This window comes from Marmota marmota, unplaced genomic scaffold (assembly GCF_001458135.2).
Source record: "Marmota marmota marmota unplaced genomic scaffold, marMar, whole genome shotgun sequence".
Taxonomy (NCBI): domain Eukaryota; kingdom Metazoa; phylum Chordata; class Mammalia; order Rodentia; family Sciuridae; genus Marmota; species Marmota marmota.
Genome location: NW_025999875.1, coordinates 556,135 through 628,223, shown reverse-complemented (window position 1 = coordinate 628,223; position 72,089 = coordinate 556,135). Strand labels below are relative to the sequence as shown.

The 72,089-nt window shown below is 38.7% G+C and overlaps 1 protein-coding gene and 2 long non-coding RNA genes across 10 annotated transcripts in view; 2 read left to right on the top strand and 1 right to left on the bottom strand.

Annotated features, from left to right (window-relative positions):
• Positions 1-11,669, top strand: part of LOC107160558 — a 14,158-nt gene extending 2,489 nt beyond the window's left edge. For both annotated transcript variants that reach the window (XR_001505872.2, XR_001505871.2), the window contains 2 exons: positions 2,409-3,086; positions 11,407-11,669. This is a non-coding gene — a long non-coding RNA (uncharacterized LOC107160558). The remainder of the gene's footprint in view (positions 1-2,408; positions 3,087-11,406) is intronic.
• Positions 11,670-33,176: 21,507 nt separating this feature from the next.
• Positions 33,177-56,813, bottom strand: Zfp62 (ZFP62 zinc finger protein). Of its 7 annotated transcripts, XM_048786800.1 has the most exons (4): positions 55,165-56,190; positions 43,987-46,332; positions 34,784-34,853; positions 33,177-33,816 (listed from the first exon to the last, which is right to left on the bottom strand). In XM_048786800.1, the coding sequence occupies exons 1-4, from the start codon at positions 55,280-55,282 to the stop codon at positions 33,807-33,809; spliced, it is 2,544 nt and encodes an 847-aa protein (XP_048642757.1). In that variant the 5' UTR covers positions 55,283-56,190; the 3' UTR covers positions 33,177-33,806. The 7 variants fall into 7 exon arrangements, with proteins under 7 accessions (XP_048642757.1, XP_048642748.1, XP_048642752.1 ...); XM_048786791.1 differs by lacking the exons at positions 33,177-33,816; positions 34,784-34,853; positions 55,165-56,190 and adding exons at positions 46,954-47,090; positions 56,697-56,764 and having other exon boundaries at positions 42,470-46,332; XM_048786795.1 differs by lacking the exons at positions 33,177-33,816; positions 34,784-34,853; positions 55,165-56,190 and adding exons at positions 46,954-47,090; positions 56,198-56,686 and having other exon boundaries at positions 42,470-46,332.
• Positions 56,814-62,650: 5,837 nt separating this feature from the next.
• LOC125611612 lies at positions 62,651-68,930 on the top strand. Its single transcript, XR_007341823.1, has 2 exons — positions 62,651-63,248; positions 67,036-68,930. It is a non-coding gene; the product is annotated as an uncharacterized LOC125611612 (long non-coding RNA).
• Positions 68,931-72,089: the final 3,159 nt, after the last annotated feature.

The following is a 72,089-nucleotide window of genomic DNA, read 5'->3' as shown; positions in this document are numbered from 1 at the left end:
AAGAAATGTTAATACTTAATGATTTGTTTATTTACTGATTAGTGATCTGTTACAGTTTTACTTCAGTCAATTCAAATTTTACTAATGCCCTTTCTTTCCTTTTTACCTTCATATAATTGCTAGAGTTTTTTTAATTATAATAAATGAAATGTACATTCATTGAGGAAAATTAGTGAACCATAAACAAAATGGAAAAAATAGTAAACACAGCAACCAGAAATAAACAAGCCTTCCCATTTATTCTGTTCATATTTGTGCATATTTGGAATTATACTGCAACTGGCTTGTATAGCTTAATATATGTGGTGAACATTTTTCCATTTTGCATGCCGTTTAATGACTCTGGTTTCTCATTATTACAGATGTAGCATAATTATTTCCCTTCTTTTTATACATTGGGGTTATTTCCAGCTTTTCACATTTATAAAATTAATTGTAGCTAAGTCTCTGTACACATCCTTAATTACATCTTGAAGATAAAGTTCTGGAACTAGTGTCAAAAGGTGTGATTATTGTTGAAAGCTCTTGATGCATGTTATCAAAAGATCTACAGAGAGGTGGCACTGCTTTGACACCAGCTTCTTTCCACATCCTGCCAGCACTGTTTTGTTGTTTTTTTTTTTCTTTTTTGTCTTTTCTAATCAGATAGAAAAATGGTTTTGCAGTGTAGTTTTAAGAAAAATGGTTTTGCAGTGTAGTTTTAAATTTATTTTATTAATTACTAGTAAAGTGCAACTTTTTTATTTTTGAAGCATTTGAAAGTTGCTTACTCATATCTTTTACCCACTTGGGCTTATCTTTTTGTTGTTGTTGTTGTTGTTGATTTGCAAGAACTCTTTCTAGAATATCAACCTTTTGTTACCTGTGTTGCAGCTATTTTCCCAGTTTGTCATTTGCCTTTTGTTTATGTGCTCTGGATATTACCAGATAACACTAAGCCTGAAGTTTTTCTGCAAGCTTATGCTTGTAAGTACTCTAGTGTATCCTTTCCATGGTGCCCTCAATTCAGCACTCACCCAGAGAGCAGTTTTATATATTAGGCTGCACAAGCAGTAACATCATAAGTATTGGCTTGCTTAGTTTGCTTGTCTGACCAGCATTGCAGGAGCATCTGTCCTAAGGTACTTGCAATAAAGTAGCTTTCTACAGATAACATTAACTTATCTTGTTTCCAGTGTGCCTAAGAGAAAGCCTTTGTCCTTTAAGATAATATGTATCTAGACTTTCCATCCCAGAAATAGAAATGGGATGGAAAGTATAGATACATATTATCTTAAAGGACAAAGGACAGTTCCCTTAATTTGCTGAGGTTTTGGGGAACAGAAAAGGAGCTTTCAGGGACATGGTGTTTTACTATCCCCCTTTGCTTTAGGGAAGATAAAAAAAGTCAACACCAGCTGGGGCAGAAGTCTGACTATGCTCTGCCTTTAGGATAAACTCCTAAGAGTAAGCTAGAAATTTGTGTATTAGTTATTTCACCTGAAGGACCAGTTGGCAAAGTCTCAAAAGGCAGGATCTCCTAGGTTATCATTTAGATTGGGGTGGCCAAAAGGGATTGAATATCTGCAGAACATGGCTAAAGGACTGTTTATACCAAGTGGGTTCCTCCTTCCTGTGGATGCTTCATGTTTCTGTCAGAAGCAGTAGGAAAATGGCTCCCACCTTTCTTCTGCCTTCCAAAATTTAACTCAAGGACACCTAATAAGCTGAATCTAATTGCAAAGGAACCAGATTTCCTACCTCTCCAACTAGAAAGAAGTTAATCAGAGACTAAGAGGCTCATCCAAATGGCCCACCAATTTAATGTATTGGGGACTTTCCATTTCAGTTTGTTATCTGTTCTGATACCTATTTCTGTCTGTGTAGCTAATAGTAAGCACTAAGAGCCTTTCTTCATTGACCTTTTCATTTTTTAAATATTTTCTTGAATATTTTCACACATATTTTTTTCAGACATGCGATTTTCAGATAGTATTGGTTTAGAGAAACTAGGTACTCTTGTAGTTTCCTGGGCTTCTCCTTAACCTGGGTAGTATTCTTTGTACAGGTTTAAGTCTGAACTCTGTAAGTACAGAAGTCAGCATGTACATTTGCTATTTGTTCTTTTATTCTGGAATATCTTTAAAATTTGGACCCATAAGGAAACACCCACACTCATTTCATCTCTTCATCCTATTGTGCCTCTTTGCAACTTCAGCATACTCAGCTATTCTCTTCTCCTTCTGACACGCTTCTCCCCTGACTTGCATACCATCACACTTCTCCTCAGTTTCCTTCTTACTCTCTGGCTACTCCTTTCTTGCTTCCTAACTAGCTTCTCCCTCTTTTCCTATGCCTGACATTTAAATGCTGAGATTTCCTGTGCTCTTTCTGGTCACTCAGTTCTCATTTTATACTTTTCTTTTCAGGTGATCCCACAGAAGTCATCTCGCTTCCATTGTCAACTTTGTGTCCAATAAACCCAGATACACATTCCCAGACCCTTTTCCTCTATCCTCCAGGCCCATTGATCCACCTGCCTGCTGGACATCTCAGCTTAGTTTCCTCACTGATCCCCTTAAACCTCTAATTCAAGTGCCCAAAGCTAAACTTATGACTGTTCCATCCATGACCTCTCCGAAGAAGTGGCTTAGTTATACAGCCAGTTGCTGTGGCAGAAACCCAGCGGTTTTCCATAAACTTCCCATATTCAATCAAAAACTTTCATGAAGTTCCTTCCAGTTATTCCATGATCATGATAAGCCTCTCTGTCTCTTCTCAAGCTGGGATGTTTGGGCATCTCATGCCCAGATCCTGGAAAGTGAGTGTCACAAGACCCAAGCTTTGCTGACCAGGACCTTCCTGCGATTTGCTGAACCAATGGAAAGCTTAGGTGACAAACCTGAAGCACAAGTGAAAGCAGTATCAACCTTTCTTCTTGAAGGACAACAGGCCAACCATGAAAGTCTTGGGCCCTCTCTTCCTTAGGATTTATTGCCCTTCTGATCTTTAACACCAGTTGATACCGAGGAGAAATCTGAAGTCAAGTTGATCTTTTGTTTTTCTTCCCTTGGGAGAAACTTGAATTTTCCAGTTAGAATGATCATGTAAGTTTCCCTTTATCTTTTATTTAATTTTTTTAATTAATTATACATTACAGTAGAATGTATTTGACACACTGTACACAAATGGAGCACAATTTATCTTCCTCTGACTGAACATGGTGCAGAGTCACACCAATAGTGTAATCATACATGTATATAGGGTAATAATATCCATCTCATTCCACCATCCTTCCATCCCACACTCCCTCCCCTTCCAGCACTCCCCTCTGCATAATCCAAAGTTCCTTTATTCTTCCCTAACCCCCCCCCCCCATTATGGATTAGCATCTGCTTATCAGAGAAAACATTCAGCCTTTGGTTTTAGGGTTTGGCTTATTTCGCTTAGCATGATATTCTCCAGCTCCCTCTTTAAGAATGTGAATATGTACCACATTTATCTGTTGTAGGGCATCTACGTTGATTCCAAAGTTGCTAGCTATAGTGAGTTGAGCTGCTATAAACATTGATAAGGCTGTGTCACTGTAGTATGCTGCTTATTATTTGATTATAAAACAAGGAGTGGGATAACTGTGTCAAATTGTGGTTCCATTCCAAGTTTTCTGAGGAATATCCACACTGCTTTCCAGAGTGGGTTGCACCAATTTGCAGTCCCGCTATTAATGTGTAAGTATACCTTTTTCCCTACATCCTCACTAACATTTATTGTTGTTTGTATTCTTGATAATTGCCATTCTGATGGGAATGAGAAGGAATCTTAAAGTAGTTTTGACTTGGATTTCTCTAATTAGTAGAGATGATAAACATTTTTTTTTTCATGTTTGTTAATTTGAGTGTATATCTTCTTCTGAGAAGTGTCTGTTCAGTTCCTTAGCTCATTTATTGATTGGGTTATTTGAGGGGTTTTTTAGTTGTTAGTTTGGTTGGTTTGGGGTGTTAAGTTTTTGAATTCTTTATATATCCTGGAGATTAATGCTCTATCTGAGGTGCATGTGCTAAAGATTTTCTCCCATTCTGTAGGCCTTCTCTTTTTGTTATTAATTGTCTCTTTTGCTGAGAAGCAGCTTTTTAGTTTGAATCCATTTATTGATTCTTGATTCTACTTCTTGCACTTTAGGAGCCTTGTTAAGAAAATCAGTTCCTAGGCCGACATGGTGGAGATTTGGTCCTACTTTTTTCTTCTATTAGGCGCAGGGTCTGTGTTCAAGTGCCTAAGTCTTTGATCAACTTTGAGTTGATTTTTGTGTAGGGTAAGAGAGGTTTAATTTCATTTTCCAACATATGGATTTCCAGTTTTCCTAGAATCATTTGTTGAATGGGCTATCTTTCCCCCCAATGTATGTTTTTGGTGCCTTTGTCTAGTGTGAGATAATCTTACTTAGGTGGGTTTATCTCTGTGTCTTCTGTACCATTGGTTTACATGTCTGTTTTGGTGCCAATACCATGCTGTTTTTGCTTCTATAGCTCTGTAGTGTCATTTTAGGTTTGGCATTATGATCATGTCTCCTTCTTCACTCCTTTTGCTAAGGTTTGCTTTGGCTATTCTGGGTCTCTAATTTTTTCCAAATGAATTTCATGATTGCTTTTTCTATTTCTGTGAAGAATGACATTGAGATTCTAATAGGAATTGCATTAAATGTAACACTTGTGGTAGTATGGCCTTTTTTGACAATATTAATTCCGCCTACCCAAGAGCATGGGAGATCTTTCCATCTTATAAGGTCTTCTTCAATTTCTTTCTTTAGTGTTCTGTAGTTTTCATTGTAGAGGTCTTTCATTTCTTTTGTTAGATTGATTCCCAGATGGGTTTTTTTTTTTTTTTTTTTTTTGAGGATATTGTGAATGGGGTAGTTTTCCTAATTTCTCTTTCAGTGGATTCCTCATTGATGTATAAGAATGCATTTGATTTATGAGTATTGATTTTATAGCCTGCTACTTCGCTGAATTCATTTATTAGTTCCAGAAGTTTTCTGGTAGAATTTTTCGGATCCTCCAAGTATAGAATCATGTCGCCAGCAAATAGTGATGGTTTGAGTTCTTCTTTTCCTGTTCGTATCCCTTTAATTTCTTTTGTGAGAGCAAGAGTTTCAAGGACTATGTTGAATAAAAGTAGTGAGAGCAGGCATCCCCGTCTTGTTACAGTTTTTATGGGGTGCCGCAGTCCGGCTGCAGCAAAATCACCGGGGGGTGACGAATAACTTGTGTACGTTGATACAGCAGGAGTAGGAGCCGTTTATTGCAGGACAGGAGCAGTATTTATACATTCCACACAGCTTATCTAATTAGCATAAACTAGATACATCAGTCAACCAATAAGGAATCTCCACACTTAATGGCTCGCTTTTGTTACTTCTCAAACCACTCCCTCTGGCATTTTGCCAGGCACCATCCAGACTTGTTTACAACTCTAACATTCCCCTGGCAAAATGCCAGGTGTTATTTTGACTTATTTACAGACTCTAACATTTCCCCCTTTTGTTTAATTTAAATAACGACCATAGTGGTTTTTACAGAAACACCATAAATAACCTGATACAAGCAGAAAGGGAGGATACAAAATGCCACAATACCAAGCCAATTGATGGCTCCATGCAAGGAGCCCTTGGAAAAATTATACCAGCAATGACACCGTTAGCAAAGATACCAAGTAACAATTTGTTGTACATTACAGTTTGTTGTCTCAGTTCAGGTAAAGCAGTGTCTCAATAGATTAACTCACAGTCCAGGTAAATCACAGTCCAGGTAAGTTCTGCAGGCAGCTAGCTTAAATCACAGTCCAGGTAAGTTCTGCAGGCAGCTAGCTTAATCCACAGTCCAGGTAAGTTCTGCAGGCAGCTAGCTTAAATCACAGTCCAGGTAAGTTCTGCAGGCAGCTAGCTTAATCCACAGTCCAGGTAAGTTCTGCAGGCAGCTAGCTTAAATCACAGTCCAGGTAAGTTCTGCAGGCAGCTAGCTTAATCCACAGTCCAGGTAAGTTCTGCAGGCAGCTAGCTTAAATCACAGTCCAGGTAAGTTCTGCAGGCAGCTAGCTTGATCTGAAGTCTCGTCTGTTTCTCAGCCAAAGTCTTGTCCGGTTTTCAGCAACACTGGAAATTCTTCCACCTTGGTCTTTACCGGCACTGGGACGAAGGCAGGAACTCCGGATGGCTAAAGAAAATCCTGTAGCATTCTACTAAGAAAACAACCTTCTGAACAATTTAGTACATTATCTCAAGGTTTTTTTGCATTTGAAATAAGCATTAATAGTGCTCATTACTCATTAGCTTCCAGGTGTGGGAGAACCATTGTAGCTTAGTTATTGGCATTGAAAATGACCAAACATCAGGGACACCAGTAGCATCTTCTGCTGGCTGTAGTGCCTGGGCAGCCCCAGATGGCCCTGGGGAGTGTCCCGGACTCAAACTGCTACTGGGCACAGGGAGCAAGAGCCTGCGAGACTGTGCCTCCAGGTCAGGTCTAGATTTGGGCTCGCGGCAGTGGAAGAGCCAGCTCCCCGGCCAGGAGGCGGGGAAGGGCCAGTCGCCACCGCCTCTTGGAAAATCCTTGCTGCGCTGTGACCGGCTTGCACACTCGGCAGCCGCCTCTCCGCTTCACGCACCCTCCGGTAACGAAAAGTATTTAGTAATAGCCTTTTGCTGCAACTTTTTTCCTGATAATCCTTCTTCTTCTGAACTTTCTTTTTCTTTCTGACTAGAGTTCCTGGGCTCTTATCAACACATGCCCTAACTATTCTTGGTTCCACTGGGGTGCCTTCTTCCCTTAGTAATTTACTTCTCACCCCTTCCATATTTTCATCACAAAGACAATACAATACACTGAGACAAAACAAGACACAAACATACTGTATCAATCTTCTCCATTTTCTCGAAATGGCCATTTTTCCTCTCGCCCTATCTGCCTAGGGACGAGCAGATTTGCTCCCGTCCTATCTATGGACGGGCAGCTTTTTTTCGTCACTTACCCCCGAGTGTCCCGGGGCTCCCCGTAACGGGCCACCATCTGCCGCAGTCCGGCTGCAGCAGAATAATCAGGGGGGGGACGAATAACTTGTGTACGTTGATACAGCAGGAGTAGGAGCCGTTTATTGCAGGACAGGAGCAGTATTTATACATTCCACACAGCTTATCTAATTAGCATAAACTAGATACATCAGTCAACCAATAAGGAATCTCCACACTTAATGGCTCGCTTTTGTTACTTCTCAAACCACTCCCTCTGGCATTTTGCCAGGCACCATCCAGACTTGTTTACAACTCTAACATTCCCCTGGCAAAATGCCAGGTGTTATTTTGACTTATTTACAGACTCTAACAATGGGGAATGCTTTTGGTTTTTCTCCTTTTAGAATGATGTTTGCCTCATGCTTACATAGATAGCTTTTACGATGTTGAGGTATGTTCCTGCTATCCCTAGTTTTTCTAGTGTTTTGAACATGAAGAGGTGCCGTGTTTTGTCTAATGCTTTTTGTGCATCTATTGAGATGATCATATCTTATCTTTAAGTCTGTTGGTGTGATGAATTACATTTATTGATTTCCATATGTTGAACCAACCTTGCATCCTTGGGGTGAACCCCACTTGATCATGTTTCACTGTCTTTTAAAGATGTTTTTGTATGCAATTTTCCAGAATTTTATTGAGAATTTTTGCATCTATGCTCATCAGGGATATCGGTCTGAAGTTTTCTTTCCTTGATGTGTCTTTGTCTGGTTTTGATATCAGGGTGATATTAGCTTTATAGAATGAGTTTGAAAGGGTTCCCTCCTATTCTGTTTCATGGAATAATTTGAAGAGTACTGGTGTTAATTCTTCTTTGAAAGTCTTGTAGAACTCAGCTGAGACTCCTTCTGGTCCTAGGCTTTTCTTAGTAGGCAGGCTTTTGAAGACATCTTCTAATTCATTGCCTGAAATTAATCTGTTTAAATTGTGTATGTCCTCCTGATTCAGTTAGGGTAGATCATATGTCTCTAGAAATTTGTCAATGTCTTCAAGATTTTCTGTTTTATTGGAGTATAGATTCTCAAAATAGTTTTTAATTATCCTTTGTTTTTCAGTAGTGTCTGTCCTGATATTTCTATCATGAATTTTAGTAATTTGAATTAAACTCATAGCCACGCTTGCATTGTTCTCTTTGTTAGCGTGGCTACAGGTTTATCAATTTTATTTATTTTTTCAGTGGACCAACTAGTTTCTTGGTGATGCTTTCCATTGAATTTTTAATTTGATTTATTGTTTTCTTCATTTTGAGGATTTCTGCTTGGTTCCTTTTTATAATATCTGCCCCTTTATTGAAGTGATCTTTTACTTCCTGTATTTTCTCTCTGATACCATCCTTTATTTCAAAGATCAGTCTAACTATGTACTTTCTAAACTTCTTCTCTGGCATTTCTTCTACTATGTTGTCTATGGATTCTGTTGCTGGAACATCTTGGTTTGATTGAGGTGCTTTGTTCTCTTGTTTTTTCAAGTTGTTTTTGTGTCCATCTAGCGGTATGGATCTGAGGCAGTACAGTTTCTTATAGTGTCCCTGCAGGTTTCTAGTACCTCACCTTTGAGGGGGAGACCAATATTAACAGCACCCAATGCAAGCAATATACAACCTTAAACCAAATAGCTCCTATTAAGGAGCTACAGTTTTGTCTCAGTAAACAGAAATGATGTGTTCAATTATTGTCTACAATATAAACAGTAAGTTTGCTAAAAGGGTTTACTATTTCAAATGCTGGACAGAAGGAACAGAAGTAGTGGAGGATGTGATGTTTATGAGGGAGGAGAGAAGATAGAGGTAAAAATTTATAGTAAGAGCAAAGAAGGAATTAGTAGAGGTTGGCTGTTTAGCATGAGAGAAGTGAGAAAGAGAATCCAGGGAGACAGAAGTGAAAGAAAAAAATATAGATTTTTTTTTAAAGTAAAAATTTAAGAATACAAAACCAAACTTTGATATACTAGTCAGACATCCCACTCCTCAATAAACTGATGCATGAAAAATATTTGAATTCATACATGGTAGAGATGTGAGAAAAAGGGAAAAAGAAAGGAAAAAAAAAAGGAAAGTCTCTATGGAAAGTTGAACAGTTGCTTCCATTGGCTTTCAAAAATTTTCTCAGCTTTTCTTTTCCGCCAATAGGTGGGATTTTCTAAAGTTTGATGGTAGCTCCCCAGTCTGATAGCAGGATGCCCTCATACCCTCTTCTAACCTTTGCACTTGTAGCTAGGCCCTTCTGTCCCAGGGCACTTCAGGATTCCTGGTTCTTTCCAGTTTCTCCAACCTGTGTGCTCCCCACCCCAGGGAACTGCCCCAAGACTCTGGCTTTCCACAGGCTTGCCAGGCCCAGACTGGCCCACACAGACCCATCTGCAATCTGATGGACCTGGGCTTCAGATTCCCCAGGCTCTGCCTTGCTGCAGTCCCAAGATCTCAATGCTATTCCAACTATCAGAAAGACTACCAGGGATGTGCTCACACAAAGGAGCCACCCTGCAAAGAGGCAGCCAGATCACGGCTACTAGCACACCCAGCAAGTGCATCCAGACCTACAGGTATCCTGATGATATATCTCTAGGACCTGACTAGTATCTCCAGACTGAGGCAGCCAGCCCTGAGATGCAGTGGTGGCAGTAGCAAACCTTCAGGCCCCTTGGCCCTAGACTCCCAGGCCCTGGCCAGTTTCCCAAGATGGCTGCAATCACGTCTAACTTAACCTGCAGGTACCCTGACAATGGACTTCTGGGCAGCAATGGGCCCGGCAGTCTGCCAGCAAAGGGTGGGCATTTGGCTGGCTAAAGGCATAGATGAGCAGATAAAAGTCAGGCAAACGGGCAGCCAGCGGGCAGTCAGTGGAAGTAGCCACTGATCAGCACCCAAAAGGCATGTGATATACTGGAAAAGGGGCTGGCAGACAAAGTAGGGGCAAACAGCAGGGGATCAGTGGGCAGCAAGGGCTGTCTCTCAGAGAAACAGTATTTCATCTGCTTGTATCCCAAGTCACAGAGCAACAAGGAATACAGCCTCCCTCTAGTTCTCTTGGATCTCTTCCTCCCTTTATCTTTGAATTTCGGTAAACTGTACCAGAATGACTTAATTATTTGATTTTTCCTGGATACATTTCCCTTTAAATCTGAAGATTCTTTCATTCCAGTTCTGCCACTCACTGAAGTATTTTCTTTGGCTAATTACTCAGTTTTGTTGTGAGTGCAGTAAGGATCATGATAATCCTTAAACTAATTCAATTATTGTGAACCTTAAATGAGATAATGCAGGCTGGAGTTGTGGCTCAGTGGCTTATATAACTAAAAGTTATATAAGTACACTGAAATATCAAAACATTTTCTTAGTTTATTTCACAGTAAAGGATGCATTTACTGTTTTGTGTTTGGTCTTGCCTTATTTAATCCTCATACTGTTATTTTTAATTTGGACATTTCTTCCCAACTATATTATGAGTTTTTAAGGGCTGACATTCTGTTTACCTTAAAATACTCATATATCTATATTGGTTCAATTCAATGAATATTTACTTATAGGCTCATATCCTGGTTCCTCTGATTTCTGAGCACTTGTCACACATGTATGAAGCTATGTTTCCTGTCCAAGGAAATAAATAATATAATTCAGTTCTCTCCTTAAATTCAAAGTAAAACTCTAACATTGTCCACTTTTTTTTTAACCACTTAGTGGTTTTTAATATATTCCTAGAGTTGTACAGCCATCACCAATTCCAGAATATTTTCATCACTCACAAAGAAACACCATATCTATTAGCAGCCACTCCCTGTTCCTCCCTGCCCTATCCCCAGGAACTACTGATTTATTTCCTGTCTGTATCATTTATTCTGTTCTGGATATTTTGACTGAATTGCATATGTCTGGCTTCTCTTATTCACATAGTTTTCAGGATTTACCTATGTTACAGTGTGAATCAGCACTTCTTTCTGTGATATAATAACATTCTATTATTTGTATATTCCACAATTTTTTACTTATTCATTTATTGATGAGCACGTGTGTGAGGTTCTCTCTGCTGTGAATCTGTTTTTGCCGATGGGATAGTCCTGATTGAAGTGAATAAGGAGACAGTCTCTATGTGGAAGGCTACACAATCCCCCAGATAAAGGAGGAGGCATTTAGGGGAATTTGGTAGTGCTAGTGCCATTCTAGATTTGGGGAAATACCAATTTTAAAGGCTCTATTAGCATGCACATAATTATTAGACTTATGTTTCTTCTGAGTATCAGGAAGAGACAGTCCTGACCTTGGGCATGTTCTGATTTCTTATTTACTCTCTCCATTGGCCTGGTCAGTTATTTTTTCCTGAGATTCCTTCCTTTATGTCTCATTTTTTTTTTTTTTGCTTCTTTTTGACCAGGAGCTCCTGTGTTCTGCAAACATAGAACTGAAGAAGTGTGACAAACCCAGATATCCATAGCTAAGGTATCAAACTGAAGACAATAGATGCAGTGAATCTACATAAAACCCAGAATACTGAGCTGCAACTTGGGTTAGGAGTAGGGGACAGTGGAGAATACTTGGAAATTTCAGTTCAATAAAGAGATGAAAGTTATATAAGTACACCGAAATATCAAAGCATTTTCTTAGTTTATTTCACAATAAAGGATGCATTTACTGTTTTGTGTTTGGTCTTGCCTTATTTAATCCTCATACTGTTATTTTTAATTTGGGCATTTCTTCCCAACTATATTATGCGCTTTATAAGGGCAGACATTCTTTTTACCTTAAAATACTCATATTTCTATATTGGTTCAATTCAATGAATATTTACTTACAGGCTCAGATCCTGGTTCCTCTGATTTCTGTGGGCTCCAGAGATTTGGTTTCCCTTCTACAGCAAGAATAATGAGACCTGTCCTTTACCCCAGCAAAGTATTCATAAGAATCAAATGAAGCCCTGGGTGTGGGAACCCCTTTAAAAACTAGAAAGAACTACGTAAATATCAGTAGCGTTTAGAAATTCACAGATAGCAATCAGAAGTGCCAGGGTACCAGTGTATTGAGCTTTTATGGGGTGCACTCTAAATGCTGTCTCCATTTGTAAGCAGAGAAATGTCTAAGCATCCTTTCCCTAAGGAAGCTGCTCCTATTTCTTACCTGGACCTTTCTTTTCCCGGGGTTCCTGATTATGTCATAGAGAAAGCCAGTCTGTTCAGGCTATGTAATGTAAATTCAGGCTATCACCAGGTTCTTCCATTTGTCCGAATTTACATTTATTTGCCAATTGTTGTGTTTTTTTTAGAACAGCTTTATCAGTGGAGGTTATTCGACAAATAACAAGTGAATATTTGAAACCTCCTGATGCCAGGCAACTGAATTTTCCTATATGGGCTTCTTGTGTGGGGAAGGAGGGTACATGGAACAATCAGAAATGGACCTGTTTTTTGCCTTTGGGACATTGCAGGTCACTGAAAAGGAAAATCATTCTGAAGAATTAATAAAGAAATAGGGAACCAAAGTCAGTTCAGAAGTGCTAATGTAAAGAAATGTATAGAGGGGTGTAAAATTAATTAGGAATATCTCATCAGCAGTGCTTTGAAGGGAACCAGAGGAAAGAGGCACTCTTGGTTTGGGAGACATAAACCCTTCAAATATAACCAAGCTCAAAAAATGTTTATACTTTTTAGATTCTAATCTGCAATCTGCTGTCGGGAGCTTGGATTTGGGTTCTGTCTCCAGAGACCCATCATATACCCTGACCAGATCCTTCACCTTCTATCTGAGGCAACTCCTCCTGAAAGAGCAATTGAAAAGTACATTGGAGAAAACAGTTACAACAAAGAACTGGCCTTTTCAGATGATTAAGCCTGCAAAATAAATCAAAGTCATTTTGTGGGCCTATTAAGCTCGCTTGCATTCTGATACGTTTTCTTGAGTGGATGAAAAACAAATGGAATTTTAGCAGAGAAATGGATGTAATCTATAAAATGATTGCAGTCCACAATGTAGAGAAACATATTGTCTTGATATAGGTTTTTCTGGACTTTGTCAAGATCTGGAACACCAGCCAGGTGTGTAATCCCAGTAGCATGGAAGGCTGAGGCAGGAGGATCACAAGTTCAAAGCCAGCCTAAGCAACTTAGCAAGACCCTGTCTCAAAATAATAAATCAAAGAGGCTGAGGATGTGACACAATAGTTAAGTACCACTGGGTTCAAACCCTAGTACAAAAAAAAAAAAAAAAAAATCTGGAACATCACACACAGTTCATTTCAGGGAGGAGATCAGGAGGGATGATTGACTTGAGGGACATGGGACGTGGAGACCTCAGACTTATCTCCCCTCCATTAGCCTGGAGTGCCACCTCTGCCCAACTCACAAAAGACTTCAGACTGTATTATCTGCTCAAATACTACTCTCTTCTTAAAACCTCAGTACACAGGACCAAATTTTCCTTGCCTTGTATTAAAATTAATTGCATACAGCCATCCCTGGTCTCTCTGTATCCCTCAGTTTCACCCCCTACAGCAGTATCTGGAGAGAATTCAAGTGAAAGTTTGAGCAGCCATGGAAGAAACTCAGTTTTTAGAGAAACTAGAAATCCTTGGGGTGTGAAATCAAAATTAAGAGAAGGGTAGCAAAGAGAGTTACAAAATGGCAAAGGCTTAATCCTATAAGTTTTGGAGAGAAGGACTATGATGCCTTGGATGAGGCAGAACTTTGCTAATATCTGAGTGAAATGTATTGATTCCAGTAAAAAAAAGAAAAGAAAAATCCCTAAAGAGGAGATGCAGCCAAGAAGATGGTAGAAACTATTGTAAATTATACCAGTTTGAAGTAAGAGGACCAAGTTTGTGACATAATACAAAATAGAAAAAATTAGTTTTCCCACTTAAAAAGTTTAGGAAAGCATGAATTTAGGCCTTCACAGAGATGCTATGGTGGTTAAGAGCACATTTGAGAGCCTGCTGTCATGGTTCAAATGCCAGCTGCACTACAATACTGTGTGTCCCTGAGCAAATTTTTAACCTCTCTGCCCATTTCTCCAAATGAGAAATTCATAATAGCCACTGCATAGAATTGTGAAAATTGGAGGAGTTACTAAGAATAATATCTAGCACATAGTAAATAACATGTTATATAAAATTTGAAAGGTCTATTTGGTCATTTATTTGGAACAAATAAGGATATTTGAAGAAAACCTGGTCAAATCCTCTGTCATTCCATAGATGAGGAAGTAGTATCATTATATGAAGTTTTACTAATTATTTTAAACTCTTTAATAAAATCTACTAGTCTCTATTTTTAAGAGACTAGTAGATTTTATTAAAGTTTGTCTTCCAGTATCACTCTTAAATGCAGAAACTTGTGTGTCTTAATCCTTTATGCCCCTACCAATATTAGCATACATAGTAGAGTTTGATAAAAAGCTGTTCGATTTTAATACAGGATTTTAAATTTATCCCAATAAATTTAACCGTTTATACATTAGCAATGACTAAATTTTTGTGATTTTGTGTTTTTGTGTTTGTTTAATGCCACTTTGGAAGACCCAGATGGCCCTGGCACAACGGTCTAGGGTAAGTGTTAATGAAGAGAGAAAAAGTCTCAGAATTGTGACCTGGGCAGCATGATTTGCTGAGTCTTGGAAGTCAGAGGGAAGAAAGTCTATTACTGAAAAAGGTTGTTCAAAGTAAATGGAGGGACTAAGGACCATAGTCTGTACATTACAACATCCACCCCAACATATATCCTAGTCCAACTGCAGCAAGACTGCTTCATGTTCTGACACTAGGCCCACATGCTGGACACTGGGCAGTAGGGTATAAATGTGTGCTACTCACAGCCTATTGGAAAAGCAGACGTGTCAACAACCTCACAAGACTACCTCAGAGGAGGGCCTGCAAGGACCCAGAACTCGGAACCCAGAGCTGAGGACCTGGGTATTGGGATATTTGGAGAAGCCTCATCAAGAGGTGAAATTTATCCTTGCCTTAAGCCAAAGGTTTAGGAAACCTCCTGAACTGAAGGAAGGCAGAGAAGCTCATAAGCATGTCACATAATTCATTTGTGAGCAGTTTCAGACAATAAATGATTTTATGATGGGGGAGGTGACATGTTCAAAGGTCCTAATTATTTTTTTTAAGAGAGAGAATGTTTTAATATTTATTTTTTAGCTTTCGGTGGACACAACATCTTTGTTTGTATGTGGTGCTGAGGATCGAACCCAGTCCGCACGCATACCAGGCGAGCGCGCTACTGCTTGAGCCACATCCCCAGCCCAAAGGTCCTAATTATTGAGGGCATGAACTAACTTGGCCACACTATAACACACAAATATGCTTTGACAGAAAGTCAAAATTTTTCTTTGGGAAAACTTAAGGTAATTAAAGAGTACAGGGATCTTTTTGGCGTGGGGGCGGGGGGTGCCTGGACCAGTAGGGGACTGGCAATAAAGGAGACATTCTAAGTATCTACATGCTTCTTAATTTTTCATCCTTGGTTCAATTTGCCAGAAGATACCGTTTAGGGAAGAGACATTTTGAACCTCTCCTTGATTTATCTCTCTAGCCAGGATGAAGGGAGAGGGTGAAGAGTAGTTCAGAAAGTTATGCTCAAGGGAAGACTCAAATCACCTAAATTGTCTGGTGTTCTCTGGTAGAGTCTCATCAAGCCGGACTCAAAGACATGAGTTCTGGTCTTTACTTCACCACTGACATGCCATAAGACCCAAACCTCCATTTCCTCATCTATAAAATGAAGATTTTCAAAAGAGGAACTATTTCACACAGCTGTTGGGAATGTCAAATACTTACAAAACATTCAGCCCTGATTTGTCTCAAATCTAATCTCATGTTTGTATGAGGTAAATCACATTGCCTGAATATGACAAAAGTATGTGGCTTTCAGACACTAATCTATAGACTTAGAAGTAGCCCAAGGTCTCCTGGTGCCTTTATGCTGCATCATGGGTGGCATACTGTCACTTGTAGCTGCATTTCTAGGACCTGGATCCAACCATAATGGTAAGAAAAAAAGCCAATATAGGCCCTTCTTTTCATTAATTGATTTATCTTGATAAATCAAGTTGTCAGTATTCCTGAACTGCTCAGGGACTCAGGGTCTTGAGATAATAATATCTAGTTTTTAGTAGGTGCCCAATCTCGATGCTTATTAACTTCCAGGGTTTTTCTACTTCATTGGACACTGAAGATTACTATGCTCTAAAATCTCTCTATTAGTTTGACTTCATGACATTAATTGCTCCTAGTTTTCTCCCATTATTTTAAAAACATGTTTGTTGTAAAATACACAAGACATAAAATTTACCACCTTGACCATTTTTAGGTGTACAGTTAAGTAGTGACAAGTACATTCAGATTGTTATGCAACCAATTTCCAGAACTCTTCTTCCTCCCAAACTGAAATGAGGCCCATTAAACAATAACTCCCCATTTCTCTTTGTCTCCAGCCACTGGCAGCCATCATTCTTTAAACTCTCTACCCTAGGGTCCTCATACTGTATTCATCTTTTGGTTTGCTAGTTTATTTCCTTGGCATAATGTCCTCAAAATTCATCTACATTGCAATATATATATCATAATTTGTTTTCTTCTTAAGGCTAGATAATATTCCTGTCCTATCATTTTGACTGTTCTATCTTTACCAGGTTTTCTTACTTGCATATTTGAATATTCCAGAACTCTAGTTTTCATCCTAGTCTATTAATTGACCATCCATAATTTTACCCTTGTCATGACTTCAGCTACAACCAATATGCTGAAGATCCCATATCTGTATGTCCAGCCAAGATGATTTTCCCTGAGATTCAGACTCACAGGAGCCTCTTCAGGCAACTCTCTCAAATATAGCATATTTGAAAACAAATTCATCACTCACTATAAAAAACCTGTCTTCCTGAGTTCTGTGTGAATGGTGCCATCATCTACCCTGCTGCCAAAATGAAGGGGACAGTTGCTTTTTAACCTCCTTCACATCATTTTCACTTTATTTTTGTAATCTTACCCTGACTTCTTGCTGGAGAACTACCTTCTTTACGCTCAGTCAAAATGCTTCAAGTGCCCTTCCAAATTAAATTCATGTGACATGTAATCTAGTTCTCAGCCATTTAGAAAATCCCAATAGGTTTATATACAGTAATTCATTTGATTCCTTCAACGACCTTATAATTTAGATACTACAATTGACAATGAGGAAGCTGAATCACAAAATATATATAACTTGTTCAAAGTTGCATAGTAAGTAAATAGTAGAATCAAGGCTCACATTCAAGATCTGCTCCAAACCATGGCATCTATGATCACCACTACCTCTCATGAATACATAAGTAATGTAGAATTGCAAACTTCTAGAAGTACCCTGAAAGATCCTGGCCTAGCCTGGGGATCAGAAATCTTCCTTGAGAAAGCCATGACTGGGCACTCCTTGCATTAACCTCCATAATTTACCACATGGTAATAATGGAAGAAGGAGGATAGAATTATCAAGTAGGGAGAAGGGAATGGTGAATTCTGTGGGGAATGTTGAAATGAAGTTGATATGTTTTTGAGAATCATGCCCATTAAACAATTGGATTTGTGAGCCTGAACCACAATGATGCTTTTGCTTAATAGGGATTGAATTAATTATTATTTGCTGAATGACAAAGGTCTTTTGGATGTATACAATTGGAAGAAGGAGGAAGTAGAAGGAAGGCTAGTGCTGTAGGTTCTAAAGAAGTGGAATGGGAAATGAAGTGATTCTCTGTCCTGCCTGTGAGGTGCCCTCCCTCAAAGTAAGGATTACTGGTAGGAGCAGGAACCTGCAGGAAGGAGAGTCTGGGGTTTGTTCAGCAGAATAGGGTTTTAGCCTCTGAGTAAAGATGACAGTGAAACAGTCTGTATCCCAAAGATTGGCATGCCAAGGTTCTAGGAGAACTCAAAGGTCAAGTGGACACAGGAGGGGCAGGGTTTGGGCCACCTTATCAACCCAATATTCTGTTTCAAAGGGTGCCAGCTGTATGAGGAAACCCTGCCCAACCATGAAGGGTGTGTAACCAACAATAACAATGAGAGCAGAAGGAGACTATGTCAGACATCCCCTTCTTCCCAGCAGCAATGCCCACAGTTAGGTTTAGACCCTCAAAGTAAAGGGTCAGATTGTGCCACCCAGAGGGTTGTCAGATAACATACAAGACGTTCATTTAAATTTGAACTTCAGATAAAAAGCAATTGTTATTTCATGAAACATACTAAAAATTATTTCATGGTTTATTTGAAACTAAAATTTAATTGGGCATCCTGATTTTTGTTTTTGTTTTGCTAAGTCTAGGAATTCCAGTGACAGGACAACATGCTAAGTTGAATCTCAACATTTTTAAGATGGCACTTAAATGCTGGGGCCTCATCATTTCTCAGCAGACTCTGGGGTTTGGTCACTATTTCACAATGACAGTGCCTTCTCCAAGCACTGAGTCTCTTTTTCCTTTAGGAGCTGTGGAACAAAGAGAAAATAAATAAAAATCTTTACATGCTGTTGTGATTTGCAATCTAAATAAGCAGTAGCTCAGGAGTTTTCAACAGTTGCTTGCAATGTATAGGTCATGAACCTAGATAATGCTAGCATTTTGGGTACAGGAGCATAGAGTAGGATAGGTGGGGAGATGGGGTATGTTAGGAGATCAGAGTGTCTGTGTGTGGCTCTATACACTGGTTACCAATATTTATAAACTGGACAATCAGTCCAAAATGTTTGAAGTTGTTACTGTGATGTTGAGATTTGCAAGGCATTATTTTTGAAAACTGTGTTAAATGTTTCATTTAAATCAGAGTTTCCAGTTATGTATCATTTTGATTTTGAGACAGGGTCTCACTAAGTTGCTCAGGCTGGTCTTGAACTTCAAATTCACCTGCCTCAGTCTCCCAAATAACTAGTATTATTACAAGTGTGTACCACCACATCCAACTAGTGCTTTGTTTATCTATTTATTTTGGCGGTACTGAGGATGGAACCCAGGGGCTCACAATCTAGTAAGCACTCTACTCTTGAACTACCTCATGATCACTTATTTAAATTTTATCTTTCCCTTTTTTGTATTTAGGAAACACAGCATAATATGAATCTTAAGTCTCAACATTTATTTTTTGTATAAATTTCTCTAATCTCCAATGTTGGAGATCTTACATTTATGGATGGATGAAGTAGATTTGCCATGCTTTGTTGGTAGACAATACCATGTGGCCACAGAATTTGGAACAAATTCAGGCTTTGGAGGCAGATACCCCTGGATATGATATGACTCCTGACACACAGGAACACACATGACTTTGAAAGACATATATGTTCTTAGCTATAAAATTGGAATAATGAAAGTAGCTAACTTATTTACAGAGCTGTTGTAGAGTTTGAGATAATTAATGTAAAACCTAGTGTATAAGAGACAATGCTACTATTCACCAAATTACATTTTTCAGTTTTCTCTTTATGAACAGGAGATCAAATTTTCAACTTCCCTTTTTAGTCTGGGTTCATGTAAGTGGATTTTGCCTAATAGGCTGCTACAGAGGACACCTATTCTATGGAATGAAGCTACAAGACAAAGAAGGGTTGCCTGATCCATAAAGGGCTTTATGTGAGCAAAAAAAAAACCTTTATCTGTAAAGCCACTGAGTTTTTTTTTAAACTCTGTCTTTGCATAGTCTACTGTGACTAATACATTTTACACACACACACACACACACACACACACACGTTAATGAATTTTAGCATTTAAGGTATTGGTGAACTAATATTCAATGGTTCTTTGGAATATTTTATGAGAAAAAAAGCAAGACAACAGAGTAGACATGCCACATTTTATGTTAGAAAGGAGAAACTAAATGTGTATATATATATATATATTTTTTTCTTATTTTTGCAAAAAGAAATACAAGAAAGGGGAAACTAGAAACTAATGAAAATTTTTACCTACCCTTATAGATAGACTGAAGGGGCATTAATGAGAGCAACGTTTCTTTGATTGAGCTTATTATAGTGTTGATTTTGAACCATGTATCTTATATATTCAGAAATAAAAGTAAATTATAAAGTAAAATGCTCTAAAATTGGACCTTTAAAGAAACAAACTTCATCCCAACTCTATATAAAATTGTTCACTGGAGCCATGCGGAGTAGGGGCACAGTTCAATGTATAGCATTGCCTAGCATGAGTGAGGTTCTGGGTTCCATCTCTAGCACTACACAAAAAAATAAATAAGATAAAATGTATTACTGAACCAACAATGAAAGAAAAAGTTATTTGGGGTAGCTTGAATATGCTCTGACTATACATAATGCTGTTGGGAACGAGGACATTTTCAGTATAAAAAGAAAATGATATAAAAATGAATTTTAAAAACACTATTAGTTAAATTTAATAGCAATATGAACTTATGCTAATTCATCATATAAATTATATATATATGTATATATGTGTGTATGAATAAAATATATAATTTAATTGTGTTCTTTAAAGAGCCTGCAAGCAATGATGACACACCCCAGTGGTGATAAACATAACTGGCCCTCATATCTTGTATCTCCAAATGTAATAACTGTTACAAAGCAAGAATAATCAATGTGTTAAAACCATCAAATGAAAAGTAGCTAGGCAACAGGTTATTCCTACAGGGGCAAAGTACACCTCACAGATCATTTAGTAATTTCAAAGACAAAAATGTTTTGTACTGAATCAAATTTATACCCACTCCTTACTTCCATTTTGCTCTCCCTGTCCCTCAGAACCCACTTGCCCTGATTCCTGAGTAAAAGCAATGTCACTTTATTCCCACCATGATAGGCACTCTGCCTTTGGCAAAATTGTTATTTTATCTGCCATAATGGAAACTGCAGCAGCTGCTATGTTCAGTCCAACACAACAGAAGCCATAAACACCATGACTTTCCCAGTGCTGCTCAGAGGCACCTAATAACAACCCAGAAGCAATAGGTACATTAATATCCTGTGAACACTCCTCCATGGAAAGGTTTTCTAAGATGAAATGGTGCTACTCAGTACTCCAAAGTGACTAGCCGTGCTGTTTATGAAACCATGGCCAACTTGGCAATGGATCATTTCTCATTTCCCCCTTCTTCTCTGCCTCAATTCCTCTTTTTCCCCTTTCTTGCTTACATAGGATTATATCACCCATGAAGCATTATCATGTAAACTCCACCTCAGTCTCTGTTTCCAGGCAAAGGTGATTTCCCATGGAGATATGGCATGGAGATTATCTCCCATGGAGATACTTTCTCAACCAAGTTGTCACCCTTAGCATTACTTGTGGAAAAACCAAATATATGAGACTTCTCATGTGATGGCTATGTAATATTCTTGCAAATAATGTTCAACCCAAACCTCATGAAGAAGCTCCAACCTGGACTTCATTTTAAGGCAAATACAGGCTTAAACCTAGAAGTTAAAAGACAACATCAGGCAATGATCAACAAACCAAGAATGTGCAACTTTCAGTAAGTTGGCCCAGATTCTTGAAAAGTTAATGTCATAAATTAAAACCACATAGAAGTAAAAATGGGGTAGATTTTTCAGATTAGCCTCCAGATGGAACTCATGAACCTTGATCACATCATGTAGGAAAATTACACATAAATTTTTTAGAGGACTATTAGGAAATTTTAAATACCACTTGGATATCAGTTGTGATTATAGGATTATTGTTAAATTTTTTAAGTATGATGGGGGTATGGTGATCATATAGGAGATTGTCTATTCTGAGGAGATTTGTACTAAAGCATCTAGGTATCATGGTTTCATATTGACAATTTATTTTTAAAAATGGTATGTGCCGCATGTTTGTGAAGAGAGAGAGGAGAGAAGATACGGTAAAACATTAACCACCATTGACTCTAAGTGGAAGGCATTTGTGGTTCTATTCTCTTGACATTGTTAAGTGTTCAAAATTTTTCATAATAAAAAATAGAAAGATATGAGCTGGGGCTGTAGTTTAGTGGCAGAGAGCTTGCCTAGGTGTGAGACACTGGGTTCAATCCTCAGCACCACATAAAAATAAACGAATAAATTAAAGGCATTCTGTCCATGTACAACTACAGAAAATTGTTTTTAAATAGAAAGATAAATACCAAGAAAAATCAAGTAAAATTTAGAATGTATTCATATTTGAAGAAAGATGTTAAACTTTTATTTTCCTCAACTACTTTCATGTAAGCAGCCACTACTTTATCAGGGACTAACTCATCCACTGTAACTGTATATTCACACCCAACTTGCTGTGCTCTCAAGCTTTTTACATTTTGCATGTCTCTAGCAATCTCCCAGGTAGGAAAACTGTGATGTCATTTCTTCACACCCAAATTCTTGTTGGCAGAATCATCAACAGGTAGAGAGCTAGTTTCTTTAAAAAGCTGTATTCAACCCACAGACAGTGAGTTCTGAAATACTGAGACACCAATGTACTGTGGAGAAATAATTTTCTAGAGGTAAATTTTGATAGATCTGGTAGAAGCCTTGATTATCTTTTGCATGCATTTCCCAAATTGGGAAAGCATCATTCTCTATAGCTATATTGGCAACAAACATGGATTAACAATTTAATATACTAAAGTGTATAGCTATTTCAAGCTTCTATTATTAGCACCACCTCTTCACTCACTGGAAAAACTTCCCCAACATGTTTTGTTAATGCACCAGGGTTAGGTTTTTTGTTTTTGGTTTTGGTTTTATTTTTTGTTTTGTTTTGTTTTGTTTTGAGCCAGCTTTCCACTACCATGGTTCTTCCCACTCTCAGCCTGCCCTTCATTCTCATGGGGCCTCCAGGCATAGGTGCTCCTGGTCTGCTCTCAGTCTCCTGGCTGACCTCAGGACAGCCAAGCCATCTCCATCCCCACACTCATGACAGAGTCCTAGAAGAGTATACTTTTTATGTTATCGTCATGCAACTCAGCTGGTAAGGCTGTGCTCTGAACTTCTAAAGGGTCCCCTGCAGGTGGAGGGGCTACTCTCATACCTACAAAATGTTTTGAGTCCACAAATGTTCATTCCTTCCTTCTTTAACAGCAAAACTAACTCCTCAGTTAAGACTGAGCTCATAGCAAGCAAATACCAAAATTGCTCTCCTTCAGGCTCTGAACCAATTTAGGGCTGTGCCATTTATCTCTTATGCTCTGAACTTAGTGAAGGCCCTTCTCATGGAGGGTGGCAGTGGTGTCAGTGGGGCAGGGCAAGCAGAAACACAGGCCTCTTAAGGGTCACCTCACAGCTGGCATACTATCACTGCTGTCCACATTTCACTGGCCAAAACCCAACACCAGTAGGGTGAGGAAGTATTCTTCACCTTGAAGAAGTGCCAAAAGAGGAGAATGGAGGGAGAATTGCAGGCAAATAATACAATCTACCTTAACCTCCCTTGCAGCTTGGTGTATACTTGCAACTAAGTTCTGGCCAATAGGATATGAGAAGATGTGATATGTACAAACTTCAGGCCTTAACCCTGTTGGACTGGCCCTGCAAGGTCCCCCTGCCTACCAGCTTGGGAAATCATGAGACAGCAGCAGTCACCTGGCACAGCTGTCCTGCTGTTCCTACATCTGAACTGTTACACGTGGCCACACTTACACTATTGGTTTCTTGCTTCATGGTTATGGTACCTTAGAACCATAGCTGGTACACCATTCATTCATTCATTCATTCAACAAGTATTTACTAAGTGTCTTCTTTGTACCAGGCATTGTGCAAAGCCTTGGAGAAATGACAGTGAGCAAAACCAAACTTGGCTGTTCTGTATCTGAAATGTGGTAGTGGTTATGCAAAACTACATGCGATAAAATTGTGTAGAACTAAATACACAAACACACACAGAATGCAAGTAAAAAAGAAGTATGTACAAGATCTTCAGTTTGTATAAATATCAATATTCTAGTTGTGATGCTGTACTATGGTTTCTAAGATGTTACTGAGGGAAAGTAAGTAAAGGGTACAAAGGATCTTTGTATTCTTATAACTAACTGCCTGTGAACCTATATTATCTCAAAATAAGAAATTAAAAGAAAAAAAAAGTGGATCCTTGTTCTCTTTGTGCTTGGTCTAGAACCACAATCAGAAGAATAAAAAAATCAAAAAATCATTGATGATAAGTTTGCATGGCAGCAGCCCAGCTTAACTGTCTGAATGACAACAAGGCATTGAAATGCACCAATTACTAAAAAGAATTGAGAGGAGAGGTGCCAGGAAGGGATGCTTACCTTGGACTGTGAAACAAAAGAGAAAGAAAGTTCTTTTTTCTTTCAGTAAGCACACATGTAATTTATCATCTGAGACACTTGTGAAAATAATTACACTGGAACAACTTGTACAATAATCCATTGGGCACTCTATAAGCCATTGTATAGTTGACTTTCTTCATTATAGCAAACTAGCCTCTTCTAAACAATAGAGACTAATTGCATATTTTATCAAGATAGAATAGTCAAGAGTAGGTAACCAATAAGTCTCCATTCTCAGTGACTCTCTGCACTCAAAAATTTCTTTCGTTCTCATGCAAAGTCTAATTTGGTGCTGCTAACTCTCTTTCATCTTTTATTCAACTCATTTTTAATGTGAACCTCCCAGGTCACTGGAACTGTGGGAGAGAGAACAAAAAGATTCAGGTGATTGTAAGGGCCAACCCAGGAAGTAGCTTTCATCATTTCTACCCACCCACTTTTGGGCCAGAATTCAGTGACATGATCACCCTTAACTGCAAAGGAGATTTGGAAAAGCAGTCCTCCTAGAAACTCAGGAACAGTAACCCTTCCACAAATGTATGATTACACACTGGGAGACATAGCTCTTACTTTGGCTCATTTAAGTATTTATATAGCTGTGCTGTTCATGAAGCAACTACTAAAGTTTCAGTAAAGCAGTTCAGAGCAGCATAGAACAGTGTATTAACTAATTTCACTTTCTCTCTGGCTGTTTTAGATTGCAAAATATCAGTGTTCACCTCTAATAACATTATTTTATCCTATTTTATAATGCCTTCTCCTCTGTATTAGTTTGGGTTTGCCAGAGAAACAGAACCAGTAGGACATGTGTATAGATACAAAGAGATTTTTAAAAATTGAACCACACTATTATGGAGGCTAGTAAGTCCCAAATAAGGTGGACCAGCAGGCTAAAGACCAAAGAAGACTCAATGTGGTAGTTCAAGTTCCAAGACATCTACTGGCAGAACTGCTCCTTCCTTGGACAAAGTCTGTCTTTTGGGTCTATTCAGGCCTTCAACTAATTGGATGAGGTCCACCACAACAGAGAGGGTAGTCTACTTTACTCAAATCCTACCAAATTGCCAGGCATAATGGTGCACGCCAAATACTTGGGAGGCTGAGTAATTTAAAGAGACCCTGTCTCAAAATTAAAAAATGGCTGTGGGTGTAACTCAGTGGGTAGGGGGCTTGCTAGGTCCTGGGTTTGCTCCCCAATACCACAAACACAAAAAAATCCCACCAATTTAAATTTTAAATAACTTCCAGAAACCTCTAGATAATGTTTGGTCAAATACCTGGGCACCGGGCTGGGGATGTGGCTCAAGTGGTAGTGCGCTTGCCTGGCATGCATGCGGCCCAGGTTGGACCCTCAGCACCACATACAAACAAAGATGTTGTGTCCGCCAAAAATTAAAAAATAAATATTAAATATAATAATATTAAAATTCTCTATCTATCTATCCATCTTAAAAAAAATAGGCAGTCTCCTAATGTGAGGGTTTCAGAAAGTTCTTTAAAAAAAAATACCTGGGCACTGTGGCTCTACCAACATAAAATTAATGTGTGATTCTTGGCTAGACTTTGTTTCCCTTCATGAAAAGAATATGACAGAAAGGGATGTTCTGGAATTTTTAAGGCTATGTTATACAAAGACTGGTGACTCTTGTCTGGTTTTCCTAGAATGCTCACTCAGAAAAGCAGCCTCCATGGAAGTCCCTGTAGACCGTCATGCAAGAGTTATCAGGCATTGGCTTGCTGTTCCTCAGCCCAGGCCAAGCCCAGCCTTCCAGCTATCTCCACCATGGTGCAAAGAGAAGTCCACATGGCCACCCCACAGTTGCCCACCCACTACTTGAATACCCCTAAGAAACATCAAATGCCACCTAAGGAATCCCCAGTCATGCCCACTCAAAATTTCTAACCCACAAACTCATGATATATAATAAAATGCTGTTGTTTAAAACTACTAAGAAAATCAAACATTATATTACATCCTTCAAGAGCATATTTTTTTTTGTTTTTTGTTTTTGTTTGTTTGATTTGGGTACTGAAAATTGAACCCAGCGGTTCTCTACTGCTGGGCTATATCCCCAGTGTTTTGTTTTGTTTTGTTTTCTGGAGACAGAGTTTAACTAAATTGCCATGATTGTCCTTGAAGTTGTAATCTTCCTGCCTTCCTCAGCCTCCTGAATCGCTGGAGTTATAGGCATGGGCCACCATGCCCAGCTAAAGTCAGTTTTTAATACTTCATTTTTCTCATCTAAAGCAGGAGTGGGGCTATTTGGGAGGGGAAAAAAAAACAATGCTAGTTTCAAATCCCCTGAGTGACCTTGGGAAAGCCTCTTACTCCTCTGAACTCCAGTTTCCTCATTTGTAAGATGGGAATATTAACCTTGAGCAAGTCTGTAAAGTTTAGAAATCACATCTGCAAGACACCTATGCCTTGTCTGACTTGTAAATTATGGCAATTATTAAGCCTTTAATCTAAAAATAAGGCTTATTGAGCACTTTACTCTATTTTTTTTATAGTTGCTTTTTATTTTCAGGCAGCCTTCAATCTTTTTTATCTTTCCTCTGAGGGTTGGCAGCATTCAACAGGAAGAAAAATTCCCTGCCAGTTGCTCTTCTGCAGTCTCACCACCTCCTGGTGCTTGGAATGCTAGCAGTCTGCTGTACTTTTACGTGCTTTGTCACTTCTCTTTCTATAAGACATCACTGATGATCCATGGAATGCCACATGTTGGAATAATTTATTTAGGCACACAAGAGAAAAAAATGTAGGGGGCACAGGAGTGAGGAATAGTAGTTAAGAATAAAGAAACAGTTGGCAGGAAGAAGTACAAGGAGAAAAGGGAACAGAATCTGATTTTCTACAAATTTGCTCTGTGTTCCTATATCAGTTTATAAATTACTATCTGCAGGAATCCATCCATGAGTTTTGTGTGACCTGAGGGACATTCAAGCCTTTAGGCAGGGAAGCCTGGTCTTAGGAACTCCCAGACCACTGAGGGTTCAAGAATGCCCAGTTCAAGTTGGTGCCCTGTTCTAGCTTACTGCTCATATTCAAGCACAGCCCCAGAGATAGGAGTGACTTGCTAAGAACCATACAACCTGCTGCACCAAGAAGCAAGCATTGAGATAAGGCTTTTCCCACAGTGAAACCATCCCCTTTGATCTGTATGGCTATAAATGAAGCAAGCCCAGAATTCTTCTTTGTTAGAGCCAGACACTTCCCGTCAGCTCAACCATCACATCCCTATTTAAAAATATTTTTGCCTTTTATCTTTATTTCTGATATATTACTTTCATAGTTTTTATTTCACAGCCAGCCCACCCCTCTGATGGTTACCCATTCCCTGGCCCATGCGGGTTGTGAGTGAGAACTATCTACATATATGATTGATTAGAAGAAGAAACTTTTTTAGATCCTCTCATCCAAAAAAAGATGCAGATTTCTCTTCTCTTAGAGCTGAAGAAGTTTTAAAAGTGGTCCTAAGACACATTAAGGACAGGTGACATAATGAGAGAAATTGTTTTCCAAAGTCAAATGTTGGCCTAGAGTAGGTAATGTAGAAATTCTTTTGTTCAGCCTTGGTTTTCCTGTTAGACAATTGGCTAAGCTATTATACAAAAACCCCTAAATTCACTGTCTTCAATAAGACAGGCCTCCAACTTTTTCTTTTTCAGGTAATTCTTCAGAGGTGGGCAAGTGCGAGAGGAGGGGGCGGGTGTTGAAAGCACAGTTGCACTGTTTCATGAGGTCATCTGGGCACCAAGGTTGGCTTTGCCATCATAGATACATGGTATCCACCGGTGGACCCAAGATGCTGCTCCACTTGTCTCCTTTCCCAGCCAGGAGGAAGGGGCAGAGCAAGCAGAAGGCTAAGCTTTCTTTTTAAGGAAGCCATCAGAAAGTAGCTCCTTTCACTTCTGCTTATATCCCACTGGACAGAAGATCAAAGGGAAATTGAGCATGCCACTTGCCATAACTCTGGTGGAAGAGATGCAATTAATTAATGGAAGGAGGAGAGACTGGGTGCCTTGGAGTAGTTAGTAGTCTTTGCAATACCTAATGCTTTGGAAGTCATTCAAGTCACTCAGGAGAGTCTGTGCGGACCAATGGTCAATACTTCAATCCCTCACTCCACTTTCATCTATATGAAAGCTCCACTTTCATCTATGTGGGGGGTCTATGAAAAATTTTATCTGAAAAATAAGTTCCTCTGCTTAAAAAAAAAGTTTGAGGACCATTTCACAGAAATTTGCTTCCCAAGGTATAAAGAGAGAGTGAGGTGACTTAGTTAAAAGCATTTGTTATGTCTCTGAGCTGTAACTGAATCTGCTGGCTAAGATAGTTCTGACTCAACAAGAGCCAGGCCACAGCTTCTCACACAGATAGCTCACTGGCTTTCCCACCCCACCCCAAGTTCCTCTTCCACATGCATACCAAACAGTTCTTGGTCTTGGAGAAAAAAAATTAAGAATCCCAAAGTTGAAAAATTCCATCTTGTTTCAAGTGCAGACATTGTCCCCATGAAATATCTTCACAATGGATGTGTTAAACCTTTACTCTCCACCAGAACCACCAAAGTTCTCCTTTACACTGGCCAAAGCCTTCTAAAGTACTAATTAGGGGGTGTGGATGCTAGATGTTCTAGTATTCAGGTTCCCCTTTAACCCAAGAATAGTGTTTGACTCTCCTTACCTGTTTCCAGGGCTTCCCTGAAGTCAGGTTGGGGCTGCTGTTATGTGATTCAAGCAAAATATGCTACTTCATGAATCTTTTGCTGACTGGAATACAGACCAGATGACAGGATCTGGACATCTTTCTTAGACTACTAGAAGGAAGGAGAATGGGTAACAAAATGATGGGAGCCTGTGTCTCTTATGGTCGCAGAAACATCAGGTCAGCCCTGAATCTCTGGTCCAGACTTTCACCTTGTTTAAGCCACCATCATTTAGGGTATCAAAGCAGACAATCTTCATTATAATTGATGTAGAGGGAGTGGTTGGTGATGGAATGCTACCTTCTGTCAAAGATAAAGTAGAGCCACTGGTTAGAGTGGCATAAACAGATTTTATTCAGTAACAGTTGCAAAGGGAACTCAATGCTGATCTATACGGAGAGGTAACTGGGCATTTTAAGGGGAGTCTTATGAAGTGGGGAGGGAGAAATGGGGGAGGTGGTGTTTAGCAAAATTAGGAAAGTGGAAATGTACAAAAAGTGAATGGGGTTGGCCAATGTGATTAGGTCATCTGGGTTTGCTAACTGGCATTTATGAACCTTGAGAGCTTGTTTGGAGGTTCTAGCAAGGGAGCACAGCTACTTTTGACCAAAGAACAGTCCTCCTCTATGGGGGAAGGTCATCTTCTTTGTCTAAGCGCATAGCTTCAGGAGGGATGCACATGGAACAGTGAGGGAGGAAGGGGACAAAATCTTGCCAGATCAGCCGAATCAACCCTGGTGATCAATGGGTGACAGATGTCATAGCCAGATCGCCCTTAGCTCAGTAACTGGCATTTATGGAAGCAAGGTTTCTATTCTCCTACACAGACTGGAACACAGGGCCCCTAACTTCACCTTCTTTGGGTGCTAGCTGAGTACCTTTTTTAGGTGCTAGAACAAACTGTTCTTTCATTTGGCAGCTTTGAGTTTTCCCAGGCAGGAACTTGGGGTACTGGAGTACTCATTCTAGGAACATAGCCTTGCCCTGTTTGAAACTATGCTACTGTGGAAGTGTCTTAACCCATGATGTTCTCCTGAAGTTCTTAGAGCTCACCCCGGAGACCTTAGGTCATCAGAGAGCAAATCCAAGACAGGGCTTCTCTGACTGTAAACGTGGCATGGGAAATGAGGTGAGGGAAAAATCTCAGGCCCATGCTGTCATCTACTGTTTCATAAAGTTTGACAATGGAGGACATAGAGAAATAGAGGACCAGTGTGATTATGAAACAGAGTGAAGGGAAGATTGCTTTCAAACTGGGCTTAAGCCCAGCATGTTTGAAATCAGAACCTAAGAAGTTAGAGGAGACCAGAAAGAGAAAATGGTGGCATAGACACTCTAGGATATTTAAAAACTCATTTCCCCCTGCTCTCTGTATGTACCTGGGCTTTGATTTTCTTGGGAGTATATCAGTTATTCCTAGAGTGCCTTAATATTTACAGAGGCTTCATGGAGGACATTCATCCTAAACCCCATCAAACACAGCTGAGTCCTAAAACTATATCATCTTCAAACTGCATTTTTTGGTGGAGAGCAGGTAATGCCATGTATTCTTGATGACAGATGATGCCAAATAAGAATTTCAGTTCTTTAGGCAGACTGCCCTGGGTTCAAGTCTGACCCTGACATTGATATGAGGGATGGTCTTAGGGAATACTCCTCTTCCATAAAATACGGATAAGAAAGTTTCTACCCAAAGTGAGGTATAAATGAGCTACCATATATAAAGTATGGCTCAAAAAAACCTAACATTTATCATTAGTAGTTCAAAAAATAATTATTTTCAAATGTGCATTTCAGGTACAAATTTTTATCAGTTTCAGATGAGCATACAATGATTTATCAGTAATAGTTTCATTATAAAATTGATGTTCTGATCCAAATTTCAAATGCAATATAAAACCACACTTGAAACACTGAATGAAGAAAATTTAAGGTTGTTCAGCTAGTGTAAATTGAACTAGTTTCCCTGCGGGCTTCTATAACAAAGTACCACTAACTGAGTAAACTAAACCATAGAAAGTTTATCCTCTCATAGATCTGGGGATATAAGTGTGAAATCATGGTGTCAACAGGACCAATTCCCTCTGGTGGTTCTATGGAAGGATGCTTCCTTACCTTTCCTGGCTTGCCTGGTTCCCAGCAATCCTTATCATTCTTTGCCTGTGGCAGCACAACTTGTTTCTCTACTTCAGTCTTTACATGGAGTTTTTCCTTGCATGTCTCTAAATCTCTCTCCTGATGACACAGTAATTGGTTTTGAGGCCTACTCTAAGCCAGTGTGACCTCATCTTAACTTGAATACAACTGCAAAGATGCTATTTCCAAATTAGTTCACTTAAACATATCTTTTGGGCAGACACAATTGAACTATAAATAGAGAAATAGCTGCAAAGAAATAAGTAAAGGCAGACCTATTTTTCATCTCTAAACTTGAAATAATAATTGAACCCAGCAGCCTATGTGATAAACTTTTCCCTCCCTCCCTTCCTTCCTTCCTTCCTTCCTTCCTTCCTTCCTTCCTTCCTTCCTTCCTTCCTTCCTTCCTTCCTTCCTTTTTCTTTCTTTCCAGGGCTTGAACCCAGGTGAACTTATCCACTGAGCCACATTGCCAGCCATTTAAAATTTTTTTTTAAATTTGAGACAGTGTCTCTTAGTTGCTGAGTCTGGCTTTGAACTAGCTCTAGCAATCCTCTTGTTTTGGCCTCCCCAGTCACTGGGATTACAGGCATGGGCCACCATGTCTGGCTACCTGTTTCTTTTTATGAACATGTAAACTGAAGTAAGGGCCACACTGCCATGATAAGATTTCCATTTTGTCATTCCAGAACCACTGGGATGGATGATGACAGCAGGGATGGGTTGTGGACATGCAGGGTGCTCTTTACAGAGGCTGTGAGTAGGGGCTATTACAGCAATTGACTTCCTATAACAATAAGCATTATTCAAGCCCCTAGTAAGAGGGCTGATTAAATAAATTATGGTATAACTATATAGTGAGTTATTAGGAAACTCTTAGAAAGAATGCAAAAAGATGTATATGTACTTTCACAAAAAGGTGAACCATTATATAAATGTAAAGGTACTCGTGTTACAAATGGCAAGATTCCTTTTGTTAAAACTCAAAAGTATATGTTTAGAAGCAAAAGTGCCTATTTAGAGGCATGGTATAGAGAGCTGTTAAGAACAGTGTCATACTGCTGCTTTGACTACCCTTACAGACTGCCCTGGTGATGCTGAAGTGGTTCTGGAACCATGAGAGCCTGCCCCTTGTACAAATTTATATTGAAATATAAATGCAAAGATTATTAATTCAATTTCTTCCAGAAAAGTTATGTAATACCTGAGTTTAAGTTGTGTTGCTGGGAGTGGTGGTGCATGCCTAATTCCAGCGACTCAGGAGGCCAAGACAGGAGGATGGCAAGTTTGAGGCCAGCCTCATCCACTTAACGAGACCCTCAGTAATTTAGTAAGATCCTGTCCCAAAATAAAAATAAAAAGGACTGGGGATGTATCTCATTGGTAAAGAGCCCCTGGGTTAGATCCCAGTATAAATAAAATAAAATGGTTGTATCCTCACAAGAAATGAATGTTACAGATCTGGTTAGATCCTACCCACTTAGGGACCCCAGCATTAAAGAACTTCAGTGTGACGTGCTGAATATGTTTGTTTTCTGCCTGCCTCAGTCACCAGCTTACTTACAGTAAGACTTTAAATTCCTGATTAAATAATGAGGAACTTTTTAATTTAATTTTATTTTGTTGTTGTATGAGAAAATCTAAATTTGCAATGGGTATATGGTTCCTTTCCACCAACCCACCTGAAATACTACAGTTGTGGGTTTGACTAGAAGAAAGGTGTCAGGAAATCAAGAAAAGTGAGCTGAGACTCCCCAAGGCACCATGGTAAGTCGCATGGAGAAACTGAGTCATCAAGGCCATATTCTGTGAAGAAGTTCTAGACATAGCCTTTGTCCATTGTCCCCTACACTAACTGGTTAGGCACAGTGGAGAGAGGTCTTAGCCAAGGGAGTAGTGAGCTCAAGGGCTTAAATGCATTGATATGAGGCAGTCAACTTCAGAGAGAGTTGAAGAGCTGGGGGATGAGTAAGTTCCTGAAGATGCCCTTCAAAGCTCTACTAATTGTCAGTCAGTCCATGTATTAGTCTCTTTCCTATTGCTATAACAAAATGCTTGAGGCTGATACCTTATAAAACAAAGAGATTTATTTGGTTTATAATTTTGGTGACTAGAAGGTCCAAATAGCATTGAGCCAATGTCCTGGTGATAGGCCTCTACTGCATCAAAACATAGCAGAGAAATGGAAAGTCATGTGTAGAAGGAGCCAAGCACATGGGGGTGAGGTGGGGGTTGCTCACCTTATCACAACCTTCTCTCTTGAGAACTAAATCACTTCAGGAGACCAGCATTAACTCCTCCCAAGAGTAATCTAATTGCCTTGCACTAGTCTCTACCTCTTAAAGATTCCACCATCTCAACACCATCACTGAACTTCTAGGACATGGAGTCTTTGGGGGGCACACTCAAACCATGCCCCAATCATAACAGCTTCCAGATGTGGGTAGAGGTGAGAGTGGAACTGGGTAATAGTGTCACTTTTTCCACATTAATAGTCAAAAAACTTTTTTTGTGGTGGGGAGCGGAGGGAAGATGGAGTAATAAGACCACACGAAGAAAGAAAAGTCTTCATCATAGTATTGCTGTTGTAGCATTTCTGTTGTAATATGCTTGAGTCACTGTTTTTAGAGGAAGAAGTCTCCTGATAAAGATGCTAGAAACTAGGAGCTCCATGATTTGTGCTGATCAATAGTAATTTTAATCTAATCTGAAAAAAGAAAGTAGGTAAAAAGGAATTAATAAGACTTAAACCCAAAACCATCATTAATTATATATTAAAATATAAATCCTCTTATTAAAATAAGTTATTAGATTAAATTAAAACAACAACAACTATATGCTATTTCTAAGAGGCACATCTAAAACATAAGGGTACACAAAGGTTGAAAGTAAAAGAATGGAAAGAGATAAGCCATGTAAGAGTAATCAAAAAGAAGCCAGTGTTATTAATACTAGGAGAAAAGAGACTAAGTAAGAAAAGGCATTATACTAGAGATACAGCTTTGCTTCATAAAGATAAAATTGAAATTGACTAAGAAGATATAACAATTCTATTATCTGTGTGGTCTCAATAAATCTAAATTCACAGAATTCTAAGAAGAAAGTACCTCAACAATTATCTCATTAATTGATAAATAAGCAGACAAAAATTCATGAAGAGCAGAGAAGATATGACTAATCCATTACAAACTCAATCTAATGCCTTTATATAGATAACTGCACCTAGCATTTGCAAAACACATGTACTTTTCAAGTACCCAGGAACCTTTTCACTAAGGTCAAACATGCTAGGCCATAAAGCAAATCTTGACAAATTTTGATTGCAGTCACATGGAGTTTTTTTTTTTAAATATTTATCCTTTAGTTTTAGGTTATTTTACATTTATGTGGTGCTGAGGATGGAACCCAGTGCCTCATGCATGCTAGGCAAGCACTCTACCACTGAGCCACAACCCCAGCCCCACATGGAGTATGTTTTCCAAATACAATGAAATAACTAAAATATAACTTAGGAAGTCCCCATATGTTTGGAACAGTAAAAATATACTTCTAAATAACTCATAGGATATCGGCTGTGCTTTCCCAGTTTTCATTTTTCTCTTTAATTATTTGTGGTTTCCTGGTTTTTCTTGTTCACTCATACCAAAGGTTTTCCCTCTTTCCAAAATACCAACCTGACTTTGCTGATCTTCTCTACTATGTTGTTTCCTGTTTTCATGCTCTTGTCTTCAATATCTCCTTTAACTTAAAAAAAAAAAAAAGACAAATCATTAAGTCAATTTAACAATAATGTTTGTACAAAGTTTTTAAAATTAAAATACAGGGTTCTTTTTCATTAACCTTTAAATAACTTTATGTAAAATATGAGAGATTTATACAATCTGAAGAGAAACCAGATTATTAAAGTAACTTATGAGTCAGTCATTTTCTAATTTTACATATAGAAAAATTATAGACAGGACAGGAAACCAATTCATAATTATTTCATTGACTGGAATATTTCCCTTAAGGTTTACATTCAAGACCAAAGAAACTTTGCCTACAACCCCAGGGCCTCTTCCTTTTAGATCCTAAAGAACACTCAAAAAAAAAAAATCCATGGTTAAGATGATCCATGGATAAGCCTGGCTCTTGCCAACACTTCTGAGTAAGCTCCAGAATATTTGGGGATTTCCAAGAAAACACGGGGGAGAAGTGAAATGTGTTCAGCATAAGTGGGCAAGGCTGCCTACGCCAGAAAAGCAAGCATGTATGTAGCAGCTTTCACCTCACCCAGCACTCTTCATTCCTGGACTCAAGTGGGAGACTCTTTTCCCTAACCCCTGACAGAAACAAAGCATGTTTGCTTAAAAACAACAGATTGCTTGCTTAGAAGCAAAATACCACTGAGAAACTATATTTTAAAATTTTTTTTCTCACATCTCTTCTCAAAGTGTATGCGCATATGGAGTGATTTTTTGGAAGGGTTTTCTTAACTTTCAGATAGGAATTGTCTTCTATTGTCTGAATGTCTAGATGTCCTTGGACAGGAGCCATTATACAGCCAGACTTACTGATTCATCCTTATAACAAATAATTCTCACTGCAGGCATTCTTCTTAGGGTTCTAATAATACTAACTTTTCTAACCTCATTACAACAGTTTGTTTCCATTATCTTGACAAAAGATGGTTGAGGACATACAAGCATAGAAAGAAAAGTTTGGTTGCATGTATGAATATGTAACAACAAATCCTACCATTCTTTACAACTAAAACGCACCAATTACACAGATAGATATAGAAATACACAGATAGATATAGGAGCTGGGTGCAGTGGGTGCTCACCTGTAATGCTAACAACTCAGGAGACTGAGGCAGGAAGATCATAAGTTCAAAGCCAGCCTCAGCAATTTAGTGAGGCTTTAAACAAACTTGTCTCAAAAGAAAAATTAAAAAGGGCTGGGATGTGGCTCAGTGGTTAAGTGCTGACTATACTTGGTTGACTTTCTTCATGGATTTAATACTAACTGCTACCTGGGCAAAACCAATACTATTCGTGGCCTGAGAACTGTGAGGTATAAACGGGAACAGTGTCTCAGTGGGAAGATAAATTGAATTAAAAATGTTCTATTTTCTTCAACATGTCTCTGGACTAAGTCCCTGAGCTGAGGCAAGTAGAGCCATGGAGAGTCCTCCCAGGAACTTCCCTGGGGGCAGCTGTTTCCAAATTCTTAATGTCCTTATGCAGACTTCAGGTCTCCATTTTCTAGCCTCAGCTAACTCATCCTCAGGTGTTCCCCAGATGTTTTTTAATCCCATGAGGAAAAGTTCCCTTGCATCATATAGCTAGTATTTAGTACCATTTTACCACTATGGTAAAAGCCCCACATATGAACTACATAAAATTACATTTTAGGTTTTCATCTTAGACAAATTCACTAATAGCAATTGAGATGAGTGGAGGCTGGGGTTGTGGCTCAGCAGTACAGCGCTCACCTAGCTCGTGCAAAGCCCTGGGTTTGATCCTCAGCACCACATAAAAATAAAAAAAATAAAAGTATTGTGACCAACTACAACAAAAAAAAATTAAAAAAAAAAAGAAATCAAGATGAGTGCTTCTGTGCAAGGCTCTTCAATATTCACTGTTTATTCAGGTTTTGCCTTCATGATTTCTTTTCCCTTCTTCCCTCATCCTCTTCTTAACTCTCCTGTAAGAGGACTAAACACATTCCATACTCCTTCTCATACTCCCCATATCCACAAGATGTAAGCCCTTTAGTATATTTTGGTAAGTTATGTTTTTCTAGGTATTTTCTCATTTTATCTAAAATTTCTAATTTATTGGCATAACATTGCAATATAATACCTTCTTATGGTTTTAATGTGATAGCATTTTGTAACATCAAACTTAAGACATTCTCCTAGATTTATATGCCCAAAAAATGCTATCTTGAAACTTTTGTAACAGGATAAGTTCTCAAAGGGAATGTTTTTCCAATTATGCAGAATGAGAGTTTTTTGTTTTAAATATTTTTAGTTGTTAATGGACCTTTCTTTTATTTATTTGTATGTGGTGCTGAGAATCGAACCCAGTGCCTCATGCATGCTAGACAAGCACTTTACCACTGAGCCACAAACCCAGCCCCAGAATGAGTTTTTAAGAAACACAAGCAACAGTGCACACTATGGTTTTGGTGAGCATTGGTGAGGTATAGGCATTGTAATTTTACAAAAATGAGCTGTTTCTTTGTGATTTGGCTCATCTTAGACGGTTACATCCTGTTCTCAGAATTGTTGACTCAAGGAATTTAGAGGAAGTGAGGTATTCTCTTAGTTTCAGGGAGCAAGGGAGTCAGTGTATGTTCAGAGAAGGAAATTTTACCCTGCTGTATATTTCCCCCCACTTTTTATTCCTGACTTTGGTTATTTGTGCTTTCTCTTTTTTTCTTGATCAGTCTCATGAGAGTTATGTCAATTTTGTAGTCGTCCTAAAGAAACATACATATGGATTTGTTAATCCTATTTTTTCTATTTTGTTAATTTCTGCTTTTTATTACTTTTTAACATTTTTGGGGGGGATTTGTTTTAACCTTTTGAGTGGTGCTTAGGTGATTACCAAGTTTTTGATATTCTAAAAATATTTTTAAGCTATAAATTTCTAAGCACTGCTTAAGCATCTTCCCACTGTTTGGGTATGTGGCATTTTTATTATCATTCAGTTAAAATATTTTTTATCTATGAACCATGATTTATTCATGTATTGGTCCATTTCTGAATATAATGGGAATGTCCTAGTTATCTTTCTTATTAATTTCTCATTTAAATGCATGACAGAATTACCCTGATTTCCATCCTTTTAAATTGTTGAGATTTACCTTATGGCTCAGCACATAGTCAATTTCTGAAAAATGTTTCATGTGTGTTTGAAAGAGCATATGTATTCTTGATATAATAGTACATGTATATCCATTAGATTGCTTGTGAATCATATTTTTAAATGATTTTAAACCATATCTTTACTCATTTTTAGTCTGCTTGCACTGTTAATTACTGAGGTGTCAAAAATCTTTCAACTGCTTTGAGTTTTGTGAATGTTTCCCCACTTTTGAGCCATATCGTTAGATAAGTACTAACTTAAAAACTGTTATATCTTCCTAATATTTCCCCTGAATTTTTTTCTTGAAGCAATGGCTCTCTTTATCTCTAGGAATGGTTTGTGCCATAGTTTCTATTTCAGCTAATGTTAGTCGAGATATGGCAGTTTTCTATTGACTACTATTTTCTTTATATATTTTCTTTCTATTCTCTTACTTTCAAACAGTCCTTATATTTGAGTCTCCTCTAAACAGCACAGAGTGGGGTCTTGTATTTTTGTCCTGATGAAGTACATTGGATATAAATACTGATATTTTTGGCTTAAATATTTACCATCTGTTTTTTTCTTTGACCTATAAATTGTTACTTTTCTTTCATTTGCGATTTTCATTTAAAAAAAAACTCTTATTCTATCCACTAGTATCAAAATTAGACTTTCTACTTTATGATTCCCTAGATTTTATAATTACAAGATTACTCAAAAACTTTATATTCATAGACCACCTCAATCCTTTATTTTTCTTGATTTGTTATTGTCTGGTGTTTTAAGTCTACTTTAACAACTCTAGATTATAATTATTTTATGTAAAACTTTCATTTACATTTGCCCACATTTCCTACTTTTTGCTCTTCCTTAGTTTTTACATCTCATAACTCTTTGTGGTATTGCCTTTCTTCTGTAAGTTCTTTAGAATTTCCTTTAGTGAGGGCCTGGAAGGGATCAATAAAATAAATATTTTCTCAAATGAAATTTTTTTTAAAAAAAATGTGCTTATTTTGTCCTCATTCTTGATTTTTTCATTGGCTATTAACATTCTAGGTTGAGTTATTTTCTATCTTTATACTACAATTAATTCCACTCTTGGCTTTTATTACTGAGGAAACCAACAGTTGTTTCTTTGATAGTAATTTTTGTTTTGTCTTTTGCCAAGACCTTTTCCTCTTTAACCCATTAAGTCCCAAGCTTTCAATGCTACATAGAATGATGGGACATATGAAATAATTTTCTATAGTAACACTATGATATCTGTAGGTGTGGTTTTCATAAATTTACCTTGCTTTGTGTTCTTTGGGGTTTGAAATCAGTAGGCATATTTTTCATCGACTTTAAAAAATTCTCAGCCCAATGTCTTTCTCTTTTCTTGTGTCAAGACTATGACTAAATACAAAAACTTCTCAATGAAGCCTCCCCATCTCCTGTATTGTCCTATTTCCATGCTGCATCCTGGACATCTTTACATATCTTTCAATTAATTCTCTTTTCTGTATGTCCCACTCTGTTGCCAAATACATCTTTAATTATTTTAAGCACAGATGTTCTCATAAATATACCTGATAATTCAGTATGGGAAGTCTATGTGGGTCTGTTCCTTTCTTGGTTTTCATTTATGTTGCCATTTTTCTATGTGCTTATCTTTTGACTGTTTGGTGAAATAAATAAAAATGATTTATAAGCCCTGAGGTTAGAATTGAAGAAATCCTTTTTTTGTGTGTGTGTTTACCAGGTGTCAGGTTGTTTTACCTAGATCTGAGTAAAGGTCTAGATCTGTGATCACAACTCATCAGGAATGCTTCCCCTTTCTCTTCTACTGGTTTGCTCAGTAACAAGGCAATTGTCTTTACACTTGGGGGAGTGAGGTCATATCTGATTCATCTTATCTTGAGAGGGTGGCATTTTGGGAACCCAGATCAACTGCAGAAAGATCTCCTAGTAAGATTCATCATTTTGGGTGGGCCTGGCCTTGAACTTCTGATTTAGCATCCATTGAACAGCATTAGCAGTCTAGAACAAAAGCTGTATTGGTGTTCACCTCTTTAATTATAGGACCCCATTTTTAAAACCAGTATTTTTAGCCTCCATGCTTTGAGAGGGAGGGGCAGTGCTATGGTCTAAATGTGTCAATTTGTTTCAAATTCGTTTGTTGAAACCTAATTGCCAACTCAGTGATAGTGTTAGGAACTGGCACCTTTGGGAGGCGATTAAGTCATAAGGGTACACCATTTATGAACTGAATTAGTGCCCTTTATTAAAGGAGGCCTCATGAAAAAGGAAAAGAAAAGCAAGGGGGATCTCATGAATAACAAAGAGAAATCAGAAAATAGGGATCAGGGGGTGAAGGGAGAGGAATGCTGAGGAGTGATATTGGCCAAATTGTATTGTTATATTTTGTGCATGTACATATATGTAACAAATTCTATCTTGTTACATGTAAGGATGCAGAAAGAAGTTCCCATCTACAAACCAGGAAATGGACTCTCACCAGGCACATAATCCAGACTTGCTAGCCTTCAGAGCTGAAAAATATATTTGACTCAGTTTGTGGCTTTTGCTACGGCAGCCTAAATGGACCAAGAGGGCAAATTACCTACCTTTTAAAGACACCCAAATTGATCCAAATAAAAGCCTACCTTTAAAAGAAAGTAATGTCCCACCTTTTTTCCCTTTACAAAGTTTTTCATTCATTTTTATAGTGTATTTTTGTCGTTTTAATGCGCATCTATGACATTTTCCCATGTACATTTGACTCTGAAATCTAGAGTTAAACAACATCTTGATCTCCCCCTTCTATATAATATAATCACTTTAGGCTTTTATGAATATCTTATTTACCTACTAAAAAAAGTGTTTGATTTAATTATAAGTTGGCAAATTTTGCTCCCCATGCCCTTGCATATTGTTCTCTGTTCTTAAGTGGGTAGGGGTGGTTCCTCACAACCATAAATTACTGCACTGGCCTGAGTAGGTTCAGCCTAACTAATTGGATCTGCTCTTTGATGTCCACCTGGGGCAGCTGAAGACCAAGAGACCCCAGATATACTCAGTATCTGTATAAGCTCAATTTATCTGGCCCTAGAACTATTTAAGGCCTGGGTCAAGAGGCCAGGGGCCCATTTTCCAAGCATCTAAATAGATGGGGACTGAAGTAGGTGCATGCCTCATGTTCAGTGCACTGGAGTGCTTAAGATTCACATCTGAAAGGTGGCCAACCTCTACTTTGCTACTTAACCTGCCTCCCTGAAATTAGGCAGTGTACTAGGTCTGGTTGGAATCCAATGAATTGGAACTGTGCAGGAGGTGGTCAAATAACAGGCATCCTGACTGCCCTGGCCATGGGGCACATGGAAACTTCAGGTAACAGAATTGTCTTAAGAAGTCAGAGCTGGTTTCATCTTCAACAAATAAAAGGCCAATCTGTATCACAGCAACTACTGGGAATGGATACTCTTAAGGCCTCCTTTTCTCCAGTCACCAAACACCAACCCTGCCAGATACCTAAACACATGTGCTGCTGGCTCTATTTAGGCTTTTCTCCTCCTCCCCATAAAAAGAAAGAAAAATCAACTCAATGTCTTTCATGCCTCCCTTTTTGTTGGCTGTGCTCACTTTCCTCTGAATACCTACAAAGGTTAGCTTAGTTCAGACATTCAATAGAAAGGTATTGTGATCTTTTTCTCTTATATCTGTCTCCCAGGTACTCCTGCTTCTATCCTCTCCCTATTTGGTGCTTAGACAGTGGATTGTGCCTAGTAAATTCTTAACAAGTATTTGCTGAGCAAATTAATTCAAATCTATATTGGATAGAGTCAGGTTTGCTAGTGTCATATGTAGAAAAGGACATACATCAACTGTGGTCATGGCATTTCAAAGTGGAACTGAGTGGTAGAAATACTTCATCTCCTCCTTTCTTTATATCATCCATCAAAACCTACAGGTATTAGAAGACAGTACTCTCTAGTGCTCCTAGAAAGCAGCATGGAAACTATCTGGCTGCAGTGACAGGAATCCTAATGAGATAGGAAACAATCTGGCTGGAGATTGTTTTCTTATAAACACAGATTCTGAAGCCACAGACCAGACTTAGAATTTAGCCTCTATTGATAAGCCCCACCCACAGTCTTTTTGGGTAAGTTAGTTAACTCAGAAGAGTTTACTTTTACCATGAGTTACTTAGCTAACACTTCTACATAGCTAACAATATTTTATATTAAATTCTACCTGTTCCTAACAAACTGTTTCTGTGGGGTGATTTCTCACATGGCCTGCCTACTCCCACAAGTTTTGATCTGGCCCCAAGATAAGAATCACATTGCTTACCTGTGGTCCCCTCAAAATCTATCTGTGCTTCTTCTAGTGGAGGCACCATCAGGTAAAATCTAAGTTACCAGGCTGTAGTATGAGTGTCCTGATGTTCTCTCTGGTTTAGATTTGGTATAACTTATTCCACAAAAATATAACACACAAATGGCTCTGTATATTTTTCTATCTAAAGTAAGTCACAGCCTGTTTACATTTGAGGAATTTCTTTATTGGAGTTCAATCTTACCTCACCACAATTACCTGGTCTTTATGGCAGAGCAGAATGAGCCCTGAACAAAGTATTCATAACATTTTACGACAGACAATATACACATGTAGTGCATGAAATCTTTACAACACATTCCAAAACAAACATTTGACAAGATTTAGAAACATGAATTTCCTCTCTCAATTACTAGTAGCTACTTAGTTTTTTAGCTACCACAATAAAAAGCTCTCCTTCCCAACATTCCTATTCACAGGAATCCCTGAATTGATTCTTTCTGAAGGTGCAAATTCATGTTGAAGATTCATGTTCCATTAGTTATTGAAGATGGCAAAATACTCTCCATTGTAGGACCTTTTATGGTAGAATATGTGAATACCAGGTTTTCACTCATCACACAGTCATCATTTATTGAGGGGGTTCATTTGAAACTTTAATTTTCACCCATTCAACTCTTGAATTACAATAGTACATTTCACTCAATTTGCATTTTTATAATACTCTCCTACTCCTGTTAGATTTATAAGTTTATGCTTTTTACTTTACTACAAGGAAATCCAAATTTTTCTCATCCTATCCCCCAAACCATTCAATTACATTGTTAATAATCCATGATTACTAATAAATAAATTTATATTCCCTGAAGCCTATCTCTCCCTGAATTTGCCCTTTGGAGGCTCTTCTTGGATTTTTTTCTTCCCCACTGACCAATACAATCTTATTGGGATGCAAAGCTATGTCTGAATTTCCTACATTTCTATTCACAAAATTTACCCAAATATGAACTTTCTAATGGTGACTTTGTGATTTCTAATTGAAGTTCTTTCTTCATATACATTTTTATGTCCAGAAATGTCTGCTCACTTTGAGGATTTAAAAATATCTCATTGTTTTTGATAGGTTTTATTCCCATAATGGACTATTTTACACTCCAAAAGGGCTCAATTACTTTAACACTGGAGCCTTCTTTGCTGATTATGATTGAAAATCACATAGTAAAGATTACTCTTGATCATCTAAAATGGTTTCACTTATACTATGAAATTTGTAAGCCATGAATAAGGGCCTCAGAAATTCTTACATTCGTAAGGTTTTTCTTCTATTTGAGTTCTTTGAGACTTAGTAAGCTCTGCCTCCCACAGAGGCATCCTCATCCTGGTCCCATCCAGAACATTCCCTCCCTCATAGATTATCTTCTGGGATGTGCTACTATAACTTTCCACATTTATCACATTTAGAGATTCCTCTCCAGTATGAATTCTTTTATGCTTGGTGAGATTTGATCTGATATTAAATGCCTTCCCACACTCATTACAGCGGTATGGCTTCTTTCCAGTATGAATCCTTTTGTGTTGGTCAAGGACTGATCTATAATTAAAGGATTTCCCACATTCACAATTATAGGGCTGCTTCCCCTGGTGGACACTTTTATGGTTGATTAGACTCGAGTGTGAGATATATGCCTTTCCACATTGATCACATTCATAGGGTTTCTCACCTGTGTGGATCCTTCTATGCACCGTGAGGCCTGAGCTGTTCCTGAATGCCTTCCCACACCTATCACATACATAGGGTTTTTCCCCTGTGTGGATCCTCTTGTGTTGAGAAAGGAGTGAGCTGTAACTGAAAGATTTCCCACACTCAACACATTTGAAGGGTTTCTCTCCAAGATGGACTCTTTTATGGCTTATAAGTGTTCTGCTAGAGAAAAAAGCTTTTCCGCATTCATCACATGTATAGGGGGTCTTACCAGGATGGGTACTTTTATGGTTAATAAGGCTTGAGTGTGAGATGTAGGCTTTTCCACACACATCACATTCATAGGGTTTCTCCCCAGTATGTATTCTTTTATGAACTTTAAGGCTTGAGTTGTTTCTGAAGACCTTTTCACACCTGTCACATTCATAGGGTTTCTCTCTAGTGTGGACTCTTTTGTGTTGAGAAAGGAGTGAGGTGTAGTTAAAAGATTTCTCACATACATCACATTTATAGGGCTTCTCCCCAAGATGAATTTTTTTGTGGTTTATGAGGGTTCGGTATGTGATGAAGGCTTTCTCACACTCATCACACTTAAAGGGCTTTTCCCCAGGGTGTACACTTTTATGATTTATAAGGCTTGAGAGTGAGATGTAGGCTTTCCCACATTCTTCACATTTGTAAGGTCTCTCCCCAGTGTGGATTCGTTTATGTACTTTAAGGCCTGAATTGTTTCTGAAGGCTTTGCCACACTCATCACACCCAAAGGGCTTCTCCCTTGTATGAATCCTTTTATGCTGTTCAAGTGCAGAGCTATAGTTGAAGGATTTCTCACAATAGGTACATTTATAAGGTTTCTCCCCTAGATGAATTCCTTTGTGATTTTTAAGGCTAGAGCGTGAGATATAAGCTTTCCCACACACATCACACTTATATGGTTTTTCTCCAGTATGAAGTCGCCTGTGAACCTTGAGGCCTGAATTGTTTCTGAAAGTTTTCCCACACACATCACATACATAAGGTCTCTCTCCAGTATGAATAGTCTTATGTTGAAGAAGAAGTGAGTTATAACTAAAGGACTTGCCACACTCCTTACATTCATGAGCTTTTTTTCCTGGGTGAATGCTTTTATGAACTGCAAGGCCAGAGCTATAGCTGAATGCTTTGCCACAGACATCACACTTGTAAGGTTTCTCTCCTGTGTGGATCCTTTTATGAACTATAAGGCCTGAGCTGTTCCTGAAGGCCTTTCCACATTCATCACATTCATAAGGTTTCTCTCCAGTGTGGATGACTTTATGTTGAATAAGGAGAGAGCTATAATTAAAAGATTTCTCACACTCATCACATTTGTAGGGTTTATCTCCAAAGTGAATACTTTTATGATTTAGGAGTGTTCTGCAAGTAATGAAGGCCTTCCCACACTCATCACATTCATAAGGTTTCTCACCTGTATGGATTCTTTTGTGGACCCTCAGGCCAGAGCTATTACTGAAGGTCTTCCCACAGATGTCACATTCATAGGGCTTCTCCCCTGTGTGGATCCTTTTGTGGACTCTGAGACCAGAACTATTCCTGAAGGCCTTCCCACACTCACCACATTCATAGGGCTTCTCCCCAGTATGAATCCTTTTATGCTGGTCCAAAACAGAGCTATAATTGAAGGACTTTCCACATTCATCACACTTACAGTTCTTCTCCCCAGAATGGGTACTTTTGTGGTTTATAAGGCTGGAATAGGACATGTAGGCTTTCCCACATTCATCACACTTGTACGGTTTCTCCCCAGTATGGATCCGTTTATGGACTCGAAGGCTGGAGCTGCTCCGGAAAGTTCCTCCACAGTCATCACACTCATAGCGTTTTTCCCCTGTGTGCATAATTTTATGTTGAACAAGGCGGGAATTATATTTGAAGGACTTCCCACACTCATCACATTTATGTGATTTCTTAAGAGCAATGGTATTCTGCTGTAGGCTGGCATGAGAGTTTCCATTAATGCTCTCAACACATTTACCTTGTTCACTGCTTTTCTGTTCCATAGGGACAGTCTGATGTGTAATATGCTTTGAGCTCAGATGTAAGCTTTTCTCAGATGCCTCATCTCGTTCTGTTTTTATATTTGTCGTGTTCTTGGTTTTGTCAATCTTCTCCCTGATGCCACTTTTGTCTTCCTTCATTCTTTTCCACTCAGGCTTTTCCAATTGATTCCCTATCTTGCTATCCCAATCATGAGTTTTATCAATAGATTCCTGCATATGATCCTTGTGAAGACCTTCCATTTTTGGCCACTTAGATTCTGCATTTCCAACATTTTCATATTTTTCAGTTGATTCCTCATCCTCAGTGCCCGTCTTCAAATGTGACACTAAACCAAGAAAATGAAAATGATACCTGTTCACTTTGTTTAGAAAAAACTGGAAGAATAACATTAAAATTCATTCATTCACTTGATAAATATTTATTGACTGCATGCACCATAGATACCATTTTAAATACTGGAGATGTAACAGTAGACATGACAAAATTTCTGTTAAAACCAGAGCCCTGAATTTCAGATCAAAGAGCTTTCCAATTCTTGCATAACAGTTTAGCATGACAGCAAGTTGAAATGATGCACAGAATAACAGATAACACTGATCAATTTTTGAACAATTAACCTAGTCATGGAACAATGAACAGAAGGTAGGAAAAAAATCTCTGAAGAACAGGAGACAGAAAGATTATTAAGATAAAAGTTAGGGAGTGGGGAGGGTGGTACTGGGTACTTTACCACTAAGCTATATCTCCAGTCCTTTTTAAAAAAATTTTTTTTAATTGTATTTTATTTTAAAACAAGGTCTTGCCTCAAATTTGCAATCCTCCTGTCTCAGTCTCCTAAGTCACTGCAATTACAGGCATGTGACACTGTGCCTTGCATAACTTTTATTTTTAATTATGAAAGTTACACATAATCAGCAGAGGACAGGCAAACTAAAGAAATCAGTACCTGTGTAGAGGTATCAGGGAGGTGGTTGTAGTTATGAAATCATGAGGATGATCACTGCAGAGATTAGAAAGAAAACAACCTGCAGCTGCCTTAAGTTGGTTTCCTTCCGGACTTTCCCTCCAAGGAAAACACTGGCCCTGGAAAGTGATTAGGGAAGAACTCTACATGAAAGAACATGTTCCGGCCATAAAGCTTTCATTTCTACTTATAAACAGGCTAACTATTGGGCAAATCAAAGATTAGATGCAAAACCATGAACCAATGAGCAAAGAAAATACAGTTGGCTCACCATATCTGCAGATTCTGCATCTGCAAATTCAGCCAATAATGAATTAAAACTACACAGAAAAACAAAATTTCATCCACATGGAATGTGTACAGACTTTTTTCTTGCCATTATTCCCTAAAAAATACAGAATGAGAAAGATTTATATAACATTTACAGTGCTGTAGGTATAATAAATAATCAAAGGATGACTTAAAGTACACAGGAGGATGTGTGTTGGTTATATGCAAACACTATACCATTTTATATAAAGACTTGAACATCTACAGCAGATTTTGGTGTCTGTGTGTATGTGGGGGTGTCCTGGAACCAATTCCTTTTGGTAACCAAAGAATTAATGGAATACTTCCTAAGTTCAAATACCCAGCTGTATGCCCCTGAGAAAGTTATTTAATCTCCTTATACAGCAGTTTGCTCCTGTGTAAAATGAAGGCAATAGAGTTGTTGTAATATTAAATGATAATATGTGTAAAAGCACAGAGAACTGTGCCTGTTCTTTGGTGAGTGCTATATGTTATAATTATTTGTTGGACTATTAAAATGAAGTCGAGTTATTTCAAGTTGAGTTATTGGATTGAGGTTTAAACCTGAGTGATTAAAGCACATGACTCAGAAAAGGTAAAATTCCAAAAACAGATTCTAAGATCTTTGTTCCCTTGAAGTCATACTACATATCATTTGTTTTCCATTTGTACCTACCTACTAAAATACTAAGTCCTGAGAAGAAAAGATACTATTCTAATTATTCTAAGCTAGTTACTCCTAAACCTTAGACAATGAGACATTTGCGATTAGATTTAATTAATTTTGTATTTTCTCCTCTTATCCTGAATGCATATCAGATTCTTGGATAATTACTTTGAAATTTGGATAATCGTACTTTGAAAACTCTATAAGTAAATATGTTAGGAGGAAACAGGAGCAATAAAAGGAAGGTAAAATATATATTTTAGAGTACATATGAATAAAGAATCACAGTCAAGCTGGGCAGTGGCATGTCTGTAATCCCTACTCAGGAGGATGAGGAGAGAGGATTGCAAATTTGAGGCCAGCCTCAGTAACACAGCAAAACCCCGTTTAAAAGAAAGAAAAAGTAAAAGAAACAGTCATGATCTAACTTATGGATAGAAAAGACTCCAAATTAAAATTTACAAAATAGGGAGGCTAGGGTTGTGGCTCAGTGGTACAGCACTTGCCTAGCATGTGTGAGGCATTGGGCTCAATTCTCAGTACTACATATAAAATAAACGAATAAAATAAAGGTCCATCAACATCTAAAAAATTTTTAAAAAATTTTACAAAACAGGAGAAGCAGTTAGGAACTCAGGAGATCACTAGGAAGACAATCATTCAGTAGACATTAAATCAAAAGGTGTTTCAGCTGAGAGAATATCACAAAATGACTATTATGTAATTAAATATTATATATTAAATACTAAGTAAGAATCAACTGAGGTCACTGAAGAATGGTGGCATGGCTTACTTCCCTGCTTCCTTTTATTACTTTGGATAAAGTGGTCCATGTCACTTAAAGTGTGAGGGCTACTATTTGGGCATAATTCCAGAACCATTAGCAGCAATACATCTGTGCTCGGAATGCTGTTCCCATACATATCAGGTCCTGGTCCACTCATTTCCTTTTCAACTTTGTCCCTTCCACTTATACTCTCCAGGACAGAAAAATGTTTATGCTTCTATAGTAATAAAGCCAAATTTCTCCTTTAAAAAAATACAAAAGAAAAAACCCACAAAAAATTGTTAAGGGAAAAAAAGAAAAAAAAAGGCTAAGGGGGTACAAGTCATACTAGATATTAAAATATACTATAAAGCTTCTATAATTAAAATAGTGTGGTACTGGTACATAAATAGAAGAAAGTTCAGAAACTTCCCCAACTACACATAGAAATCAATGGTAAAGATGGTATCTCAAATTACTAGGTAAAATCCATCTTTTATGTTTTAACAACTACAAAGCCATCTGGATAAAGATATTAGATCCATTCTTCATAACATACATAGGAATAAACTCCAAATGGAACATAGCTCTAAATAAAAAAGCTATACAAAACATGGGTGAATGCCTCTATAACCTGGGTATAGAGAAAGCTTTCTATAAAGATGCAAAATAAAGACTGAATTTAACCACATAAAAATAAGATTTTATGGTAATAATACTATAAGCAAAATTGAGAAATAAAAGACAAAATAGAAGAAAATATTTGCAACATAACATATATAAGGGCCAATATCCTATTATACGAAGAATTTTCAAAAAGTGAAAGAAAATAAGACTAAAATTCCTACTGAAAAACAGGCAAAAGATATGAAGAGATTATTCACAAAAAGAAATACTAAACATGAAAAGATATTCAACTTCACTAATGAAAGAAACATAAGAACTATAGTAAGATACCATTTTGCACCTGTTACATTGGCAAATATTCAAAATGTGATAAAATATTCTATTGAGGTTGTGAAGAAAAAGTATTCTCATACATTGCTAGGAATACAAATAGGTACAACTTCTGTGGGTAGAAAATCTGCCAATATCCAACAAAACTGCATACACATTTCCCCTTTAATTCCAGAACTCCAGTTCTAGGAATTTATACTAAAAGAACACTTCCAATAAAACAAAAGTATAGCACAAAGTTTTTCATTATAATATTTTTTGTTGTTTTTGTTTTTAGTTTTTGGTTTATTTTGTCATTTTTTTCTTTTTCATTATAACATTTTTATGACTGCAAAATCTGGAAAACTACGTAAATGTTCGAGTATAGATGATTATGCTATGGCACATATGCAAAATGCAGTACTAAAAAATGATGAGGAACATCCTATTGACATGCAGCAATTTCCAGGATACACAGTATTATAAAGTAAAAGTGAAATAGAGTATATATGCTAAAGTTTGTGTAAGAAATAAAGGAAAGTAAAGAAAAAAAAGTAGCTATCTACTTATCTTTACAGAAATACCAGAAAATTGTCATTACTTAAAAGGGTGGAGTGAGAGAAGACAGCAGAAGGGACAGGGGAGAAATATACTCTATAGCATCTATATAGCATCTATATAGTATAATAATGTTCTGCATATTCAAAGAATAATATTAAATCCCTAATGATGAGAAAGGGGGAAATTGCAAAAACAAAAAGCAAACAGAAACAAATGAACTCATTTGTGTTTCACATGAATATCAAAACCACAGGGAGGAAACAAATACAAAGAACAAGTTCATGTAACTTAGGAACATAATATTTGACTATATACATTCAGGAAGATAGGATAGGAGTGGTTTGGTGCACAGAAGGATATCTATAAATTACTCTTAAATGATTGAAAAAAATATTGTATCTATGAAAGAGCAAGACAATAAAATGAAGTAAATGTTAACTGTGGGTGAATTTTAAAGGGTACCTTTTTTTGTAAATTTATAAAAAAAATTCTCCTCTTTGTACTACTTTCACCACTCTGTTTCCTAGTAGTATCTTGATAAAGTGGTCTTCGTGTCCCATCTCCCCTCTAGCCCCGTGGAATTAACCTGATTTCTTCTATTCAGACAATGCTGAATTAGCTTTTTCTAGGTCAGGTGCTTGCTCCCCAGACTGCTGTCCCTTGGATGCTGCTGGCCTCCTTGTTCCATCTTGAATCTTCTCAATTTACTCTACATACTTAGATACTAACCCCTAGACAAAACTCCTACCACTCCTATAAGCTGTCTCTTAGATATTCATCTCTGTCCCAGATCCTTCTCTTCAATTACAGACCTGATTACAATTATCTTTAATTACAGACCAAATTATCCACCCCCGCTCCTCCCTTTGCCTAAACCAGAAGGGGGACTCTTATTTTCCTAATCTACTCCAAAACAGCCCATAAAACCAGCTGATTCCATTGCTTAAATAGTTCTCAAGCTCCCACCTCTGCCTCCATCTCCATTTTTGCTGCTAAGACCTTAGTTTAAACCCTTCTAAATTATCTTCTGAGCTGCTACTATATAGTCTATCTGCCTTCATTCTTATGCCTGTCCACTTCTTCTTCCAATAGCTTTTAAGAATTTTATACAATGCATACCTGATCACTCCCTGCTATGGTTTGCATGTCCCCGCCAAAACTCATGTTGAAATTAAATTGCCACCATTGCAACAGCATTAAGAAATGGGTCTTCCCTACCCCTCCCCTCCTTTCATTTTCTTCATCCTTCTTTACCTCCCTCTGTCTTTCTTGGTTCTGGAGGTGTAACCCAGGGGCACTTTACCACTGAGTTATATCCCCAGACTTTTTATTTTGAGACAGGGTCTCCCTAAATTGCTTAGGGCCTCATGAAATCGACAAGGCTGGTCTTAAACTTGCAATCCTCTGCCTCAGGCCTCCTGAATCCCTGGGATTATAAGCATGTGCCACCACTCCTGGTGCATCTTTTTCTTTCTTATTTTGAAAAATTATTTATTTATAGTACTGGGAATGAACACAGGGTACTCTAACACTGAGTTACACCACTGGCTTTTAAATTTTGAGATGGGTGTTGCTAAACTGCTCAGGCTGACTTGGGACTTGTGAGCCTCCTGTGTCAGCCTGGACCCCTTCCCAGTAGCTGGAATGATAAATGTGTGTCAAACAGTCTGGCTCTCATTTGTTGTTGTTATTTGTTTGTTCTTTGAGATGGTGTCTTGCTATGTTGCCCAGGCTAGCCTTCAACTCCTGGGCTCAAGGGATTCTCCTGCCTCAGTTTCCTGAGTAGCTGGGATTATAAAAGCACACCACAGAAGCCTGACCGAAGTGGGACTTTTAAGAGGTGATAAAATCATGATGGCTCTGCATCTGTTATGAATGGATTAATGCTATTATCTTGGGATTGTGTTATTTATAAAAAGGCAAGCTTAAGCCTGGCACAGTGGTGAATGCTGCTCAGGAGGCTGAAGCAGGAGGATAACAAGTTGCCAGCCTGGGCAACTCTGTAAGTCCCTGACTCAAAATAAAAACAAAAAGGGGGCCAGGTATATAGTTCAGTGGTAGAGTGCCCTGGGTTCAATATTCATTAAAAAAAAAAAGTGAAAGGGCAAGTTCAGCTCCATTCTGCCCCTCTCTCTTTGCTGTTCTGCCATGTTATGACTTCCACCATGAGGTTACAGCATAAAGACCTTCACCAGATGCCAGTGCCTTGATCTTATCTTGATCTTGGATGTCTTAGCCTCCAGAACTGTGAGAAATAAATTTCTCTTCATTATAAATTACCCAATCTGTGATATTTTGTTAGAGCAACAAAAAACAAAGTAACACATTTCCCAGGCCAGTCTTCTGCATCCAACCACTTAAAACTGATTCTTTGAACATAAAATAGACCACGCCACTCTCATCACCTCATTGCCACTACATGCACTGATTCTGAGTCTGCCCTTTCTCTGAACTTTTTAACAGATTCTTAGCTCCTTTCATGTCCTTCGGGATTATCTGATTGGCTGCTGACTGGCCTAGTCTGCATGTAATCACAAATACTTAACTATATACCTCTCTATGCTAGTCATAAGCCAGGGATCTCCTGGTTCTGGTTCTGTTCAATCATCTCAGTTTGGATAGGTGCATAATGTCTATCACTTAGTGTAGTTCACTCCTCTTATTGAGTAAAATGAAAATAGATCAACATATTCACTGAAAACAGCTCAAAATTCAAATTAATCAGTATCACAACTAAGAAAATGTGAAACAAAAATGCAGAACACCAAGATAGCACTGGAGTAAGTGCTGCTAAAAACTAAAGGCCTTAAAGAGAATGTAACAAAATATTAATTTATGCTCATAAGCAATACTGAAAATGCATTCTAGTTATCTCTGAAGCTGAATGCTGCACAAGAAACTTAGATTATGATCCATACCTTGCTTTCTTTACCCTGGTCTTGAGCTATTCCTAGAAATAAAGAGAGATAAGACAAGGTCTAGCCATCAAGGTCCCTGCAGAGGAGAAGGAATGCCTCACTGGAAAACAATCAATGAGATAAAAATGACAGAGACAAAGAGTCCAGATAGAGGAAATGGGTGGGGGTGGGGGGTACAGGAAGGAGAGACTGCCTAGAAGAACTAGGAAGAGGGTGGGAAGAAAAGAGTAAGTAAGAGGGAAGAGCAAGTGTAAAACAACTGATGTTCACCACCCACTAGACATCTGGAACACAGGACAGTTGGCAAAGCTGGACAGGTGGGCAAAAATAAGGGCTGTACTAGGGTCGGACTCATACTAAGGAGTACAGACTTGTCTCAGGAGTTTTAGACAAAGGAAAAGCAAATGTATGTAAGGATTTTGAAAGATCATTTATTTTACTAAATCAGAGGTTAGTGATCATTTTCAGTAAAGGACCAAAGAGCAAATATTTTAAGCTTTGTGGGCCATATAGGATGGTGCTTATTGTTTTTTTTTTTAAATATCCTTTAAAATGTAAAAATCAGTCAGGTACAATAGTTTATGTCTATAATTCCAACAACTCAGGAGGCTGAGGCAAGATAATAAATTTGAGACCAGCCTAAGCAACTTTAGCTAGACTCTTAACAACTTAGTGAGACCTTATCTCAAAATAAATAAAGGGAACTGAGGATGTAGCTCAGTGGAATAGCAAAGCACCCTTGGGTTTAGTCTCCAGTACCCTCCCCAAAGGGAAAACTCATTCTTAACTTATAGTCCATACCCACAGATTACAGGCCCAGTAGTTTCCCAACCTACTGCCTATTCAATAATATAAAGGAACCAGAGTTACTTTGGGATGGTGTGATAATGGTATTGTAGCTGTTAGAGGTCCCCATTTAAAAAAAAATATGCCAATTGAAATATGCATGGGTAAAATGGCATGGCGTCTAGAATTTACTTTTAAAATACTTCAACAAATTAAAAAAAAAAAAGCAAAAATGAGACAAATGTAGCAGAATCCTGAAAAGAAAGATCACTCATACTAATTCCAGTCGGAGCATGGATTAAGAGGGAAGAGAATCAAGACCTGGAGTTCTAGCAGGTTATTAAAATCAGGAAGACTAATGTGGGGCTGTCATATGTCCCCTATGACACAAGAAAGGAATTACTCCAAAATCACAACTCTTCCACAGAGAGGGCCAGAAAGGTCCGAATTTCTTAGAAGTTCTCAAAGCTGGATGGGAAACCCCTCTCTAACCAGTTTTCAACAGGGATCATGACCCTGAATATCTGGTTAAATTAGTCAAAGTCAGTCACAGAATGCTCTTCATTCTTTACAAAACTATGTATCACTTACACCTATGGGCATTTCTGCCAGTACCAACAAATAGTTTGTGATCTACTACCATTACCAACAAAAGTACATGCTGATAGTAAGAACGTGAACTCAATTTTTGTCTCTGCACCAGAGTCAGGAGCCACTTCTTAAGAGCCTAGACAACTCACATGAGCATAACTGTGACTCACTCTGGGGGCTGAAAATTCTTTCCTATAATAACAGACTGCAACAAGAAACAGGTACAACATATCAGTCACTACTATGAATTTCCAAGGGGCAACAATATTTCACAAAGCAATCTACTATCTCAAGTGTCACACTGGGATTCTGTCCCTTAAGTTCTTGGATTATATTTGACTTGGAGATAACTGGAGAAAGAAAATGAGAGAGAATGTACCACAAAATGGTTACTAACAAAGAAGAAAGAGAACCTAGAATGAGGAAACAGGCAAATGAAAGCTGGGACTAAGGAGTAAGCAAAGAAGGAAAGAAAAGTGATATGCAAAGGATAAAAGAGAAAATGGTTTGTGCTGTCTAGTTATTTTTGCATTTAGTTTGTGAATATCTGAATTGTAAATGGTTAACATGACTTGTTTCTATTGCTTAAAAGCACCAGTAAGGATTAAAGGTGATTTTTTTCTAAAGGTTGAAAAAAAAAAAAAAAACAACAAGAAGAAGAAGGAACAGACTCATACCTGGTAATGGAGAATAGATTTCCAATTGGCCCAGAAAACAAGGTAAAGGAGATTTTGAAAAGCAAGTTGAGAGATTCCCTGAAGCTAAAGGGGCAGGGACTGGCTTGAAGAAAGTCATGGATAGAATTAGTGTCTATTAGGTCAGTGAAAAACACGTCTCCAGAGGGAGAAACTACTTCATTTTTATATAGTTTTATTTGTTCTCTAAACACTCTACACAGTAATTACAATATTGATTTGACATTTTAACAGTCTGCCAATAACTGGCTGAGTTAATGTAAAACAAACATTCCTTAAAAACCTTAATCTAATATAATGGCATTCAGTACTATTGTTAGGGGTAACAAAAAATTAGAAATAATCCAAATTTCCCTGAATGGAACTAAAGCAAATTATGAACGTTCAAAACATCTAAACAATGACCAATCCAAAACCACGGCTCTGTAAAACAAAAACTGTTTTCTAATATGCAGGGATCTATAAAGCAGATTAAGTGGAAGAAGCAAAGGGCATCAGGATGTACTGTATCATCTTTGAAAAAAGGGAGAACTAACTACATTTATATCTGCCAGTTTTTAAATAAATTTTGGGACATACACTCAAACTAAAAGTGGTCACCAAGGAAGTAAGGGTTGATAAAAAGCTAAGCAGATTGGGGGAAATCTTTTCACCAACTTTTTAAGTTTTTATTATTGAAACCATATGAATATATTATATATTCAAAAATTCATTAAAAAAAAAAAAGTTGGGCTGGTGACCTAGTCTAAACGTCTTAGAACAACACAACCAGCCCTGGACTACCCCCAACCCACGTTTGTCTTTTATATTCCCACAACCTGGCTTCCTCCAGGCTTTCCCGCAGCCTAGAGGCCTCTTCCACCTTCCTTCTCCCTACACTAGTCACTCCTCAGATTTGAAGGCCCATGGCAAGTCGTCTTCCCCAAGCATACCCCTGCCGGGGGCCACAAAGCGCTTTCTGGGGGCTCCATCCACTCCTGCAGCAGGAGTCTCTCAACACCACTCACTCACTCACCAAAAAGAAGGAGTAGGCAGGTCGAATCAGAACACCCCTAAGGATCCTTCTGGCGCTAGAATTTCCTCCTAAGTCCCAGGGCCAAACTTAACTGTAACCGCGCCACCACAGGGTAGTTATTTTAAAGCGCTTGTTTTCAGGATTGTCTACCCTCCCCGTCCAAGACAGCAATGAACAGTTAAGGAACACGGGGGGCGGGACACGGTCCTTCCCTGGAAGTCGGGGCAGCCCTAACACGACCCTGGCCTGCTCAGATGACAGGAGTTGGAGTCCTGTCAGTTTCAGAGGCGGGCCCTACACCCTTTGGCAGGCCTGAGATTTTCTTTCCTTCCCCTTTTCTCCCTTGGAACCCGCCTCTTGAGACGTGTGTGGGGAGGGCATGCTTTCTCCCAGGTCCCGCCCGAGGCCCAGGGGGCAGCCTGGACCGGGCCAAGAAGGGAAGGGCGTGGCAGGCAAGGGCCAGGGGGGCGGGAGCGCAGGCGGCCCGGGACTCACGTACTGGCTGTGGCGGCGCCGCGGGAGCCCGGCCGCCAGCGGGACAAAAGCTCAGACGGCCCGACCGGAAAGACCTGCGCCAACCCCAGGGCACTTCCTATGACTCTCTGGGAAGCTGGAGGACTGACTCGATGGTATGCCCTCTTTTGGACACGTGACCGGGGATCCTCTTGGCCCGCTTAGGCTTGGAAGAGTGGGAAGATCCTCCAACTCCTATTTATTTAGTACCGGTGCTGTGGTCCGCACGTGGGGCGCGGCCTAGAAATTACAGGCGGAGTTTCCTGTTTTCGTGGACTTTACGTTCAGGGATAGAATGGGGCGCGCGGTAGGAGGGGGAGCACAAGTGATAGCATGTGGATTGGTAGGATAAATACCTAACTTCCTACCGATGTACTGGAACACATAGTTACCGAATGAAGCCGGGAGAACGACCTGGGGAGTGGGGGGATCCAGATGGGGTCGGAGGAGAACCCTGGGCTGGGGTTCTCGTAAGCTGTTTCCAGAACCTAGTGGGGCACGGACATAGTGGACGAGAGTGTAAATCCACTGCTTGGGTTGAGAACCCCCACCGAACCCCCCTCTGGGCCTGCTGGAGTGAGGAAAGGAGCTAACCCCTGGGTTCTAGACCAGACCCCTTACTATGCTGGCTTGCTGGATTCCCACTGACCGGGCCTTTCCACACCCTGTCTTGGTGCGGGCTCCAAAACCCAAAGCCTGAAATAACTGCAAAGAATGTGTTCTTCCCATGCTGTTAGTGTTGACATTTAACTTCTTTTTTTTTTTTTTTCCATTTAAATGGATTCAGTGAGATCTAAAAGCCCATGAGGATTTGATACTATCATCCACTTTTAACGGACATTTTTTGTAATTGGGAATTTTTTTTTTAACCTTGAACTTGTGTTTTTATTTTATGCTTCTCAGGGGGACTTGTATCCTAATCTAAAATGTTTTTATTCCACATGCTTCACTGAATTTTATCCTGTTAAATATTTTATGCTTTGGGTTTTATTGTTCATCTGATAAAAGAAAAAACTTGAGATGACCTAAAATGTAGTTCCAGGAAAGAGGATGGAGAAAAGAAATCAGAGAAGCTATTTAGCTAACAGCTTCAGACCAAAAACAAAACACGCACAAAAACCCACTAAACTGCTTCACATTCTTGAGTGAATAATTGATACCACCCATTATGTGAGGAGTTCTCACATGTTGAAGTTTGAACATTGGAGAAGCATGCGGAGGCAAGCATATAAAGCAGGGTTTATTTAAAAAGGGTAATAAAAAAAGGGGGGGTAATATAGACGTTTCCCAGGAGGGACAAGGGGGCCATAGCTGGTATCCTGATATCCCAAGAAGAGAGGTGGTTTGCCCTTTTTATATGTCCTAGGCTGCCTTTGTTCTGCCTGCTTCCTCTTATCTTTCTCCTTCCTGCATATGTGACTAGGTGGGATGGCCAAAAGGTGGGAAACAGGTGGGCTGAAGGGGTAAGGGCAGGATGGTGCAGCCCAGGACTTATTAATTAACAACCTTGTAGTTCCCTGTAGGGAGGGGCAATTCCTGGGACAGTTTACCTCAGCGACAGGTTGGAGCAGGGACAGTTTCTTGATAAGGGTGGAGGAAGGGCTCCAACTCTTGGGCTCACTCAAAATTAGCTTCCTTGATCCAACCTGACTCGATTTACCTGTCTATACTGATTGCCTGTATAATTCTGGCTTCATAATTAAACCCTTAACTCAAAACTTCAGGAAGCAACAAGTATTTTTCCTTGCTGGCTATCCTTCTGTCCCCAAAATGCCTGGCTTGGCCTTGTCCCTACCAGTCTTTCTATAGCTAATGTGGGGTAGAGTCCTTTCTTTCCCCAAAGTTAAAAATGCTCTTGGCTCTGTGCTGGTGGAAATTTTTCCAATTACATAGCCCTGCTATAGGTAGTTAGGGGAAATTATCCCAGTATCTGGTTGGACCTTTTTCTGGTTAGCATCTGTAGTGGCTCAATAAACCCTCTTATTTCCATAGATCCCTTGGTTCTTTAGGATTTTGGTTTAACACACCCTAGCAGACATCTCCATAATGAAATGATTACTTCACAATTTTTTTCTTATTTTAAAGTGTTAATTATTATTAACAAAGCTGTGTAAGTATGTTGTAAAGTCTTATGTTCAGTTCTTACACCAAAACTTAAATGCTTTGGAAGTATAACTTTTTTTAAGTTCAAATTATACTAGGGTGAATTGTACTGATGGCTGGAATAAGCTGGGGCTCAGCATCAATTTTATGCTTAGTTTTCTTTTGTATCTATGGAAGGTCTGAGTCAAAACAGAGTAACTCAGTGGAGTAATGTTGACATTTAAATAGCAATATAGGAATTTTGTTTGTAGCAATAATCCTTTGGTTGTATTTGGACTGCATGCCAGAATTCCACATACTCAAAAGGAAGTCTGGGCCAGTGGGAGCTTTGCTTTGTCTTTGAGCAGCAGGCAGCGGTGAACTCTAGTAGGAAGCAGATCCTTAAATACCGTTCAGGCCAGGAAGTTTTGAATAGGAGCACAAGCAAGTTGAAGATTGGGAGGAGATTCTCCTAGAGCTGCCCTAACCAGTAATCTAGACATATGTAGCTGTTGAGCACTTGAAATGTGGCTAGTGCAACTGAGGATCTGAATTTTTAATTATATTTAATTTAAATAGTCTCATGTGACCATGTTATTGGACAGCATTGCCCTAGAAGGAGCTTTGGGCAGTTCTAAGCTTTCAGAAAAATTCAGACTGAAGGCTGCTGCCTTAAGCTGGCCTGCCAACCAAGACAGCAGCAAAGTTTAAAATATTTATGTCCAGGTTGGAGGGCTTTGCTCAATAAAAGGTAGTTTGAGAGAGAGAGAGAGAGAGAGGTAGATATCATTGAGAAACCTAAGAAATTGCTTCAGATGATTTTTAGATAATGTTTTTTCTCTTCACGAGTCTTGTAATACTGCAGCACTTTTTGTTTGTCCTTATGCTTACACACACACACACACACACACACACACGCACGCACACACTTTTCCAACACTGTCTCTTTGGAATATTTACAGATCATTGCAGTGTTTAGAGTTGTCCAATATGGTACTGCTGTTCACATCTGACTATTGAGCACATGGTGGCTAGTCTGAACTGAGATATGTTGTGAATATAAAATTCACTCTGGATTTTCAAGCTAAGTAGGAAGAAAATGTAAAATATTAATATTTTTATGTCTGTAATATTATATTGAACTATACTCTCCTTTTCTCCTGTTGTTAATCAGTGAGATTCTTTAAAATTGTCTTAAAAAATAAGTCTGTGTTGTAATAAATAATTCTGTGCAAAGTTCTTCCCATATTTTCCTTAGAATAGTTGACAAAAATAGAAATTCTTGGATCAAAAGAAAATAACATCAGTGAAGAATTAAAAGCACTAGTAAGCTTAGTGGGGGAAACATTGAAAACAGAGTAAAGAAACAGTAAGAGATGTTACCCACCAACACCCCCTGCAACTGGATAAGAAAAAAATGTAGAATGTAAATATTGGAAAACAAGGGTATCACTATCCTATTTTCAGGTAATAAGCATATTAATAATTAAGCTGGTGTAATTCTGAGGCTTATCAGTGAACCCTAAAAATAGACCTATGTGGTTATGGGTATATCTGATAAAGGTGACAAATTTGGGCAGAAAGATATAACAACTGGGAAGTTTATTTATTAAAAAAATAAAGTTAGATTGAAATTTTAGCCCTTATGTTGGGATAAACTACATATATATAAAAGAGTGAAATGTAAAATGCCATACACAAGCCAGAAGTATGTGCCTGTAGTCCCAACTACTCAGAAGGTTGAGACAGGAGGATTGCTTGTTGCCCAGGAGAGTGAGAGCAGCCTGGGCAACATGGTAAAACCTCCTCTCAAGTAAATAAGTGATAAATAAAAATGTATACACGTTGACCATCACCAGTGTACAGGTGAATTCTTTGATCATATTGGAATAGAGAAGGTTGTTTTTCTTTTTTTACTCTAACAAATCCAGAAACTGTAAAAGTAAAGAATTGCCAATTCAAATAAATAAAAATGAAATACTCTGTGGCAAAACCACCATAAGCAAAGTTAAAAAAACAAAAAAATCAAATGACTACCTAGGAAAAATATTTGCCTTTTATAGGCAAATTTCCCTGATAGACAAAGTTCATCTCCAAAACTGATAAGATGAAAAACCCACTAGAAAAATAGGTTCACAGAAAAGTATATACAAATGACTCAATAAAAATTTAAATCCAAAGTACACAGAAATACCCTATTTCTATCAGAATGACAAGCATTCAAAAATTTGATAACACAGTGTGGTAGTCATATCACAAGGGAAAGCACTCTTCTGCCCTGCTGTAGGGAGCATAGACTGACCCAGGGGACTGGACAATACAGACTAACATGCACGTATCCTTGGCATTTCTGCTCTAGAAATTCCCCATGCTGGTGTAGTAACACTGCTATAGTTTGGATTTGAAATGTCCCTGAGAGTCCCATAGTTAAAGACAGCCTGCAGCACTACTGGGAGCTGATAGAGAACCCTTAGGAAGTGGGGCCTAGGAAGTTGGATCACTGGGCATATGCCCTTGAAAAGGACATTGGGACCTCGACTACTTCCTCTCTATTCTTCCTTACTTTCTGGCCACGTGAGGCAAGCAGTTTTCCTTCATCACATGCTCCCATTATGGTGTACTCTGCTGCCATAGGCCCAAAACAGTAGAGTCAAGTGACTATGGACTGAGATCTCTGAAACTGTTACATAAACCTTTAAGTTGAATTATCTCAGGGATTTGTCACAGTGACAGAAAGCCAACTTACACACATGTAAATGTGAAATGGTGCATGGAAAGCTTATTCACTGTAGCATTTTTAAAGTAAAGGATTGGGGAAAACCTAAAAGTCCAAAATAGGGAAATGATTAAATGATTTATTGTACATCCACTTGTATTACTTTGCCAGGGCTGCTGTAACATGTAGCACAAACTAGGTGGCTTAAAGAGAAATTTATTATCTCACAGTCCGTGAGGCTTGGAGTATGAAATCAGGAGTCAGACTGGTTGGTTCCTTCTGAGGGCTGTGAGAGAGAATCTTGCCTAGCTTCTGGTGGTTTGGTGTTCCTTGTGGACATATCACCACTGTGTTTGTGTTTATGTGCATATTTCTAGCTTTTATAAAGAAAACAGTCATGTTGGATTAGGTTCACAAACTACTCCAGGATGACCTCTACTTACTGATTATGTCTGAAATGACCCTATTTACAAATAAGTTCCTGTTGTTGGGTATTTGGGGTTAGAACTTAAATATATGAATTTGACGAAGAGCACAACAACCCTATACTATGTTTAGCAATAAAAAATAAAGAGGAGGCTCTTTATTAAATGGTAATATGGGGAGGTTCCTGGGTTGCTGAAAGGGAAGGCTGGGAAGGAGAATTTTGAATGCACGTCCTTTTTATATTCCTTGCATTTCCAATCATGAGAATGAACTAGTTATTCAAAAATTAATTTAAACATAATAAAACCTAAATTGAATCAGAATGTTAAACTGTTCTTGAGAATTATTATATTTATGAGATCCTCCAACCATAAGTAAAAAGCCTCCTGGGGATTAAGTTTGGCAGGTTTATTTTTTCTCTAAATGAGTAGGCCAAGCATGTAGTTTCATTTGCTGTTTGTTAATCCTCAGTGATCTCCTCTAGGGACTGCCTGTCCTGATCTGAGATCAAGTATTTTCTTGACGTCTTTTATGGAGTTTTTCATCACTGTGAGAGCATATTGTATAATTAAAGAAGTTCACCTTTTGAATTTGCCGTGAATGTTGCTGTCCTTTTTATTGCATGCTCTTTAGTGTGGACAGTGGATTTCTTTCACGTAAAAATCTGTGTGGCAGGTGGCGCTGTTGAGCTTTGAGCTGGAAAGGAGAGAGGATGAACCTGGAGAAACTTGAGTCATCCACACTGTTAAGGGATAAATCACAATCCCTGGAAAAAAAATCTAGAAGGAATAAGCAGCCCTTCTGCCAACCTTATTTCTGAGCTCTATGCAAAGGAGATTTCTTTTTTCCCAGAATTCTTGATTGGAACTTTCATCTAAAATGATAATTAGCAATGGCAAGACCTTTTGGGGGACTTATTTTGTGCCAAGTACTGTTATTAAGTGCTTTATATATTTTGATATATTGAATCTTCTGCACAACTTTATGATGAAAGCACCATATATATCCCCATTCTTACAGATGGAGAAACAGAAAGTAAGTAAATTATCCAAGGACACACAATTGGGCAGTTTTGAAGCTGGGATATTTGACATCTTTGTGTGTGTGTGTGTGTTTGTGTGGTGTGTGTGCGCGTGCGCGCTATGTATGTATGTATTTCTTTTTTTTTTTTATCTTTGGTATCTTTGAGATGCTCTGTTTTTAGCACCTGCATATCAAACCTCAGCTGCTAGTTCTCTTCCTGGAGATAATATAAGTTATAACTTGGAGACCACAGAGCACCAAGCAGATGGTTGTTGTGTTGCCACACAAACAGTAAGAAATTTTTTAAAATTTAAATTTATGTAACTGATACATAAAAACATAAAAATTGCACATATTTATGGGATACTATGTGATGTTTTGATTCATGGACACATTATATAATGTTCAAATCAGCATAAATATATTTATGTCCTAAAACATTTCATCATTTCTTGTATGGTAAAAACATTCAGCACACTTTCTTCTAGCTTTTTGAAGTATACTTTTTGTTATCTGTAGTTGCCCTGTAGTGTAATAGTACACCGTAACTTCTTGATTCTACCTAATTATAACTTAGTACCTACTGATCAACCTCTCCCCATCTCTCCTCCCTCCTATTCTTCCTAGTCTCTGGTAACCACCATTTCTACTCTCAAATTTTCTGAGATCAACTTTTTTAGATCCACCAATGAGGAAGATTATACAGTACTTTCCTTTGTGTGCCTGCCTTATTTCACTCAATGATGATTTCTGGTTCTGTCCATGTTGCCAGAAATGACAGGATTTTATCCTATTTGTGGCTGAAAAACATTCCATTGTGTACACACACACACACACACATACACATACACACACATACACAACACCACATTTTCTTTATCCATTTATTAGTTTTTGGACACTTAGGGATTCAATGTCTCTTGCAAATACAGCTGCAATAAACAAAGGAGTACAGATGGCTCATCAACATACTGATTTCATTTCCTTTGCATATGGACCCCATAGTGAGATTGCTGGATCATATAATAATACTATCTTTAATTTTTTAGGAACTTCCATACTGTTATCCATAATGGCTATGTGTAAGGGCTTCCTTTTATCCACATCCTTGCCACTACTTCTTGTCATTTGTCCTTGTACTTATTATCATTTTACTTTTTGGTAAAGTATAAATAAAAAGAAAATTGAATTTCCCATTATGCAAGTGGACTAATTCAGTTATATATGGCTGTGGGGAAATAAATGGCAACCTGGTACAAGATATTTCTCTTGAATCAGTATTGGGCCTTGTGTCTCTTAAAGGACTGGTAAGTTATGTAACTTTGGGCTGATACTTAACTTTCCTGGGTCTCAAATTTCCTCATCTGTAAAATAGATAATAATAGTACTTATTTCATTGGATTGCTATGAAAATTAAATTAGTATTTGTAAATATTATATAAACATTAACTATTTTCACTGTGGTTACACTCCTGTAGGTTTTGGGTTTCTTGAAAAGAGTGGAAGAGAAATCCAGGACCCAAGGACTTGAAATTGCAGCTTTAGGCTGAGTCAAGTGTTCTCTCAAAGCCCAGAGAAGCACTTCAAGGGAGGAGGTTAAGTGATAGTCGGGGTGGGGATGGAGTGCCCTGCAGGGGCCTCATGAAACCACCCAAGGCCTGTGAGTGTCAAAAGTAGCAAGTGCTAGGGTTATTCCCCTAATAATAAAGTCTTAAGACACATGATGACTTGTTTTTGTCTAGACTAGGGGAAGTTACAGGAAAGACTTAAGTGTTCATCTGGGTCTACAAGGTGTGTCCCAGGTTTCCTACAACTCTGGAAGTAATCTATCTGTACAAAGTACTCTAACTGGCTGGGTTATAGCTCAGTAGTAGAGTGCTTGCCTAGCATTAGCTTATGGTTAAATCCCTAGCACTGAAAAACAAACAATAAACAAACAAACAAACAAACAAAAATCCACTCTAAACTGGAGGGAAGGGGACAGACATGTAGCAATGTAGACACACACACATCCTGGAGTAGCCCTGGAGAATACCCCAAAAGACCCAGAGACACTGGAAAGGGATAATAATTTAGTGAAGATTAGTTAAGAATAGACTTCAGGAACAATTAAACCTTCCATTCTGGTGGCCCAATATTTATTGGTTGTTTACACAATCCTCAATAAAAGTCAGTCTTCATTCTTCTATCTGGTAGCCATAACCTGAAATGTGTGGCATACAGAGTTACCACGGTAGGGGAAGAAAAGGCTGGAAGATTTCATAGAATATTTTTAAGGGCTAGGTCTGAAAGCACCTTATGATACATCCATATGTCTTTGACCAGACCAACTCATATTGCTAACTAACTGCAAAGGAGGCTAGAAAAAAGAGGAGCTTGTGGATATTTGGTGGACAATGATAGTCTTTCAATAGCAAGGGAAACTCAAATATGGGAAAAGAAGCCCTATGGGGCACAGTAAACTGACACCACAAGCTGGCCTCTTCCAGCAATGTGCTCAGTGTGGCCCCATTTGTTGCACTGGCTGGTGAAACCTAAATTGAAGTGAGATAGAAATCTTTCATTAAAGTTTAGAGATCCTTTCTCCTCTCAAGCCCATTTCTGTTTCTTTTATATATATATATAAATTTTATAATATTTTTTAGTTGTAACTGGACACAATATCTTTATTTTTATTTGTTTATTTTTATGTGATGCTGAGGATCAAAACCAGGCCTTGCACGTGCTAGGCGAGCACTCAACCGCTGAGCCACAATCCCTGTCCCTCTAATTTATAATTTAAACTTTTGCTTTTTTATCTTTGAATTAGTTACCTCTTGCTATGTAACAAATTACCCCCAAAACTTAGTGACAGAAAACATTTATTATCTCACAGTTTCTTTGAGTCAGAAATTTGTTTTAACTAAGTGATTCTGACTCAAGCTCTTTCATGAGAGTCTAGTCAAAATGTAGACTGGAACTGCATTTCATTTGAAGCAATGCCCTTGTAGAGTCAGGAAGATTTGCTTCCCAAATTGTTCACTCACAATGTGGGCCTCTTCGCAGGCTTGGTTGAACGTCCTCAGGGGATGACAACAAGATCCAAGAGAAAGGACAAGACAGAAGACATTTTTTATGTCTTTGTCACTGAAATTATACACCATCACTTTTGCCATAAGCTAGTTATTAGAAATCAATCACTAAACCCAGCCCACATTGGAGGAGAGGGGACTTACCTCTATGTCTTCAAAATGGAATATAAAACAATTTGTGGACATTTTAAAACCACAACAATCTTCATAGAATTTATCTTAGTATAGGAATTTCTCTCCCCTCCAAAGAACAGATTCCCTTATTGCCATTTACTCATTTACCTTTCTCATTGATTTGAAATACTTTAACACATTAGATTAATATAGAAAATGACATGTACGGGCCACATATTTAGTTGTATTGACCTGGTTGCTGTTGTCATGTTCAAGTAGCTCTAAATATTGCAGTGGTCACAAAACATTAGGTCATACCATAAATTCCCTAGTAATATAAACTTTAGACAAGTTAGTGGTTATAATATGGTATAACTCGGGGCTGGGATCGTGGCTCAGAGGTAGAGTGCTTGCCTAGCACACATGAGTCACTGGGTTCGATCCTCAGCACCACATAAAAATAAGGATGTGTTCACCTATAACTAAAAAATAACTATTTAAAAAATAATAACAATAATGATATGGTATAACTTATGCAATAGTAAACTGGTAACTTGGTGGTGGGTAGTAAAGTCGCCCTGAGAAAAGGGGTTAACACCATCTGACCTTAAGGACTATAGCAACCAGAGTTAGGGAGGCTGTGCTTCAGGAAAGGCAGTGGTCATGCTGAGGGTGAGCTTAACTAGGGGTTTGTGTTAGAGGGGGGTAAGGAAGAATTCAACACATAGGACTTGGTGACAGATCAGATGGGGGAAGGGGTACCAAGAATTGCAGCTGGCCCTTTTGATAGATCTCAGGCTGTGAGACTTTATCTCACAAGTATGAAATAAAGATGTCTATGATGAAAAATCTGAATCATAAAAGCAGCAACATCTCATTTGCATCCTATAAAGGTAACCCCTGGCACAGTCCAAGACAGGACACCACGTAGGATACTTGACCTCTCAAACAGAAGATGGGTTTTTGGAGGCAGGGAAGTGGCATAGGCATCACAAGTAAGCACACTGGGGACGTGTGTTAGAACCAGCAGTATGGCAAGGAGGGGACCTGCTGAATGGTCTGTTCCTGCACCTCAACAGAGCCATGGAGCTGCCAAGGCTGATGCTGTTTCAGGACCTCCCTCCTCCACCTCAAGAAGTTCAAATCCAGCCATACAGACACCCTTCTTCCACAGGAGGACAAAGGCTACCATCTGGGAATTAAAGTATTAAACTTCAGATATAATAAAAGGATCAGCTTTGGAAAAAATAGGAAGTCTCTATTAATGTGATTTAGTTTATAAAAATCATAAACTCCAAAGAAACCAAGAGTGCAAAGCTGGATCTGGATTTCAGTTTGTGAACAATGACTGATATTATTATTTTCCTTCCCAATAGCCATTTTCATCTTTCTTCTTCTGGGCTAACAGAACCCACAAATTATAAGGGGTAGCCCCATGCCCAGATTAATCACAATTGGTATAAGATCTTCGTGCATGACTCTTGTTCTCCTTTTTCAGATTTAGAGCTTCCCCTGGTGGGACCAGTTTGGGCCATTGAGTTGTGTGGGGAACTCTGCTGTGGGGTTTTGGAAACATTTTGTTTTAAATCAAACAAGAAAAAACAGCCCAGAAGAGAGCTGGCTGGTACTTTTCTTCCTGCTTAAAAATCCATGTGATGCTTAGAACTCCTCTAGTTTTATAACCATGACACAAAACACAGGAGGATCCAAAGGCATCCTTTGGATGTGGTGTAATGGTTAGGCTTATATAGCAATCTGACTGTGACACAGGGTGCCTAGATATTTGGTCAAATGTTATTCTGAGTGGGAGATATTTTGATGAGATTAACATTTAAATTGGTGTACTGAATTAAGCATCTTGACTTCAGACTGCTGTCTCTCTCTCTACCCTATTAGTTTGGTTTCTCTGGAGGATTCTGACTTGTACATGCAGGTAAGCCTGAATTTCCACTGATGCTTCTGTTTTGCTGTACCAGCCTTGATGTGCCAATTTCCATACTCTTGACACAGGACAAAATGGAGTGATTTTATTGTTCAGGCTGTTAGCCAGTCTTTCTGATACTTGCAGCCAAAAGTATTCCTAACTGGCCTTGGGTGATGGGCCTAAAACTCTTTTCAGGTTTTCAACTTGCTGTATTAAACAGTCACCTTAGGGAGATCCTCTCCAGAAACTGTTTTACTAGCTCTGAGTGGTAACTAAGAATAAATCTGTTAAGTGTTCTCAAGAACTTGTTAGCCTATGGGAATCACTGAGCTTTTAGAAAACAGGCATGATAGGAAGAAAATACTCATTGAAAGGAAAAGCAGAATAAAAAGTTTAGTATACTTTAAATTATATAACTACTTAGACAAAAAATATTCTGAATCATTGGGCAAAAATGCTAGAAAGAAAATTAAGCATTGAACAATTGCTTCTAGGTGTTACAATTTGATATTTTTGTTTGCTTTTCATAGCTTTTATTAACAAAGTCCTTATTTCTTTGTGTTGTTGTAGGATGAGAACCTGCATGTACTTAAAGGGCCACCCTCTTGTTATTCCTCTCTTCCCCATTCCCATGACCATCTTACCACTAATTCAGCTTCCTAGTGTTACATAATAATTACAGATTGTCACTGTTTTGGATTAGATTACTGCCTTGGGCTCCAACAGATCAGTCTTGAAAATCAAAATGGAATCATCCAAGCTAAAGTTCTATATCACAAGTTGAGACTATTTTTATCTGGCCTTCCAAAAAAAAAAAAAAAAAAATTCAATGAGGAGCCAAATTTCCCACCAATTTCCCAATTGGTGCAATAAAGAAGTTTCCCCTGCCTTTTATCTTTAGATTTTTTAATCCTTACAAGAAGTAACTTGAAGTAACCTATGGTAACTATTTATTTATTTATGGCACTAGGGATTGAATGTAGGGCCCCCACACACACTAGGCAAGCACCCTATCACTGAACTATATCTCTAGCCCAACCAGTTATTTTTCTATTTTTAGTTCTGGCTTTATAAGGAAGGTAACTTTGAATGATCAATATGGTTTTTGCTCTTTTACTTTGATTTTTTCAAACCTCTTCTGCTTAGCCCATAGGGACACTAATTCCTTTTTTTATGGAATGAATTGTTCCTGGGTTCTAGAATTGAAAATAAAGCCAGTTAAGATCTTTATTTTGTTGTGATTTTGTCATTTTAGATCAATGACCATGGAAAGAGATGTCTGAAAATTTTAGTCATGGACAAATAAAGTTACTATTATATAGAAAAGCTATGGAACAAATCTAGGTGCCCTTCAATAGATAAATGGATTAAGAAAGTGTGGTACAAATACACAATGGAATATTACTCAGCCATAAAGAAGAATGAAATTATGGCATTTGCCAGTGAATGTATGGAACTGGAGACTATCATGTTAAGTGAAATAAGCCAATTCCCCAAAAACCAAAAGGCTGAATGCTGTCTTTAATAGGTGGATACTAACACAAAATAAGTGTGGGGGGAGGGAATAATACAAGTTCATTGGATTAGACAAAAGTGAATGAAGGAAAGAGGAGATGGGAATAGGAAAGATGGTAGAATAAATTTGACATAACTTTCCTATGTTCATATATGAATACACAACTAGCATAACTCCACATCATATACAACCACAAGACTGGGAAGTTATATTGCATGCATGTATAATATGTCAAAAATACTCACGTATATCTAAAAAAGAACAAATAAAAAATAAGGTTTCCCTTGTAAATTAGTAATTAGCATTGTGTTGATGTATCTACTGTGAATATGGATAATGTGAGTTCAATAAGAAAGACTAACAGGAGTTCACTTCATGCTCTGAACATAACACTTGCTGTTCTGCTATTGTGGCTTTTTAAAAAACGGACTTTTTTTTTTTCTTCTCCCTCTCCACCTCCCTAACGTTGGGGGGTTGGGGGAAGATTGCCCTTGTTCCCATCTTAGGCTGAGTTATCTGTCCTGGAGCAAACACACACCATAGGAATGAAATAATTCTGACTTCAGGAATGGTGCAGAAGACCTAAGAAACAGTTGTCTTCCAAGTCTTCACCACCCTTGACAAGGCACACCTGGAATGTAGCCTTTGAATCACCTCTTTAAAAGCCCTCTGTTCCCCCTGGTGAGCAGAATCATAGCCTCTGGGATAGAAGCCCCTGTATTTCTTCTTTGCTAGCAAACCAATAAAACTTCTTTTGCCTTTTTTCTTAAAACAGTGTCCTCATTATTGGATTGATATCTGGGGCAAGGACTGGGCTTTCCAGAACAACATAAGATTGAGTCTCTGCCCTCTGGACCCTGGCTTATGGCAGAGTCCCTTGGCAGGGATGACAAGGACCCAGAAATAGTGAACATGACAAACTAGCAGCCCCACGAACTACAACCAACGTCTGTCTGTCAAGCACCCTTTGTGTGTCAGGCATGGGGCTTAACACTTAACAGGCCATCTCATTTAATCCCCAGGCCAACCCTGTGAGGCACATGCTTTGGGCAGAAAAAGTTTTCAGGGGTAGACTTGGCCATCCAGGTGTGACTGTAACTACTAGGAATTCCAACACCAATCTCAAAGATGAAAAGACAAAATATCCCCGAAAACGCTGAAGCTACAGGAGTAAAGTATTTGAGAATGAAGGTTTTAGGTCCCGGGATGCTTCCAAGCGGGACCGGATTTGCCTGTGAGCTTAAAAGGCTTTATGCCTCACAGTGGATTGCCATTTCCAGACGCACCAAGGGCCTGACAAATCTATTCTGTTTTAGCCCTACTTAGAGGATTCTCTAACTTTTCAGGAAACGTGAATTTCCCACCGCCGCATGGAAATTTGTCTTCTCTGAAAAGGACATAGTATAGCTCCCAATGCAGGCGTGACTGCCCAGGGGACGAAGCAGAGAGGGACCTGAAGTTCTCACTACCTGGACGCCAAGATTTGGGATTTGGCTCCTGGCCTTCGTCGCGTCCCGGCGCCGATCCGCAGGCAGCGCACGAGGCCGCCTTGCGTCAGAGGACCAGGCAAGCATCCTTCTCTGGAAGGTCACTGGCAATCCCCGCCCCTCCTCCGCTCCTCTCCCCGCAGCTGGAGGGCGGGGGCGTGCATTCTCGCCTTGCGGTTCCTTCCATACTTCGGCCAATAGATCCCGAAGTCCACACTCGCGTGGCCGCGGCCGCAGTTACTCGGCGCGGCACACGCAGAACCAAGGCTGGCGAACCACAGCAGCGCAGCGCCGGTTCCGCTCCAGGAGCCTGGGCCGACGCGGTGTCACTGGTTCTGGCCCCCTTGCCGCCCTCCTGGCAGTGGCTTTCATTTAGGATGCATCGAAGTCAAACATCGAGCCCGTGTGACTGTGACCCATTGGAAACATTGAAATTTCTGAAGAATGAGGACTAGTATTTTCTTAGGTCCTGAAATCTTGGCACAGAAAAACCAAAGGCTTGTAAATAATCATGAAGGACACATAAATCCCATTAGCCACACAAAGGACCCAGGAGGAACCAGTCTAGGAGACTGGGCAGATTTGGGTTTGAGGAGGGAGTGATTTTTGACAAGATTTCTCCTGATCAGTAGTGAGAACATTTTAACTACACCTGGTTCTGGCAGGAGAAAAGGTGAGACTCCTCCGAGGCAGATTGAAGGCTCAGTGAGATTTACAACTGCAATGGACAGATGCAAATTTCATATGTTTAAATAAACGAACTCATAATGTTGCTAGGTACCTCATTTTGGGGTGTTAGGGAATAACCTCATTTTTTGTTACGTAGACCAGCAAAGAGGAAAAATATAAAGCACTTAGCCTGTACCTGAGTATTGCCAAATGCTTGACACAATTTTTCCTTTATGAAAGCTTTCCTGATAATCAGTGGAGTAAGGGATGAGGTAAGGATGTCATTGTCATTCCCTAAACAAAACCAGAACCAAAACCAAAACCCAAATCCAGCCAACCAAATAAAGAAGC

What these genes read in the sequence shown, in the direction of transcription:
- Zfp62 (XM_048786782.1), bottom strand. Translation starts at nt 55,282, where the DNA reads ATGACTTTCTTCAAGCCAGTCCCTGCCCCTTTAGCTTCAGGGAATCTC. An exon ending in AATCTATTCTCCATTACCAG is followed by an intron (nt 46,333 to 55,164) that starts GTATGAGTCTGT and finishes TTCTTGGTTTAG; the next exon opens with TGTCACATTTGAAGACGGGC.